At 41.9% G+C, this 71,342-nt stretch overlaps 8 protein-coding genes across 8 annotated transcripts in view; 4 read left to right on the top strand and 4 right to left on the bottom strand.

Annotated features, from left to right (window-relative positions):
- Positions 1–4,720, bottom strand: part of LOC308367607 (eosinophil peroxidase-like) — a gene marked incomplete at both ends in the record, with an annotated part of 6,654 nt that extends 1,934 nt beyond the window's left edge. The window contains 11 exons of the mRNA XM_080841569.1: positions 221–458; positions 783–953; positions 1,289–1,547; positions 1,711–1,871; positions 2,014–2,377; positions 2,490–2,696; positions 3,189–3,318; positions 3,804–3,936; positions 4,048–4,223; positions 4,350–4,434; positions 4,651–4,720. Coding sequence (XP_080697695.1) covers positions 221–458; positions 783–953; positions 1,289–1,547; positions 1,711–1,871; positions 2,014–2,377; positions 2,490–2,696; positions 3,189–3,318; positions 3,804–3,936; positions 4,048–4,223; positions 4,350–4,434; positions 4,651–4,720 — 1,994 coding nt within the window. The remainder of the gene's footprint in view (positions 1–220; positions 459–782; positions 954–1,288; positions 1,548–1,710; positions 1,872–2,013; positions 2,378–2,489; positions 2,697–3,188; positions 3,319–3,803; positions 3,937–4,047; positions 4,224–4,349; positions 4,435–4,650) is intronic.
- An 11,852-nt stretch (positions 4,721–16,572) lies between these two features.
- hspb9l (heat shock protein, alpha-crystallin-related, b9-like) lies at positions 16,573–17,835 on the bottom strand. Its single transcript, XM_080842093.1, has one exon. The coding sequence runs from the start codon at positions 17,782–17,784 to the stop codon at positions 17,173–17,175; it is 612 nt and encodes a 203-aa protein (XP_080698219.1). The 5' UTR covers positions 17,785–17,835; the 3' UTR covers positions 16,573–17,172.
- Positions 17,836–19,064: 1,229 nt separating this feature from the next.
- atp5mea (ATP synthase membrane subunit ea) lies at positions 19,065–20,358 on the top strand. Its single transcript, XM_080842306.1, has 4 exons — positions 19,065–19,151; positions 19,839–19,893; positions 20,030–20,128; positions 20,247–20,358. The coding sequence occupies exons 1-4, from the start codon at positions 19,116–19,118 to the stop codon at positions 20,270–20,272; spliced, it is 216 nt and encodes a 71-aa protein (XP_080698432.1). The 5' UTR covers positions 19,065–19,115; the 3' UTR covers positions 20,273–20,358.
- Positions 20,359–23,943: 3,585 nt separating this feature from the next.
- pde6b (phosphodiesterase 6B, cGMP-specific, rod, beta) lies at positions 23,944–34,022 on the bottom strand (the record flags this gene model as incomplete). The annotated part of the gene is made up of 22 exons (XM_080842920.1): positions 23,944–23,993; positions 24,354–24,483; positions 26,132–26,215; positions 26,319–26,393; positions 26,797–26,860; positions 27,220–27,327; positions 27,408–27,508; positions 27,659–27,746; positions 28,184–28,293; positions 28,442–28,549; positions 28,716–28,862; positions 29,038–29,103; positions 29,710–29,853; positions 29,976–30,125; positions 30,389–30,436; positions 30,538–30,604; positions 30,730–30,794; positions 30,894–30,968; positions 31,379–31,519; positions 31,603–31,692; positions 32,167–32,319; positions 33,552–34,022. The coding sequence occupies 22 exons, from the start codon at positions 34,020–34,022 to the stop codon at positions 23,944–23,946; spliced, it is 2,535 nt and encodes an 844-aa protein (XP_080699046.1).
- A 10,223-nt stretch (positions 34,023–44,245) lies between these two features.
- Positions 44,246–46,090, top strand: rbp4l (retinol binding protein 4, like; the record flags this gene model as incomplete). Its single annotated transcript, XM_080842588.1, has 5 exons — positions 44,246–44,362; positions 44,769–44,905; positions 45,190–45,302; positions 45,413–45,625; positions 46,080–46,090. The coding sequence occupies 5 exons, from the start codon at positions 44,246–44,248 to the stop codon at positions 46,088–46,090; spliced, it is 591 nt and encodes a 196-aa protein (XP_080698714.1).
- An 8,347-nt stretch (positions 46,091–54,437) lies between these two features.
- slc26a1 (solute carrier family 26 member 1) lies at positions 54,438–56,896 on the top strand (the record flags this gene model as incomplete). Its single annotated transcript, XM_080842173.1, has 2 exons — positions 54,438–55,055; positions 55,376–56,896. 2 exons carry the CDS (start codon positions 54,438–54,440, stop codon positions 56,894–56,896), a joined length of 2,139 nt encoding a protein of 712 aa, XP_080698299.1.
- A 1,325-nt stretch (positions 56,897–58,221) lies between these two features.
- prc2 (protein regulator of cytokinesis 2) lies at positions 58,222–68,049 on the top strand (the record flags this gene model as incomplete). The annotated part of the gene is made up of 14 exons (XM_080842587.1): positions 58,222–58,238; positions 58,748–58,880; positions 58,960–59,082; positions 60,227–60,460; positions 60,802–60,972; positions 61,426–61,572; positions 61,955–62,105; positions 62,519–62,655; positions 63,605–63,700; positions 64,286–64,432; positions 64,825–64,920; positions 65,112–65,237; positions 67,487–67,552; positions 67,972–68,049. The coding sequence occupies 14 exons, from the start codon at positions 58,222–58,224 to the stop codon at positions 68,047–68,049; spliced, it is 1,722 nt and encodes a 573-aa protein (XP_080698713.1).
- Positions 68,050–70,146: 2,097 nt separating this feature from the next.
- Positions 70,147–71,342, bottom strand: part of LOC308368117 (5-hydroxytryptamine receptor 4) — a 27,054-nt gene continuing 25,858 nt past the window's right edge. The window contains exon 6 of the mRNA XM_080842193.1: positions 70,147–70,261. Coding sequence (XP_080698319.1) covers positions 70,168–70,261 — 94 coding nt within the window. The 3' untranslated portion in view covers positions 70,147–70,167. The remainder of the gene's footprint in view (positions 70,262–71,342) is intronic.

The following is a 71,342-nucleotide window of genomic DNA, read 5'->3' as shown; positions in this document are numbered from 1 at the left end:
TCTTTATAAACTTGTTGCAATCATTTACATGTTCCGTTCATGTACTCCATTTTCTTTCTGAATCCCTTGCTTCTTCTCTTATATTAACGTGAAGAATGAAAACTGAAAGCGCCCCCTTCTGGATTGAATGAAACATTGACATGGATAAAACCTATAACCATCACATTTTATAAATCATAAACATTACAGTCCCAAGCACAGAATTCCCTCTCTATCTCACCTGTCCCCGTCGCGGACATTCTGAAACTGTTTGGCAATGAGGCAGGCGAAAAGGGGTCCCACACGGCCACCGGGGACAAAAGGCTCGGCCACGCCGCCGAGCCAAATGTCAATGTTGTCAGGAGATCCATACAGCTCCAGGAGCCGACGGGCCAGGTCTGGGTTATTCAACACCTGAGCCAGCTCTGCCTGTGTCTTAGGAGTGGAGAGACCACAGAACCGGCGCCATGTGTTATAGCCTGGAGTGGAGAGGTGAAAGTGAGGGACACTGAGTTACAGTACTTTTGTACTAGTTAAGCACAAAATGTCTGTAATATCTCTACAACACAGTAAAGTTACACAGCAAAAACGCCAGTGTTGATTTAACACCCACAGTGTTAAATTTAACACCAAGAAAGTGTCTATCTGTGTCCACACTAGCTGGTGTTAAAGTAACATTTTTGAAAGTGTTAAAGGATTAACACCCATTTTTTTGTTAACTTAACACCCCATATTGTCAAAAATGTAACACTGCACAACACTCCCCAGTGTAGTATTTACACATATAATGTTTAGCGCAGTACCAGGTAGGGCGTGGTCTCGGCCTCGCTGGAGGTTAAGGGAGGCCAGGTCCAAAGCCAGGCGACTGGTAAACTTGAAGAGCTTCTCCCGAATGGCATCCACCATCATGTGGTCCTGGGTATTTAGCTTAGCCGGGCTCCCTACCAGGCCCCGGATCAGAGGATCAACACCACCTGTAGGGGGAGGGGAGAAGGGTTGAGGGTATTTTAATGCTCTGGATATCAGCAGAGGTTTTTTCACAGCAGACTATACATGGCTGGAGATGTAGAGCTTTAACAGACTGTGACAGGTAAATGGTTCCAATGAAATATTACATTTCTGAGGCCAATATTATTGACAGTGATGATTTAATAAGATCTCAGATCTAACCCTTTCAAATATCAGATCTCCAATATATGAGGGTGCAGTTTGTAATGGTTTTAAACACTGTCATGTACTGTAGGAGGAGGCACATGCCTAAATTGAATCCATCAAGTATGATTCTACTAATGAGGAGGCTCATACTAACCTTCAAAGACCACCCTCCATGGGGTAGAGAAGGCTTTGAAGAGGGGCACGCTGGGAAACTGGGGGTGATCCTGGTAGTTATCATCCAGACGAAACATCAAAGGCTGGATGGTGTTGTGGGCAAAGCGATAGGCAGCAGTGGCAAACACGTTGGAGATGCTTGGGTCCACACTGTCGTTGTAGCCAGAGTATGTGCCCAGATAACGGTTGTGAGCCTCTGGGCCAATGATGTGCAAAAGGTAGTCACGGTACACAATGACCTGGAATAGCACAGGTGTGAATGGGTTGGATGGAGAGGCAGAGAGATAAAGAGAAATAAAGAGGAAAAGAAAGCTGTGTGAAATTTTGGAAAATTAAAAAACTTTAAAAAAAAAATTGGATGTGGGAGGAGAAGGCACATGGATGCATGGTTGGCAAACCTACCTGATGGTAGCCACCCAGGATCTTGCGGGCTTCCTGGTAGAGTGTCTCACTGCTCCAGTGGGGGTTTAGCTGCCGCAGGGCCCGGGCCAGGCGGTTGTGCTCCCGCAAGAACATAGTGTGCAGAGATGTCAGGCCAATGTTCTCATCAACACGAAAATCACCTGTACACAACCAGCAGATGGGGGAGATGGTTGTCAGGAAGCTTATAGAAATAAAACCATTCCATGAAAGGAAGGATAGCACTTGAAGGGTACGGCAAACAATATATAAGAGAAGAAAGCAGCGAGGAAGTTATTTAATTACCCGCCACAAAACAGGGTACTTCCTCAGCAGTCGTGTCATTGGTGATGTGTTTGCGTGTAGCGCACATGTTTCCCTCCACACTCGAGAAGGGCAGCAGCTCGCGGTTGCCTGACGAGTCACGGAACCTGTCGTTGACACGCAGCAGACCTCCGTCATTGGTGAGGTCGCGCAAATGACGTGCCAGGCTGTCGTCTGAGCCGTACATCTGGCCGACATCCACGTAGGCCGTCAGTGAATTGATTTGCTCACGCACATTGGCCTGTCCGCCGAACATGAAGGCAGTCTTTCCGGAGCCACAGGCTGGAGCCGAACGGAACAATGGAATGCAGCCGTCTTGGGACAGTCTGGGATCATTGCTAGGGACCTAGGGAAAAGGATGTGAAAACACATGTGTGAGAGAGACAAAGATGGAGACACAGACAGACTGAGGAAAGAAGAGGAGTCAGAGAGAGCAAGAGAAAGTGTATGTCACAAACCGGTATAGGGAAACAGGGATTGGACTGTTCACAGCTGGTGTCACAGTTCAGGCCACTACTGAAGGAGCGTATGCTGGGTGAGGTAGGCGTGAAAGTCAGGTCATGGTCATTCCACTGACCGAAGATCGTCGCCAGGTACGATAACTCATTGTCACTCTCGACGCCATTGTCAGTGGTGCTCAGGATACGGTTGGACACCTCTCTCACCTGAGAGCAGAGAGCAGAGAAAAACACGAGGGATGAACATGAACCACAGAGCGATCACATCATCAACACCACCATCATCATTAGCATTGTGGTCAAAATTACTTACAGACAACTGGAGTGGTACTGCACATTTATTAACGATATCGGGAGCATTTTTACAAGCATTACTCGTTCATGAAATGTTCAACAACAATGCCCACCTATCTATTGGGCAAACTCATCTCTTATACCTAAAACCCCTCCCTCTGACTATTACACTGTGGCCTCCATGTCTCCCCAAAGATAAGAATATTTACATAGGATCCCCTTACTTCCAAGCCCCTTAGCTCCTAAACCCATTACACAACAGGTCACACAAAACCCATGGTCAACGAAGTTACCCATTCAATTCAAGTTATAATATGGAATCCTATACTAACCTACTTAATTAAATGTGAAACATATACATTTTATCCTATAGCATTATCATTATAATCAGTAGCATAGTCATACCAGAGGGAGCAGGACGTTATTGTACAGTCTACTCCGGTCCCACCCCTTTGGCTGAGAGATGCCGTCTTCATACTCAGCTGGGAGCCATCTGGCAAAAGGCGTGTTTGACGCTCCAAGTCTTGGGTTTTTCCTGGGAATAAAAAGAGGAGCCAATAAGATACAAAGGGATACACACATGAAGAATTCTCATGTCTTTTGAGCACTGACAGTCAACACCAACACTGTGGGTCAACACCAGTAGTCTGCACAGACACTATTAGTCAACACAAGTAGTCTTCACAGACACTATTAGTCAACACAAGTAGTCTGCACAGACACTTTTAGTCAACACAAGTAGTCTGCACAGACACTATTAGTCAACACAAGTAGTCTGCAAAGATACTATTAGTCAACACAAGTAGTCTGCACAGACACTATTAGTCAACACAAGTAGTCTGCACAGACACTATTAGTCAACACAAGTAGTCTGCACAAACACTATTAGTCAACACCAGGAGTCTGCACAGTCACTATTAGTCAACACAAGTAGTCTGCACAAACACTATTGCTTAAACTATAAAGATGTTTTTAGTCTTGGGGAGATACAGGAGTGTGGCATTGATCTGCAGTGCTCACTTGTTGTTGCAGAGGCTGGAAGCAGTGCGGTACTTGTTGATTAAGGGTGTCGTTCTGCACGAGGGGGACTGGACACGGCCAGCACAGCCTGTGAGACGCCCAATGAGCTGGAGTTCGTCCTCTGTGATCAAGTCTGAAAGAGGGAGAAACGGTGAATCCTGTGGTCACCATACTTGGAAGGACTTTTTTGTGAAGATATGGATGAGTGTCAGAGAATGCAAGTGATGTTTTGCTCATGTCTGACCTGTGGCATTGATGGATCTCTTGTGAATGTGATGGGCCTTCTCGTGGATGAGCCCCAGGGCGATGTCCATGGTATCAGCGGCCCGCACTGCATTTCGGGTATCCCGTGCTGGCTGCTTCATCAGTCGCAGAATATCTGAGGGACGGATGTCCTCCCTGCGCACTCTCCTCAGACTCCTACAGGGATGGGACAAGACCCACATCCATTCATGTCAGTTTATCGACTTCAATCACACCTAGAAATCGAAAAACAGTGAAATTGTTTAAGGAATGTAGTGTACTCTACCAGAATTCTAAACTTACTCTTCACGTGAATACTTGTAGGCCTCATCCACAATCTTCTTGGCCTCGTCAATAGCTTCTATTATGAAAGGTCGACCAGGGCTTTCTGTGAATAAGGCAAATTGTTAAGTTGTTATGCACATCCATTGGTTTAAACAGCAGGGTAACAGCATTAACCAAGGTTAACTATAACCTTGTTTAAAGTCATTGATGACAGAAATTATGCAACGGAATAATACATTTCTGAATAAAAACGTTTTTTTTTTTTTTTTTTAAGGAAGCTATGCAGTATTCTTTAATATTGCTTGAATAAATAACTTACCATCTGATCCATCACACCAGCTTATCAACACGCAGAGCCCAATGGCTACCAGTAAAGTACACAGATTCATATCTGAAAAAAAGAACAGTGAGAGTGATTGGTGCATACATATCAATATGCATTCCCTATTGGCTTAATGAAAGACACTATTCTTCTTCAGCCTCCATCACATCTCAAACCCCTTCAGAGAGTTCAGTTTCAAATTAAATGACTTGGCAGTGAAAATGTAATTTAATTCCTTTTATGTATATACTGTAGCAGAAACTGAGTGTCTGTCTATAACCACTCGTCTTATCCTTATCTAGTCCTTATATTTTATATGATCTTAAGTAAAATTATATTCACAGGAATCTGTTTGGGTGAAAAAACACCTTATACCTGTGTGTATGATTTTAGTTTTTCATACTGATCTTTTTGGCGCCGTCTTTCCTTCTTAAATTGTGTCTATGAAAGATTGAGAGCGTTCTAATAAAGATTCAAAATATCTGCGATGTGCAATGAATCAAGTTTTAAATTGCCACATACAGTAGATGCAGATTGCCATGTAGCAGCTGATAACAATTCACTACTTGTTTTCATATTTACATTACATTGTTTAATGTGGCACATAGATGAGCCTGATGAAATTAAAGGCACCCAGTGCAACTTTCGAGGCTTAAAAATAACATTTCATTTCTAGTCTTTTTTTACGCGTAGTAAGTTTCAATAACTCCATACCATTACATATCGACATTCAAGGAGCAAAGATGAGACGTCGTTGTGTGGTGAGAACTGACAGAAAATCGATAACAACAACAATCGCTGCCATTTTCTTTATTTATTGGTGCATTTATTGGTTCCAGTCAATGGACAAATGGCCTCTCCCCACCGGCGATTGTTGTTGTTTACGATTTTCTATGACTAGAAATTGAATGTTTATTTTTCATTGAATGTTTATATAAAGTTGCACTGGGTGCCTTTAAAGAATGCATCTAGGACTCACATAAAAGTTTGTTTTGGGTCTTTTCCTGATTGGCTTTCAGAGCGCAAATATAATACGCTCCACTATGAATGTCTGAACAGGCATACAAACGGCTGACTTAAAACGATTCAAAGATGAAAAATGAAAACCCTAATATCTATAGCTGTGATGCTGCAACATTATGTACAGTATATCCTTGTTCATATTGACTCAAAAACACTTCAAATTCATCTCATATGAATAGCACAATCCATCACAACTGAATCTTACCTGTCCAGCCTTGAGTCTGAATCTTGTTGAATGTTGGTTGGTAAGGTTGAATGCGGAGTGTGTTCTGGGGTAAACCTCTCCATGACTTTATACAGTTTAGACCCTAGAGCCTCGCCCCCAGCAAACTTTTGAGAAGGGTTTGTCGGTGTAATGAGTAGTTCCTTCTTCCTCCTCATCAGTCATCTATTGAGTGGTTTCCCGTCAGTGATTACAGCATTTTCTAAGTATGCACTTTGATTATAGATTCTTCCTTGATGGCCCCGGTAAATTGGTCCTGGAAGCTGATCATAAAATTACACAAATATCAGAGGGTGTCTGGCCAGTTGTAGTCAGTGTTAAGACTCTGTAATCCCTGAGCAATTCTAGTTACCTCCGCCAAGGAGGTTATGTTTTCACCCCTGTATGTTTGTTTGTTTATTTGTCTGTTTGTTTGTTTGTTTGTCAGCAGGATTACGCAGAAACGCATGGGCCGATTTCCATCAAACTTTGTGGGGAGATTGGGTAATATAATGGCAATAATTGATTAGATTTTCAGATGTCAAGGTCAAAGGTCAAGGTCACAAGGCGGAGGTTTGCATTCTCTGAATGCACCCATTCTTGTTTTGTATGATTTCTACAAATACATTTGATTGATTTGAGTCTTTTCCAGACTTTGACTCTCATATCTAAGCATATAGTTTTAGATGCGAGTGCTTCTTTTCAGTCCACCTGTACTGAATATGAATTACTACTTGGATGATGCTTGTTCACAGTCAGAGATTGAAAATCTCCTATAATACGGTTTCAGTGAGGGTTCATTCTCAAAAATAATATTTATTAAGTATATGTGTTTGTTTGTGAATAAGGTCTTAGAGGTTTGAATTTAACTGAAGCATGCCTGTTAAATATGTTTTAAAGGAATAAACAGTGTGGGGAGGTTATTGATTAATACATCCTAGATTACTGGTCATCAGAGTAGCTCAGAGTACACAAGATACAAAGGAAACACACACCAAGAATTCCATCTCATCTATTAGGGGAAATAAGTAGCAAGGGGAAAGAGAGTGAAGCGACAAAGTGTGTGGATATATAGTGTGGTAGTAGTAGGAAAATTAAAGAACATAGACAAAAGACGGAAAGGGAAATAAGACAAAATTACGTAAACGCTATTTCCAAAATTCCATAACGGCGTTAGGTGCATAAACGGCGTTTACGTGCGTTTACGTGCGTTTACCCTCCACAACAGCCCTGATCATGGTCAAATATAAGTGTTGAAGAAGAGCCTACATGAGTGTTCAATCCAATACATACAGTATATGAAGTCCTGGCTGGTGAAGCACAGGAGAGGCATGAACCCCAGAACACGCCCATGCAAGGCAGGTTTCTCCAATGGTTAAAGAACAGAGGAAGTGTTTAATTGCAGCATGGTTTCTTTTTATATAATACTTTTCAGCTGTAACACCCTGGGCCTGTTTCCAGAGGCCTTCATTTTTTATTTAGGTCCTATAGAGGTTCTTTCTTTTGTCTCCCCCACCACCCTCTTCGTTTTTGTGAGGCCTACACCTACTTTTCTTAACTGTTTTCTTGACATTTTATCACCTACAAACTCCAAACACATCTATTCACTGTCATTGATTTAATATGACTTTAACTGACAACATAATGGAATAAAGCCAGGTCAGCCTAACAGAGTTGCGACGCTTTGTGTTGCGTTGCTTCGCGCCGTGTTTCATCGGGTCGAGGACTGTCTGATCTCAAAATTCATAGTTTACCCACCTCTAATTTTACCACTACAGCACTGACGGTAGCATATGCCCACTTGTAAACATTCCACATTTGATTTGAACAGACGCGGCCAAGATCTGGATTTGTCACTGCCATGTACCGTGAGATAAAGCAGTTGCCCCCCCATGGACAGAGACGCCGGGCTTTAGCCGAAATCAAGTTGATGCCATCATGTAAACGTACTGAGTGACGTCTCATGGTAGCCATGAATATGCATTCCTTATTGGCTTAATGGAAGACGCCATTCTTCTTCAGACTCCGTCACATCTCAAACATCTTCAGCATGAAATATGTTGTGTTTTTCTCGTATGAAAAACCAATAAACACTTTGATTGTAAAAAAAAAAAGAGTAGATTAAATAAGCACTCACTTGTTGTTGCAGAGGCCGGAGGCCGTGCGGTATTTGTTGATTAAGGGTGTTGTTCTGCACATTCACATTCTTAGGCAATAAAACTAATGGCCTAAATGTAAATGGTCACATAAGCTATGGCTTTATACCTTGACATTATGTTATATAAATCAGAAGTAAAAAGGTATTATGCTGCAAATGTTAGAGGGGTGAATGTTACAGAAGGGGGCCTGCTTTAGCAGCGAATGCATGTTTTTGGCAATAAACATTTTAAAGCCATGATACAAATTCATTTGTGCTCTTTATGTATGTATTTAGGTCATTTGACCATTTGTTATAAGGAAGGGAATGAGTTGACTTCCTTCTAGGAATATCTTCTACCTTTGTACGTTTTGTAAACACGCCAATGGTCTGTGCTGTTTCTTTATGGCACCATTGACAGTATCTTACAGAATTTCCTGGTTTAATGATTCACAGAGAGCAAGCTCTTTTCCTGAATAGATAAGTTACTCCTATGCAGAAGGCGAGCACTGTACTTGGTGTGATTGAACTATGGGTGAAAATATAGTTTAAACCATACAATTAGCAGCGATTCTGGGTAAGATGTGACCGAACAACTAGCTGGTGGGACGATTTTGTATATGCCTATATTAAATGATATATTAACTATAAACATTTAAAAAAAAAAAAATTTTGTTCATGTTTTTCAAATTTCTCGCACCGACATAGTTTTCATTTAGTAGCTGATAGGCTATGTCATGTTGAAACACCTCTTGTTTTGAAACTAAAACATAATCAGGCGCACTTTACGCATCTCTTCCCATCTCTTTGCGTTGAACACCCACTTTCCCTTGTACCCGCCCAGTAGCGGTAATCTATGTTTTTTGTTTTTACCCACTATTTCCTGTAAGTAAATGAGGTTGTGAGAAACACACACACACACACACACACACATTTACCTTATATGATTTGGTAATTTATAGCCTGGATACCAGACCGAACCCCGCCCACAACATTTCTGGTCTGGAAGTTCGGTCTGGCATCGCTCCGTTGGGGAGAAATTATTTCCGACCAAAAACACTACAGCCAATCAAACAGGTAAGGCCAAAGACACAATCAGGCACATCGCGAGTTGGCGAGAGTTGCCACTTTCGCTCCACGCGATCTGGCACTCCGCGAGTGGGCGAGACTCGCCACTTTGTGAATGAAGCGCGCTTCACTTAGGACGCGATCTGGCACTCCACGCCGCATTGCATAGAGACGGGCGCACATGAGACATATACGTTGTTGAGACTCTTATTAAAGATCTTAGCCTACTATATACGTTGTTGAGACTCTTATTAAAGATCTTATTCATTCTCACAACAGGGCTCTCAAGTTTTGAAGACAGGCAAGAGTGACATATCCCCCCGGTCAAGCCCCCGACCCGCCCCCATTCCGCATTCCGCCTGCCCCTCCCCGGTCGTAGGACACCCCGCCGCCCCCCCCCCCCCCCCCCCCCCCCCCCCCCCCGTAAAAATGAAAGTATGAATATCCTATATATGCATAGTCATAGAATAAGATGTATTAATTGGGGAAAATGGTATTCTTGTACATTGCAGTCAACATTATGCATTTACGTAAATGTACCTTGACCTCTTGTACACTCATCTCTGCAGTCTGGCAAGTAAATGTTTTTGACTGTGTTGGTTGACTTCAGTGCCTGCTGTTTGGTCTGATGCCCCTTACTGCCTTTGTACCTTGTCACATCCAGCACACCTTGATGGGCACAGGAGTTCTCTTGGCAGCAGATAGAACACCAGTATGCTCATTTGTGGAAACATCAAAACACATTTTCGAACTTGAGCCAGGAACACTGTGTTCCACAGAACTAAATAAAAGGATGGTACATTTGCTGGAAGCCAGTAGGGTTTTGGAACGTTGGTCCGACTAGAAGGTTTTGCCAATGGCTTTTTCCATGGGACTTTGTTGATGATTCAACAGTCTCGTATGTGTGTCTGTGTGTGTATGCACAGATACTCTGTCCCCTCTACCTTTCAGGCTATTTGTTTAACTGAATCATCCTTACTTGATTTATCATGTCATGAATCACTCATTGCATTTATCTATGTCAATTTATGAAATGTAACCAATATGTTTTACAGACAGTTGAATAAGATGCTTGGCCAGTAATTCGTTTTCAATGTCAAAACATTTGGTTTAATTCTCGCAGTATTATATTTTTTGTAATCTAGAGTATAAGAAAAAAATGTGAATGGCAAATGTTCTAGTGCAAAAATCTTTCTAGTGAAATATTAAGAACATTGTGAGGTGAGAACATAATATGCTGGAACAAAGAAAGGGCTCAAATCAAATTCTTGCAGAAATTCTTACAGAAGTCACGTTATACCACCCCACCCGTAGACGTTGGGTCACTTCGTGTTCTCTTTATCTCAGTAACAATGCAGGAAGATAGGTGCTAGTCATGAGGTGAGACATCTCTGATGCTGAGGTCATTCATTGTGGCATTGTGTGAAATGTCTTAATGTCTGTAGACCTGTGGGAAAAGACAAAAATAACTGAAAAGCATTTTGTTTTAGAAGACTTTGATTTGAAGGCCATGGGGTGTAAGTAAGACAGGACAAGAAGACATAATACAAGGTTATTGAAAAAGCAAAACACATATTTATTACATTTTTGCAAAGTTTGCGTACTTGTATTAGTAAAGTCACAGACAAAGGCATACAAACGTCGTAGCCTACATCTGCCATTTTGCGAGTTTGAGCATTACCAAGAACACTTTGAGGAGGCATTACACAACCTGCACATACAGCTGTGGCACATGTCATAATTTGCGGAAGGAGGAAGAAATGAGAACCCAAAATAGCGGCAAGTTGCCAAGGGGAGCCTGCTCCTCAATCAGTGTGGACACATGTGTCCAATTTCCGATTTCAGTCCGATTTAAATCGGAAATTGGACACATGTGTCTCCCCAAATCTAGATTTCTTGTGTCCAACTTGAGTCCGATGTAAACCCCTGGATACACGATTCGATTCCGCTGGGAAACGAACTAGACACGCATGTGTCTCTCGAATCTAGATTTCAATTGGACAACAACAACTTTTGCACGTGCTTGAGATCATGCCCATAGACATATACATGCATCATATGTGTCTATGATATGATAATCGCTGCTAGACGCTCAATTCTTGTGCTCCCTCTCATTCACGTTGAAATACCGAAACTGAAACTTTGAAACTGGAACGCAACTGTTTTGGACAGAACGTGCTAATTCAGTGAACAAATATTTTCATATTACTTTTCCACCAGTTGTTAGTCATGTAATCCATTCATATCGATGTGAATCAATCAATACTAATACAACTTTAACTGTGGTGTGTTTTTGTTTCATTTCACAACGTATTTACTGTATAATCAACAGTAGCAGATGTAAACATTCCGCATTTGATTTGAACTGACGTGGCCAAGATCTGGATTTGTCACTGCCATGTGCTTGGAGATAAAGCAGTTAACCCCCCATGGAGACCCCATGGAGAGAATCGGATCGGATCGGAGTACTGCCATCATGTGCACGCACTGATTGATGCTCAATCATTGAGATATCAGAAAATGGGATGTAAACTTTTGGGAGAGACTATAATAACTTTGATACTTCCTTGTTACATCAGACTATCCATCGACAGCCGCCCTTTGTTGATCTTAAATAAAATCATAACTATAACGAATCCCCAAACTCAGAAACTTCTGAAAGACACTTCATCTTATAACTGCATGAAATGCAAAAGTTAAGAAAGGAAAAAAAGAGTGAACTGCAGTCAATTTGTCATTGCTTGTGTCAAACCCTTGAGAATTTGTCATAACATTAAAACAGGAGACGAATTCAGTGGTTTCCTCAGGTGAACAAAACTTTCGGAAGATCAATCGCGCGCAATTCCAGGATGCTTAATTTAATTGGTTGCTGGATTAAATCTTACCCAGATACAAAATATAAGTTTTTTTCTGATCGGCTATTGTGTAGCCCATTTTTTTTATTATTATTGGCTGATAAGTGGCACCTCACGGCAGAACTGCAGGGGATTCGGTGCAAGGTGCTTGATTCCTCCATGGTGAGGGCAGCGCGGCCAGGTCATGATTGCACACAGCGGCACATCAAATAGCCCAGGTTTTTTTTTTCAGAGTGAGAAATACGATGTGTGGCGAGAGTGCGTGGCAAAATACCGAAATGAGTGATTGTCACGCTCAATGCGTGACACTTGAGAGCCCTGTCACAAAGACAAAACAAATAGCTACACGTTGCCTATAAACGTTGTTGAGACTCTTATTTAAAGATCTTACTCATTCTCGTGGTTGAAAGTCGGTAACAAAACAGAGACAAATAGCTACACGGTCAAGCAATGTCATTTGACTCTTATTAAAGATCTTACTCATTCTCGGGGTTGAAAGTCGGTAACAAAACAGAGACAAATAGCTACACGGTCAAGCATTGTCATTTAATGGCATTTATTTCAAAAACCAACAATCAGAGTCTAATGCCTTGATGTATGAGGTAGGAAGAAGTTGAATTAACTTAACTAAAGTTCCACATATTTAAACTGGGGGTTGTGAATTAATCTTCAAGAGATAGAAATCATCTCTTAAAGGTGGATAAATGTGCCAATGTCAACAGGAAATTACTTTGTAAGACTTCACAAACTGGAATACATCACAGCTCCTTGGAAAAAGCAATACACGGAAAATGTAGTCAGATGTCAAAGGTTGAGACCTGATGTGATGAAGCAAATGACGCAACACTGCACCCTCCCACTTTTTAACAGGTAGTATATGTATATAGCAGGGTAAAGCTGCTAAAAATAGTACCAGGAAACTGCTCTCACATACAGCCCAGTTCCATTCAACTCTGCTGTCACAAAGGCAGTTAGTAGGCATTGTAGAGCCTTAGGCCATGTACAGACGAAGTCTAGTTTGTCTGCGTCTGTAAAGTTCAGAATACAGATAGCCCTATCATTTAGACGAACACTCTCTATCCGCATTGATCCGAATCGGGGGTAGAAAGGGAATAGATTGGAATCGGTACACAACCTGATGACGTCATTGCCCCACGTGATTGCTCCAGATCTCCAATCAAGATCATATTGCACTTCGGCCCACCGGGCAAACGCCCGGTATGCCCGACGGCCAGTCCGTCCCTGTCTCGAATTCACTGTCATTAATCCAGTCTACTGATTTTTGTTTAGCCTCCTATCTTGATCTAATTCTTTTTATTCAGACGTTACAGAACTTTCATGACCACAAATATAAATTGTGAGCTACACGGTCAAGCATTGTCATTTAATGGCATTTATTTCAAAAACCAACAATCAGAGTCTAATGCCTTGATGTATGAGGTAGGAAGAAGTTGAATTAACTTAACTAAAGTTCCACATATTTAAACTGGGGGTTGTGAATTAATCTTCAAGAGATAGAAATCATCTCTTAAAGGTGGATAAATGTGCCAATGTCAACAGGAAATTACTTTGTAAGACTTCACAAACTGGAATACATCACAGCTCCTTGGAAAAAGCAATACACGGAAAATGTAGTCAGATGTCAAAGGTTGAGACCTGATGTGATGAAGCAAATGACGCAACACTGCACCCTCCCACTTTTTAACAGGTAGTATATGTATATAGCAGGGTAAAGCTGCTAAAAATAGTACCAGGAAACTGCTCTCACATACAGCCCAGTTCCATTCAACTCTGCTGTCACAAAGGCAGTTAGTAGGCATTGTAGAGCCTTAGGCCATGTACAGACGAAGTCTAGTTTGTCTGCGTCTGTAAAGTTCAGAATACAGATAGCCCTATCATTTAGACGAACACTCTCTATCCGCATTGATCCGAATCGGGGGTAGAAAGGGAATAGATTGGAATCGGTACACAACCTGATGACGTCATTGCCCCACGTGATTGCTCCAGATCTCCAATCAAGATCATATTGCACTTCGGCCCACCGGGCAAACGCCCGGTATGCCCGACGGCCAGTCCGTCCCTGTCTCGAATTCACTGTCATTAATCCAGTCTACTGATTTTTGTTTAGCCTCCTATCTTGATCTAATTCTTTTTATTCAGACGTTACAGAACTTTCATGACCACAAATATAAATTGGCCAGCGATTTAATTAGCTTTTTTCTTCATATATTAATGTAGAATGGTCGGAGCAAAGCCTCGTGGGAAATGGGATGACAGCCATGTCATGTTGTACAGTTCCAAACTCTTTATTATCAATAGAACGTATAATTCATTTTCGCATAACCTTTAGTCTGACCACTGATTTTATTAACCACCATAATGCAATGTTGCTAATTGGAGCTTGAATGTCTTGTGTAATGTGTTTAACCGTGTGCTGTTTAGTCTAGAGCGCTAAAGCGCCACCCACAGGCATGGCTGGGGTACAGCCCGTTCAACACAATCTGGTGGCTCCGTTTATACGCAAATCTCTCGTTTCCAGGCTCCGTCTTTACGAAATTAAAAGATTCGATTTGTGTGAAAAATTAACCCTATTCAGTGAATCTAGGCTTCATGTAAATGGGGCTTGAGAAGTGGAATACCCCCCTGAGAGGTGAGTATTGTTGCTTCCCAAGGCCCCCTAGTCTCCCCCCCGCCCCCCCCCCCCCCCCTTATTTCAAGCACGCTCCTCTGAAGACCTGTGACGGGTTGTCAAAGAACTGTCATGTTCCTGGACTGTCCTGTAGAGGGAGAGTTTGAGTTTGTGGCTAGGGTGAATGTGAATACAATGCACAGTAAATCGTCTTGTTTGGGATGGGCTGTTTCTCTGCTGCGGTAGGACCATATCGATATAACGATGAGGCTGCCTACAGGCAAGAAGTGGGAAACCTGGCAGTCTGGTGTTCTGAGCACAACCTCAGTCTCAACATAAAGAAAACGAAAGAGATGATCATTGACTTCCGGAAGTCTTCCCAGCATAATCACCATCTCCCACTCTACATCAACGGTGAAAAGGTTGAGCGTGTCACCTCTCTAAAGTTTCTGGGTCTGACACTGACGGAGGAGTTGTCCTGGGTCAAAAACACAGCTTCCGTTTTGGGGAAGGCCCAGCAACGCCTCTTTTACCTCCGGAAATTGAGGAAAGAACACCTTCCTCAGAGGCTGCTGTGTCACTTCTACCGCTGCGCTATAGAGAGTGTGCTTACATACTGCCTGAATGTATGGTCCTACAGCTGTACAAAGGCGGAGCAGGCAGCCATCCAGAGGCTGATTAAAACAGCAGGAAGGATCATTGGAGCAGAGCTGCCCGACATCTTGTCCATCTCCTCCTCCCGTTGCCTGCAGCGCTCTAAACGCATCCTCACAGACACTTCCCATCCTGCCCATCATCTGTTCCTGTTACTCCCGTCAGGGAAAAGGTTCAGATCAAAAAAGGCACGCACCTCCAGGAGGATGGCAAAGAGCTTCTATCCCTGTGCAATAAGGCTCCTCAAAAGCTCACCCAACCCAGCCCCCTTCATCTCCCCCCGGCCCAGCCCGCCCCGCCCCCCATGGACTGCACTTGATGCACCTTAATATGGGGATATTGAGATATATTCCTTTTTTTAAATTTATTTTTTATTATTATTTTATGTATGATATTTATGAATCTATTTATTAATTGTTATGTATTATTATTTAGCTGTGTAAGAAGTCTGTTGCTGCCTCTACTGTCTCGTTGTCTTTGTGGCAATGACAAATAAAGTACTTTGAACTTGGATATCAATCAATGGCAGTCTTCTATTGATGATTTCAGAAGGATCCTTAAATGGTAAGACACATTTCTACTGCACCAGTGAGGTAACAAGAGGAAAATCATTCAAACTAAGGTTTATTTATATAATTTGTACAGCATGTTAAGGACACTACTATAAATTAAATACACCTCCATGGTGCTCTTGCCTACCAAATACTCTCCCGTAAAAGAGAACTTTATTTGTCAGGTAATCTCATCTAGTGTGTCATACGTTCAATAGGCTTACTTAACTTGTTCGGTGTTGCACTTAAACTGTTCAATACCTAAAGTGTCTCCATAAACAACTCTACTTTAATTCTAGTTTTACTCCAAAAGGCAAACTAAACAGCAAGGTAACTTTGCGAGTTCAATAAGCAACTATTGTTAACATGGATGACATGGACCTGAATAAAGAAAAGTGGTTCCACACTTCCAACACTGCCATCTACAGGATCCATAGAATAAGTACACTACTTTAATTTCTGCCAGCACAAGAACCAAATTGTAGGCCTGCTGTCAATAGTCATACATTTATTTAATGAAATAAAATTAAAATAAAGTTAAGAGTGAAAGTGGGATAATTGCAAATGATTTGTGCCTGGATAGCCAAGACTGAGTGACAACCAAAATGTAAAAGCTGTCAAAACCAAATTAGGCCTATATCTGAAATTGAGAAATTAACTCAGATATGTTTTTAGGAAAGGAATACAGGTTTTGTAATGGAAAGGTTTGTGCTTACACTAAGAAAATAAGGAAATACAGGGACAGTGGGGGTAGATTCAGCTGTGAATGAGAATGAAACAAAGTGCTATTACAACAAGGAAAGAAGCATAAGAAAGAAATGCATTTATAGACGGAAGGCAAGGGGGGCTCTTGAGACAGACAGACATAAAAAGAGTGAGCACATGAGGCATAAGAATAGACACATGGAGATTACATTTCAGACACGGCCTTAAAATAGACAATTGAAAAAAGGAAAAGAAAGAAAGAGGACAGAGAACTCACTGCTCAATAACAGCACAAGTGCTAGCACAGAAACACCCAAAAGCATGTAAATAACATAATCAAAATGGTTCAATGATTTACAAATATCAATGTATGGGGACTATAAACAAATAACTGTGGCCATATTAGCTGTGGTGTTTATACCTTTTACAGGTGAATGACATATGTTCCGGAATGAAACCCACAAAATTAGAAATAATTTCATGTTTTAATTTTAAAACATAGTGCAAAAACACCAGCAGTTGTATTAAGTTTTTCTCCATTAAAACTGAATTACAAATTCACATATGAAGTTCATTTCCTTTCTGGCAATACTGTGGTTAGCTGCAAAAAATATTCACAAATGATTACAATCTAAGCAGACTATTTCTTGGTTGGCATGACACCAGCATAACCACTCTTGTGTGACTGGCATCCATTAGTTCTTGGCATTAGCTGCCCCTGCTTCAGCCACAGCCTCAGTGTCTTTGTTCTTCAAAGCAGGGGTGAGTAGTTCGATGGGCACCACCCTCTCTTTGCTCTCTGGCAGGGCCTGGCTGGGCGCCGTTATCTGTAGTTTGCCCTCGGCAAGAGAGCAGGACACAGCCTCCGGGTTCACTCCCTCTGGCAGATCAAACTCTTGTCTGAACTCCTGGCACCTGTACGAGTAGGAGCCGTTGCCGTCATCCTGCTTCTTCTCCGTCTTCCCGCTGACCCGCAGCTTCCTGCCCACCTGCTTGACGGTGAGATCCTCGGGGCCGTAGTCTTTGGTCTCGAGCGTCACGGCGAACTTCCCCCCCTCCCCCTTCCCCATCTGGAACGTGATGGGCTTGAAGGAGGTGGGCGTGAGGCCTTGGTCGATCTCGCTGAAGATCTTCTGATGGAGGCGATCCATGAACTCCATGTTGTTCTTCATCTCCTGCATGTGTCTCATCATCTCCTGCTCGATCTGGAAGAACAGGGGCCTGGTCTCGGGCCACAGGCTGCGGACGGGCCAGTGGAAGTCCATGAAGGGGCCGAGGGTGGGCTGGAATGCGCTGGGGCAGAGCATCGTGAGTCGTCTGGTTCAGTTAAGAGTGCGGTTGTTTTGTCAGGGTTTGGTGTCTTGGTCGCTTCTGTCCCTGCGACTAGCACGCGGCTCTTTTTATACTGCGCCATGGAAAGTTCCAGCAGCATTCCAATGATGTCTCAGCACAGTTCCCCACGCTGTGACGGGCTCTGCTAGTATGTCATGGCTATGCAGGTACAGTCATACTCCAAAACAAGACGGCTGTATTTTTGCCGTGTGGCTGTTAAATGCCTCTGGGGTACATCATTGTTCTATTTACAGTGAGCATGCGTAGCAGTCTGGCAGTAGAGTTCTCTAGTAGTGTTTATTGTACTGGGTTACTGTAGAGGAAAACATCAGACCAAAACCAAACCCCAACCCCAACCCAACACCTCAACGAACACAAACGCAAAACAAAGGCTAAACATACTTTATACTTTTGAAATATTTTAGTATTAAAAGCATTTGTTTAAGTAATGTATTTATTGTTATCGTTAATTATTAGCTTGGGTTCTTTTATTAAGTCTAATCTGGACTATAATTACATGTAAAACACTGAAAAGTTTCATATTGATATAGTTGCTGAAAAGTCATATGGAATTGAATCAATAGTCAGTCAAGACGGTGTGATATTTTCCGGTGATTGTCAGTGATAATTACTCTCCACTGACAGTGACACTAATGCATGCTACTAAAAATGTTACTGTGAAAGTCATGACTTCCTAAAACAGCCTTCCAAAATATGGAAGAGTATTGGTCACTCCTTTAAATAGTTTTTAGTTGATAACTTGAGTGTCTGTGACAGATGTGATCATAAAAGCTTGGCCATTAAAGTTATACAACTATTATTGTTGTAACTTGATGCAGTAGACTTACCTGCTAAAGAAACCCACCACACAGAAAAACACTAACGTCTGCGAAATACCTTACCCATAACCATTACATTAGCATTTTTCTCATACACTGATAAATGTCTGTACAATGTTATTAGAGCTAAAAACTGTATCATGAATCATAAAAATAATACCTTGATAGATTTCAGTTCCAAATGATAAACATACAGTTTATGATCAACTGATGATAGCCTTACATTCTAAAAATACACATAGCCTTTTGCATCATCATCACTCATGCCTAATATTAACGTATGAATTATCCAGCCATGGGTGACAGACATGCCTAACCATAGGGTGGAACGGATACGTAGAAAACACAAGCCACGTTACGTCAACTTTTTTAGGTACGTACTTGACGTGGTCGGCGCTGACGTCAGGTAAGCCAAATCAACGCGCGAGTGTCACTGTCGTTGCACGTTCTTGTTTGGTGAGGTGAAAATGGTTCCTCCAGTCCAGGTATCTGCTCTGATCAAGGTAAAGTAAATTCCCTGAACAATCTGTCAGTCCTGTCCTGTACTGTGGTAAGCATGCAGGAAAATGGCTGTTGGCGAACGAACTAACTGAGCTCAGTTGATTTTGTTCAAGTGACAACACAAACTTAGCCGCTAGCTAGCGTTAGCGTAGTTGTCACAATATCCATACCAAGGTTATCTCGCTGTCGGGCTTTCTTCCTGTAGTTTTGACACGACAGCTGTTTCAAGAGGAGGTTGTTTGCAATGTTTCATAGCAGTTAATACAGTCTACACTGTTCAGCCTGCCAGTTCTGTTGAAACAAGTCGATTGACCGTCTCTAAACTAGCGAGCTACGTTAGCTTGGTGCAGTGAAGTACCTTTAAAGCTGATGGATAATGCTAGTTAGCTAGGAAGCTGAAATCGAAGGTCAGATTTAAGTTTAAACACATTGACAGATTATAACTGGAACCATGGCCTGCTGAACTGTTGTTATTGATAGAGTCTACATTCCCGCGTTGTTTTCTTATAAGAGACATGAAGTGAAAGAAATACAATATTAGTGGGGCTGTTGGGACTGTTGGATAAAACCTTTAAGAATGGCTAATTGCCAAAACTACTGACATAGCCTATCTCCGGGAGGAATCTCCTTTATATTTAAATTGTACAAATCTCAACCCCCAACATCACTGATGTTTTTTTTTCTTTCAGACTGCAAGGTGGTCTGCCTTGCTAGTTGGCATCGTATACGGAAAACAGCGATATGGTACGCAGACAACGTATTACAATGAATTGACAATGAATATTTACAGCGCTAGCTACAGAATTAACCCCGTATATAGTATTTCAACTGAGATCCCTTCTCAGCCTGTCTAAGTAACGTTGTGTGCCTCTGGCCATAGACTACCTCAAACCCATCGGTGCAGAGGAGAGGAGGGTTGAGGAGGAAGAGAAGAAGTACAGAGAGGAGCAGGAGCGCATTTACAAACAGCTTGCTGAAGGTATACAACCCTTCAGTTCTTAAATATGTATCTTTTTTTGTTTGATGGTTATGTTTGATTATTGTTTTGAGACGGATAATGACTGGTGTGTTTGTTTTTGTGTTCTCCTTCTCAACAGCCAACGAGGACACCATTCTGAAATGAGTCAATGTTGCACTAAACATGTTTTCTATGTCAATAAACATACCAAGGAATGATGCATCTTGGTGTTGAGAATATATTTTAAACAATGTTTGTTTTGTTGCATTCTGAACTTGTATATAATTGTATATTGTATGTGGTACAATACAATATGTCCTAGATATAGTTTTATGTTTGAGTAACACATGACATTTTTCTCTCTCTGGTTTGGTGATGCTGCTGCTGCCATGGTAATTTTTAAATATTTAAACACAGACAGCTGCTAATGGTCTCTCTTTGTTCAAACTTTTAGTGATTTGAACCCCCAAATAGAAATCAGCAAAGCCAGGTAAATCTGATAGGGGGAAAGATGCAAAGGCAGTGGCTAGTTGGCCTACTTTACACTTCAAATAAACATACAGAAATGTTTTCATAGGATGTTTAACTTTACAAGAACAAATTATTATTTTAACTAACTAATAAATGGCTGATTTTGCAGTGTGTGGACTGCAAACAAACACGCTCTCAGACCATGACTTTTATTTCAAACCTGGTTGCCTTGCCACTGATCAAACTCTTACTGTTAGAGTCCTGGAAGTACTTATGCACCTTTTATTATACAGTCATGATGGAACAGCAGTCAATCTTGTTGTCCTTATGTATTTGTTCACTTTTTGTATAAATGTATCATAAATATGTAAACAAATAATAATACAATGCACTCAAGAGAATTGGCACACCTGACAGACATCTGATTTATTGTTGTAAATCAAATGTTTGCATCACTGTCATGGCATATGGTTACATTGAAGAATATAAGTCTGGTGACTGGTTATTATAATAACAATAACAATACAATAACCACTGTTCAACCAGTTAACCCCTGTAGGAATAGGTGTGTCTTTCTGTGAGTATCTGAAGAAAATAAGTCTGAAAGTCAATCCTGAAACTTAGCTGTGGCAGTGAGTCTGGTTATTTACTGAAAGTCAATAACCCCTGTTCAACCAGTAAACCCCTGTAGGAGTAAGTGCGTCTATATGTGCGTATCTGGAGCTACAGATTCTAAGACAAAGAAAACAAAGTTTGATCTTTTCCTGAAGAGAATCAAGTCTTGCATGGGGTACCTTCATCTTCAGCATTCCCAGTTTTTGTTTTGTTATTCCTGTCCTTCAGTGTTACCACAGCACAGGTTTTAGGGAAGGCTAGTCAGGGCTACTGTTGAGTAATCTATCCCTGGTTTAGCATAAATCCCAGGATTCAGGTCACAAGCCAATACAAGAAAGTGCTAAGTAAGCTCAACTACCTCCAAACTGAAACGGGGTCTCCTTCAACCTTGTTTTGGTGTAAACCCAACAAATAATGATAGAAGGTATGAGTGGCACAAATGCTTTGATCTATTGGGATTTGGGAATAGAAATTATTTTGTGACCGAGTGGACCATCTATCATTTTTTAAACATCTAATGATACTCATAAAATGTAATTTTGATACAAACATTTCAATTCATTTTTGTGCCTTTCATTATAATATAAGTGAAGTAAATTTAATTCTCACAATGACCCTGAGCTATGAATAGATGGATGGAAAGTGCTGAGAGTTGTGCTGGATAAGAGGCTTTATGCATGAGTGATTCATGTGTTGTGAAATGCACCCACTGCACAAGCTAATTGCTAAAGCTAAAAAGCTGCCAGCTAGCCACATTCTGTGTACATGGTTGTGAAGCCCACACTATTTTTCACCTTCAACAGTATCAGTGTATGGTGTTTCCAGTACAACGTCAAGTTTCGTCTTGCTTGTATAAAATAGTGAACATGTGTAAATTCATAAAAATTCACTTGCTTTATTGGTGCCATTGTTTACAGTAACCTAACAATTACACAGTAGTACAAAATATATAATATGTGTAGCTATGACGATAAACTTAAAAGCAGAGTTTCTTGCAACTTAATATGGTTCATAAAAGTGGAGATTGGTCACTGTGAAAAGTGTTGTTCTTGTGAGGGACCTCCTATTATGAAATTAAATTGCACATTAACTAGCAGCATCATTTGCCATGTATAGCCATACTAATATTGAAAGATGTACATAGTCTTCTATTTACACTTCATCAACACCTTAGTAATCATTACTTGTGATATTCAGTAAATCACAGCATACATTCATGAAAGACAACCATGTGTATTCTATCCTTTTTCAAAGTATTCATAACACCCAATACTGGTAAATATATTTACAGAGATATTGTGACGATTCTAACCTTTGTGTTGTCTCGGGTAAGGAGAGAAATGACTACCATTCCAACTAATACATTTCCGCATAAAGAGGCATATATTCTGTTGAATGTTTGTCTGTGGTTAGTCGTGCCAGACAAAGCTAACGATTAATCTGGACTGTCGTATGAAGGCCACTGGCATGAATATCTTCTTTTACCGTGGAAACCCTCTGGTTACATTTAAGGATGTTTATTACTAAGTATCTAGGGATATTTTGGTCATTTACAGTAAATTGTCAGTTGTTATTGCATTGAATTTCTGTTATAGCAGATCTCCTGTGCCCACCATTAGAGTGGAACAGAGACAATATTGGAGCCGGTGTTCACGTTTGCCACTTAGCTATTTACACTAATGTTTCCAGTGTGTATGCTTTAAAACCAGAACATTCTCTGAAAACTAGGACTGTCTTACCACAGTTAAACCTATTTCACATTGTTACATACATATTTTACACCATGTCTGACTGGAAAGTCACTCAGCCATTCCCTATCACTATGTGAAAATAAACTTGCAAAAAAAAAAAAAATACAAACGCCCTCCTTGTAGTGTTCAGATAAGGTTCTGTTACAGCTGTAGATGTACACGAGAACCCACAGAGGAAACGAGAGCTGAATGATCATTTGATTACTGGTGCAAAAAAAGAGATACACAAAGAGAACTAGATGGTGTCATTTCACATGATCGAATGTCCATAAACAGTGTTATTATACTGCATAATATGACCGCAGACCTCTTTGTAACATCAGATTCCATAGATCAGTGGTTCTTAACCTTTTTGGAGGTACTGAACCCTGCAAGCTTCATCAGTGAATTCGCCGAACCCTTCGTAATTTCAAAAATAAAATATGATTTCTTCAAAACGTTGGTATGTATAAAAACGGCCTGACATTGCTAGTGTGAACCGGGCTATACTGTGTGTGTGTCTTGACCCCTGCCGAACCCCTGAGAGTGGCTCAACGAACCCCTGGGGTTCGATCGAACCCAGGTTAAGAACCACTGCCATAGATGATTACACTATCTTAACATAAGGGTCTCTTAATGGCTGTTGGATTCCTGTAAGGGCTAATAATCAACCAGTGATAGTTCCAGAAGCCCTGAGTTTATAGTACAAAGCAAATTAATCAGAACACACAGCGGGGGGCATTTTACAGTCATGGATCTATTGGATCAGCACCATCTTTCTTCAGATGCATGTTTTGGTAATACCCTTGGGCGATCCATATGGGGATGACCATATCTTGTGGCACCAAGGTTTATTGGCTTCGCTGAATTGCATCACCTGCATGCTGTGCTCCACTCTCTCTTTCTCTCCTGGTTTCTCCTCTTAAAAACGGGGCGAAGGCTGATCTCTATCACCCTTGACTTGTCAGACTATATGATGGTACTCTTCCTAAATATCCAACACTCCGATGTTCCAAAGCTCTAGCATATCGAGCACGACTTGGCTCCTTCTCCTCCTGGGTTGTTTTTGCCTGCATGGAAAAAGATCAACGTTAGTGAAGCTAATGTAGACGTGAACAATCGTCATGGAGATAGACTTTGAACAATATAGCCAAAGTAGGCCTAACATATTTTGAGATTTTAACTTGGCTAGCTCACTATTCTCTCGGACTAGCACTGTCTACCATTCGTGTCTATGGTTTAGAATTCAGAAGGGTATTTCCTTTTCTCTGATATGTGATGTTAAAATAAAAATCGTCAATTGACAAAAATATTCCCATGTCTATTTTACCAACACTGTTCATTTAGAGTTTGAGATTTTTTAACTGAAGAAGGTGGCAAATGAATATGTGTGTCATGTCAGTTCCGAGACGATCGCAAGCCAGGCTTACCCTTAGGGTTAGCCTCCACTATTTCCTTATACTTGGCTTCATACTCTCCCTTCCTCGCATTCCACTCTTTCCTGTTGTTCAGAAGACCATCTAACATTGGCGTGGTGGAAGGATGGAATCTTGAAAACTCCTAAAAAAAAAGAAATAAAAAAAAAGAGAATACTTGCATGAATTTGCAACGTTGTGAGAAGAATTTTTTAAAAGTTCTAGTGACATCCTAAATGGTTTACTGCAATCAGGTACGAGAGACAGTACTGCAGTATTGCCAACATTGTGGTGTGCCAATCTGTACTCAATGGTTCCAAAATTAGTATTTTCCCCAGTAAATTAGTATTTTTCCTTAAGTGAAATCTGTACTGCGTTAATGGGTGCAACGGGCAAAATGTTGATATGTACTTGTAAAAGAAACAATATTTTGGCATTCAGCCTACAAACGTAGACTCATAGACTTTAAGCTCACTTTGAGAGGGTCTCTCTTTTCTTAATCACGTGAATTTGGCTGTGTCATAGTGTATTTTGGCAAACTTTTCATATTATGGTGGAAGTATCTCATATTTTATAAGTTTCTGTACACAAAATGCAACCCTTATAAAATAAAATCAAGGTGACTTTCTCAGTCAGGGTCATGCCACTGGACTGGGTCTCAAAACCCATTGACAGCAGACTATTATTCCCCTGGACTTGGGTGCTGGCTGTTTTGTGTTTGATGGCAGACATGTGTGTCTTAACATCATAGAGTCCACTATGGGCAATGCTAAATGTGGACCGACATATAGTGCAAAAGGCATGACTGGTAGACACAGGACTTCAACTAATAGAAGTGTATTCCTTGGTATCTGGGAGAAAGTCTGATTCCTAGGAAATGGCTTCTTTTTTTTCAGCCATAATTTTAGATTGTAACGTTGCATGCTATATTCGATCACGTATAAAAAATGAGAAAGTGTTCGTCCACAAAAGATTGAGCTAAATGAAAAGACTCAGTAAGGCAAATTGAGCGAAGTAAGAAAGGAGCTCGATTATACGGAATACCGTCAAGTGGAAAGTACTGCTAGACAACGCCCAGAAGAGCAGTGACAGCAGCGGTGCTCGTGTCAGTTTGTTGCCACGGGGATGACAACAAATGCGATCTGTTCCAACTTCAGTCTTTTCATTTAGCTCACTCTTTTGACAGAAATATAACTTGATTCGACGGAAATTCTGCGTTGACCATTCGTATTTGTGTTTGAAAAATATATCGCTCGAGTCAAGAAAGTTTTATTCTTGATCAGTAGTTTAATATCCTTTGATTGGGGTACCATATTAAGCAGTAGTTGATTAAAAACAATCACAGAAACGTACCCAAATATGTTGGTGGTGGCCATTTGTAAACTAAAAGCGACAAGTTAACTTTATCCATCAACGTCAAAAGTAAATACTCTTCCCGTGTCGCTGCAGCTATAATATCGACCAATCAGCTCAAGCGTCGGCCAAAACAAGAATGGCGCCCTCCGCGTTCATAAGCAGGAAGCCAAATCATGACACATTTTTGTTTATTTCTGGACTTACGTCAAATATTCTATTCATTAAATAATATTGCAAGTTGACCCTAAATTCGTATGAATGAGTCATTATATTCGTATCGCCGTATTTCCACCACATTTTCGTATTAATACGGATCAATTCGTACGAGTTGGCATCACTGGACTGTATCGTCAATAAGGTTCTGTTCAAGGGTGACTCTTGTAGTCACTGCCAATTTACCATGAAAGGTTCAATCGGTGTCAGTGTAGTGATTTTACCTTAAATATAAAAGTGCAGACAAAGTCGATGAAACCACACTGGATTTTGGGTAAGTCACGTATCTTGTTTCTGTTCATCAATGGCTGTGAGCAGAGAGAGTTAGACGTTACAAACAGGCCTTGTCTACGCCAAAATGAACAGGTGATACACCTGAACTAACTCAACTGTGTATATGCCAATACTCACACAGGGTATCTCTTCTAGAACAATCCTCTCCATGTCACCTTGCTCCCAGTACTCTTCCGCTGCGTTGAGAGCCACCTGGTAACAGCCACACAGTGTCGTTTATTTGGACAGAAAGATTGTTGTGTGCCCTGCATTGTGTGACAGGTCAGTCCCACACTGGACTCGCAACCACAGACATGGATGGTAGGCGAGCTAGCAAGGCTACCGCTACAGTTGGTTATGCCTGACTATGTGCTACTTTTGGGAACCATGTTTTTCAGCTGCATCAAAGTCCCAAGATTATTTACTGTACAATTATTCAATGACCGCACCTTTTCCTGTACTCATCTGATGATCCGAGTCTCTTCCACATAATGACTCTTCCAAAGTCACTCATTATGTTTTGAATTGATCATTCTTTGTATCAGTATTTTACTTTCCTAGACACATATCTCTGCTGATAAAGGAGATTTAAATAGGGTATGGGCAGTTAGTTCACCTTGTTTGCAACGTCAAATGGTTTGGTCATGGCTCCCAGGTCACAGGCGGTCATCATCATGGCCCTGTGATGGGCAGTAAGGGTGAAACGGATGAAAGAGGGTGTTTGTCTTCATTTACATGTTTACATTTAGATTGAGTCATTTAGCAGACGCTTTTATCCAAAGCAACTTACAAGCAGGTATACACATTTTTTACATTTACACTGATGGCACACTGCACATCAGGAGCAATTAGGGGTTCAGTGTCTTGCTCAAGGACGCTTCGACAGGGAATTGAACTAGCAACCTTCTGATCACTAATCGACTTCTCTATCTACTGTACCACGTCTTCAGTTAATGGTAATGAACTCAGCAGTCTGTGGTAGCTACTCAGTGCTCAATAGAATGGCATCTGTGTCTATTGACATTTTGGTTGTACTCACATCAAAATCTCCTTTCTCGTCGTCTCAATGGACATGAAGTCTATCCATTTTTTCTCATCTTCATACGTTTTTGATAGGTCAACAATCTTCGAGAGCATTGTCCTCTTTCTGATGGGCAGACAAAAATAACTGTGACATACTAATCAGATGTTTTATGCCAAGGGACAAGATGCAACCCTGGGACTTACCTGAAATATAAAGCCAGGTCAGTTGAAATAATGGCAATATCGATGAGATGGGTAACATGCTCCGTTTGTCTTCTGTTGAGGTTTAGGAAAATGTTCAAAGTCTTGAAGAGAGAGAGAGAGAGAGAGAGAGAGAACGAGAGAGCCTTTACCACTTTAGCACTCAGTTGTTGAAAGAAGACCTTGAAACAGCAAAAAGTCATCAGCTGTGGGTATTATGTCTGTAAGTCACGTAAGCAACAGATGTGTTTTACCTCATCTGCAAGCAGGAATTTGCTTATCTCTAAGTGATGCCTCTCCAGTACTTGTGTTCCATGAAGCTTAGCAAGTGGGCTGCCAGTTCTGTAAAGGATGGGAAGAAGCTGAAAAGCAGCTGAATCTTATGTGACACTTTTCAGATATCTTTAAATGCCTATTTAAGTCTTTGCATATATAATATAGGTATATATATATGTATACACAATTTATATATGATATTTAATATTTATATATACAATTAACAAATTATATCATTTCTTATGTGACACTTTTCAGATATCTTTTAAAACATATTTACACAAATTATATCACACATAAACATAGCTTCTCTTTAGTTTTATTTGTTTGAGTGGGACTGTACTTCTTGTATGTGAGTATGAAGTTGGAATATGGAGTTGGTTGTGCTTTAAATGTGTGACCCCATGCTCATTTAGCTTAGGTTTGCTTGTTCTTGCCAAGTGGATGTGTGTCGTCATGACCATGGGTAAATGTAAAGTGAAGCGGATCTCAGGTGTACTTACTTCACCTGGTACAGGTTGTTGGTGCCCCTGTGGTCTATGTCGTGCAGGAAGCCAGCGGTGATCATCGCCATCACCTCCAGGTCCGAGAAGTAGCGCTTCAACTGCCCCGTCTGTCCCAATCACAAGCCACAGTCAGCATCACTTAATGACACTTCTCAGTCCCATCCCACTGGCATGCATACATTATGGCAATTACTTCAATTTTGTAAAAAAAAAAATTGTAAATATTTTGTAAATACATGAATGTAATGTTTTTACTGTTAAAAGAGCGAACATCGTCTGCCCCACGTTGAATCCATGGCGCCAGTTGTGATAGGGCATCTTTCTGTATCCTTTGCTCACTGAGTATATGAACCTCACCAAAACCTGTCAGATCAATATTCAAATGATTTCATAGATGATCAACATTACTGCATAATTTTTTAGATTAATCAACATTACAGCATAACATGCTGCTTTAATCAACAATAGATTAATCAACATTACAGCATAACATGCTCCTTTAATCAACATTACAGCATAAAGCACTCGCCTCCTGTGGAACCTGGAACTTTTTGACAACTCCAACTTCATAGTACATTTGGATCGCGCACAACACAAGCTCCTTCTCCGTGCAGTCGAAGTCTGAGAAGTGGAACTCGTAGATCTCAAACTTCTTCGGGCCGGGGAGCTCTTTTTTCTAGAAAAGAACCATTTCTGTTAGCAGTGGGCAAAAGATGATCGATGACTCTATTTGATTCAAACAAGGTTGAAAAGTAGCTAGTAGGGTGACGATAATCATCGCCCATGTATTTATAGAACGATTGTTTCCAGGTTGATATTAAGCAGAGAAATACACTTCAGTAGGCGAGTACCAGGATCTGACGAAGCTCATCTTCATCGCAGTCTTCCGGTTCTCTATTGAAAACTTCTCTTGTTTTCTAGGAGATTGGAAGCAACATGAGATAGACATCAGACTCAGCACTTCCTCAAAGCATTCAGGATTTAGTGTAACTTTTTATTTGTGGATAAATGTAAGGATGCCCAAGAGTTGCCCACTGGGTGAGTGTCCCTAATTGTAACTGAGACCCCCCCCCCCCCCCCCCCCTCTCTATCTTTTCCTAGATGTTTATTTGTTTATTTTTCGATCTATTCATTGCCTATTTATTTATCGCTTATTTTCTTTTCCTATTGATATTTGATCGCCTCACAGAATGGTCGACACATTGTAAGTATTTACTATATTTGAGCCAATAAAGGTGTTATGGACATATGAGGGCCTAAGTTTGGAAGAATATTGATGCATAACTGTAAGAATGTACATTCATGACTGAGAAATGTTTTTGTTTTTGTTTTTATGAACATACTAACTGCCAAGAGGTGAATGGGGAGGGTGGGTGAGGGTAATTTTGTTCGTGTTTAAAAAATGAATGAAAACATGGAGGAAAAATGCTTGAGATACTGCTTGAGATAACCTGTATTGTGCAATTCCTTCAATAAATAAATGATAAAAAAAAAAAATTTAAGGATGCCCTTTTTCAGCTCACCAGAATAGTCTGGATTTCATCGTTGCGACACTTGACATGATACATAACCATGTCCTCGGCAATTTCTTTCCTGTTGATCACCCTGTTCATCTTGTCGTAGGTGTCTGGGTTTATTACTGACCAGCCGAGGAACTGCGTCAGAGCCTGTGACAGAGGAAACGTTGAGATTAGGTGGTTTGTGAGTTCTGATTGTTGCAGAGCTCTTGGCAGTTGACGAGATGCCTCCTAAGGTCTCTGAGTCCAACCTCAGGCGTGGTTGGGGTTACCTCCATGAGTGACTCATCCTGCTCATCGAAGGGCTTGCCATCCTTCCGATTGTAGAAAGTGGCCACACCCACGATGTCTTCGTTCATGTTGACGATTGGCAGTGAGAGCACGTTCTTTATTGTCCAGCCACTTGCGTCCAGAGGCTCTTTCTGTGTAAGAAGGAATAACTGTCACAACAGCAAGGGGGGAGGGGGGGTCCCCTCATCGGACCAGCGCACACAGCGTCACTTTCACTCCTACCGAGTTCGTCCTGTTTCTATACAACCTGTCCTACTGCATCTTTATCAAAAACAACGCTTGCTTGTAGTCTCACTTGAAACGCAAGGTTAACCTTTAACGTAACCATATGTTCACATCTGTGAAATTGTGTCTGCAGGATTCATGGCACTCGCTACAAAAGAAAGATTTCTACCTGAAACTGGAACGTCTCCTCTGCTGGGGCATTCAGGAGGTTGCAAATCTAAATAAATGTGACAATACATCATAAATATGCTGGTAAACAAACATCAGCATTTAGTAATGAACAGGTTTGGGGGGGGGGGGGGGGGGGGGGTCACATACAAGTCCATTTTCTGCAACGAACGTGGGCATTCCACTCGCTAGAGCCCAATGGTCCGCAGGAGGAGTTCTGTGGAAGGCAAATGAATTAAATTAAAGCTACCCACAAACTGTAAAATAAGATAACTTCAATGACTATCTTATAGTATCATTGCATGACAGAATGTTAAAAATGCAGAAAGGAGCCACACTTACGGTATGACTTTGATGTCTTCTTTCCCATGCAAAATATAATCAATGACTTTGTAGAAGATGACTTCCTAAAACACAAACACATTTTTTTTCTCTTTTAAATGTGGCTAACTGAATTGTATAAAAACAAATGTTAAGCGATTGTGAAGTGTTTGTATGTCTCTCACCCTCCCGTCTGGGGTCACCGGTCCAGCATAAGGTGGCTGCTCTCCCATCAGCACCGGCCAGATGTCAAAGAACTCCTGTGTAGGAAGTACAGGGACAGGTGAGGGGTGGTCCAGTCGTACTCTGTTCATCTTAACAACTGCTCTCCTGTGCACTCACATTTAGCATTGCCTGACTGTCTGTCAGTTTAACACTGCAACATTAGAACTGACCGATGAACTAACTTCTGTTTAACCTCTAAAGAGGAACATTTTTCAGATATTGTGCAGAAATTTCCTTCACAACTGTACTCAAAACAGATTAGACTTGAAAGTTGTGACACACACACACACACACACACACACACACACACACACACACACACACACACACACACAGACACACACACACACACACACACAGACAGACACACACACACACACACACACACACATTTGACTGGCTCCAGTTAAGATAACAACAGAGGGGGGGGGGGGGGGGGACGTACCTTTTCTTTGGTCATATCCAGCAGGCCGACTGAGTATCTGTCACAGTTCAGGTATGCACGCACCGTGTACAAAGCCTTGTGAAACTGTCGCTCAATGTCTGTGAGCTCCTCAAACACCTTGTTGGCGGACCACAGTAGGAGCTGAAGCAGAAGGGAAGCACTGTAAGAACCCCTCGTGCAGAACCACTGCTGCCCAAGCCAATTGAAGACTGTCTCACACTCACCTGGCCTTTCCTCGACTCAAAGTTGTGGAGGTAGTTCAGGTGGTAGATCTTCATGTTTAAAGCAGCGACTTTCATGTACTTTAAAAAAAGCTGTGGCATAAAATCAAGAGAGGGTTTAATGGCTTAACTGGACAAATTAAACGGGCTCATTGTCACATAACACAAAGAACAGCTTTATATACCACTGTTATTCTTCACACCTATATTATCCTATTTTCTACACTTCATTAGCACTTCTATTACTTTGTAGTATTGTTGTTGTGACTGTCTTTACTATGTTAAGCACCTTGAGACCTCTTTGTATGTTAAACTGTGCTATACAAATAAAATCCATTATTATTATTATTATTTATTCACACCGGAGAGTAGATTCATATCTACTGGGACTACGTCCAAGGTGTCCATCTATACGAACTTATTGTACACCCCATTAGCCAATCAGAAAACGGTATTTCGTTCCAGAGGGAGATAATATGCAGATAACGTATGATTGTCCACAGAAGAGCATGTGAGGGGAAAGGCTATTCTCGGGGTGGAGGGGGAAGAGTTGGGGGTCAGACTCACATCCTCATCCTCTGCCGTGAAGTGAGGCCCGGTGGTCTTGTTAACGGCCATTATGACAGCCACCACATCGTCGCCATTCAAGATGGGCGTGGCCATGAGGCTGCGGGTCGTGTAGCCAGTCAGCTCATCCGTAAATGTGCTGAAGTTACTGTCCTGGATAGGGCAGAGATATGATTCATTAGAAGACTGAAGTTACTGTTCTGGAGAGTACATAGATATGATTCATTAGAAGACTGAAGTTACTGTCCTGGATAGGGCAGAGATAGGATTCATTAGGAGACTGAAGTTACTGTTCTGGAGAGTGCAGAGATATGATTCATTAGAAGACTGAAGTTACTGTTCTGGAGAGTGCAGAGATATGATTCATTAGGAGACAGAAGTTACTGTTCTAGATAGGGCAGAGATTTGATTCATAAGGACACTGAAGTTACTGTTCTGGATAGGGCAGAGATATGATTCATAAGGAGACACACAGCTACGGCATGGACAGCTTTTTACAATCCCTGTGACCTCCATGATTGGAACTGTAGAGTAAACTGTGACTCTTAACTATCATGTCTCTGTTTGATCAGAAGATGACCTTAAAGGCCAGAGACAATTGATTCCAGACAATATGCCACTTTATACAAGGAGTTTAGTCAGAATAAATGTTCCGAAATGTAATATCTCCTGATTACAATTCAGAATTTCATACTATTTAGACCTTACTTGTTGTCCAGGACTCATGATCATCACTATATTATTTATTTTGTATTCTTAATAGGGTATTATATAAGCACTTGTAAATCATTATTGGGCACGTTTTGATTATTCACATACGAAACTGATCCTTCCAGTCGTCTTGCTGATAAAGGCACTGCAGGTAAATTAATCCGGGATCCCAAAATGGTAATGGGATGTTTCAATAAATGGGATTATGTCAAGAGGATTTATCACGCTATGCTACGTAGCACTACGTTATATTGTATGTGTGGTGATCATACTCAAATATTGTGCTTGTTTCATCTGTCAGTTATCAGTTAATTAACCAGAAGCAATGACGCCTATAATGTCTTACAAATTACCAAAAGGATAATATAGATCTATATCACAAGACAGACAAGACGTGTGAGGATTAGTAATGACAATAGCTCAGCCCTGGTTGGTTTTTGGAATATTTTCTGTCTGTGATCTGACGTGTCCATTCTGATGTCTCAAAACCTTTTGAAGCACCTGGTTTGTCACTTGAACTAGTGAGCAAGATTGTAATTGCTCCTGATGTGCAGTGTGCCATCAGTGTATAGGTTAAAATGTGTATGCATCCTTGTACGTCGCTTTGGACAAAAGCTTCTGCTAAATTACTAAATGTAAATGAACTACCATTGGAGACAACCTAAATTGCTTACCTGCGTCACATCTTTGACATTGACATGCTTCTTGGTCTGGGCAACGTTGCCCGCTATTCCAACATCGAGGGGGAAGACTATCTCGGAGTCTGGTTGGACGATGCAGTCATCCAGCTCGGAGGCGAGGCCAACGTTGAAGAGACGGGTGGCGAGCTCGGGGATGCCATTCCGCTGCCGGTACATGAAGAGACTGCAGACGTCGGCGTGGGTGAGGAGACAGATCCTCTGCAGGATCCTGAAGATCACTTTCTCCATGTTCACGTTCTCCTGCATGTCTTTGATGACCTCGAACAGGATCTCCCCTTCCTCCACCTGGCCCACCTCCTTGAACATGGAGAAATCCACCTTGGTCTCCGGGACACCCATGGCCTCGGCAAGGGCCTCTGCGCTGACCTTCTTGGCGAAGTAGGTTGAGGCGAAGCCTGTGTTTCCATCAAGGAACTTGGCGACGTCCTCTTTTGTGACACTCATCTTGGTTTTGGGATCTTTTGCCCCCCAATCCCAGAAATGTGACTACGATAATTCTCTTGAATTTGATTCTCTTGACAGACAAGGCGATTATGGCCAATTTGTCCTGTAAAAAAAATAAAACGTTTAAAAAGTTCCCACCTGTATGTCCTCGAGGCTCCTCAGAAGAGGAGGAAAGGTTAAAAAGATGGAACCTGTGGATGGAAGACACACCTGCGGCCTCAGGGGAGACCTGAGTCCAATCCACCTGTCATCAGCAAGGTTCTTCCCTAATAGCGTTGAAGGTGAACCAGGATCTGCTCATGCAAAAGACCTGGTCAGCTGACCTCCTCCCAGGCTGATGCCGATGCCCTGAGACGTGCGGACCGACGGACTCCCTCACCCCTCTAGCTCCCCCTTGCTTCCTCCTCGAGAAAGACAACTCTCAGTTGATGACAGTTCAGGCGCAGCGGAAGACACAAAACAATGCTTTTAAAAGATGACAAGCGTCCTAATTTGCAAGGCTGGAAACCAGAGCCAGGCGTTCCCTCCTAGTCATCTCCTGTGGCTTTTACACACAAGCTCTTTATGTCCTTATTAAAAACACACTCCTCATTTCCTAAGCCCTATTTAAGCATGTCACTAGCTGATTATCCCAGCACCCCAGTTCTTGTCTAAGGCACGCTTGTCTCTTCACAGGGCCTGTGAGAGATCTGGTCTAAGGCACGCTTGTCTCCTCCCAGGGCCGTTCAGAGATCCACATCCTTCTGCATTTGAAGATACTGTGTAGCGTTTCACTGATGTACTTGTAGGAATCTACCAAACATTTGAATAAGGAAGGCAGGTTCATATTTGAGTTGATAAAACTATCCATGCATTTTGGTATCCATAACTGATTCAATCAATGATTTTAAGCACAAAGCACAGAAGTAAAAATAAATTCAAACTTCACAATACACTTAAAAGTGCTGGAATGGTGTCAAATGTTTGTCCCTTGAGAGATAGTCCTTAGCTCAGCTGGATGTTTTCTTTTGAATACCAGGTACTTCCTAGTGTTTATAAGCGAGTACAATGTCAACTGTTTGTGATTTAAAATGCTCTGCACTTTGTGTCTGTTTTATAGAGCATATGCCTTTTTCTTCTCATGGTAGGCAAACAAATGCATTGCTGTTCGATCACTGCAAAGGGAACCTGTCATGAAAAGAACTGATAAAGCGGTCTGATAATGCAAGTTACTGCTCATATGCAGTTTCTGACTGTGATACTTCGAGGACAACCGCAAGACTTCCCCAGTTATACATTCTCAGTTATAATTTTCTATATCATGACTCAATCTATGGAAAGCACATTAAACGGTGGCATCCCCAGGAAATACCCGCGTCTTATTATGACACGCATTAATCCTCCACTGTGCGCTGTGGAGCAGGTCTATATAAAGTACTCTATCCATCTTAAGGGAAAGGTCAGATAGATAAGCTGCACATTAATGGCGCGATGAAGCGCTCGGATACAGCCAGCCGCAGATTTGGTTATGAGATGAGACATGAGGAAGGGAGTGCACTGTACTGCCAGGGCTCAGTGTGAGATGTGCTTGGTTAGTGACCCTTATCTCCCTCTGGAACGAAATACTGTTTTCTGATTGGCTAATGGGGTGTACATTAAGTTCGTATAACCGGACACCTTGGACGTAGTCCCAGTAGAAACGTTAAATCGCCGTTCCATATCAATGCTCATGAATGGTTACCATTGACAACCAACGTAACGTTTTTTTTTTCTTCAAAAAACGCACTACTTTCTCTAACGGGAGCACTAGGCTTCAAATCAAGAATTCATCAGGTTATTATGCATATTAAATTTCCTAAAGATAAAGGAAATTCTAAATAATAATAATAATAATAAAAACATTTTTGGATGTTGTAAACGGGAGATAAGCGGGCCTCCGAGCTGTCCAGTTCTACGAAGTTAATGGACTTCTGCGGACCAACACCACTCCGCTCCGCGTCGTGGTGTTCTTTGCCCCGCAGCGTCCATTAACTTCGTAGAACTGGACAGCTCGTCGGCCGTTATCCCTTACATTTACACCTCTTCCTATACAAAGGAACCAGTTTTTGTTGAACTCTTAACCCTTCTAGCCCCAAGGTGCCCCGCACCTCTAAAACTAGATATCATTTTAGTGTCTTTATATTTCATTTCAATACAAAACTTTGTTTTACTACATTCCTTTTAGTCTCATTATATTATTGCTAAGTTGTTCTAGAATATAATCATAAATGCCACTTTTGCCTCATGGTTTTTAGTTAGGTGAAATATACAAAAATATCAGGCATGGCAAACTACCTAACAGAGTCAAAAAAAGCCCTTGGGGTTGGAAGTGTTAATATATATATAAAGATTTGAAACGTTTTGTACTGTCTTAAGCTAGTTGTACTATTGTTGTGTTATATGTTGTCCCTCGTTGCACCAACATCAAATTCCGTTGTTTGCAAATACAATGACAAAAAAGGCTTTTCTATTTCTATAAACACCACCCCTAATAAGTTAGAAAGGCAAAAACATTGCTGAGAATCTTTTGTTGAACTACGTTTAAATCGATTGGCCGCTTCTCTGAGATTGTTTGTGTCAGTTACATACCAAGACAGAAGCAGGCAAACAAATTTTGCTTCATCAACCACATTCTAGTCCTGTTTGGATGGAGCTTTAAACCACTGGAAATGGAACCTCGCAACGTTTTTGAACCTCTGTTTGACTATTACCTTTTTAGGGGGGGCCATAGTTTTGAAAGATTCATTGTCTTGCACTTGGCAAGCAAATGTCTTGAATTTAGGGGGGATGTTTTCTCTTTGACTGTGCTGGATTGCCTTGATGTTGTTTTTAATGGCCACAAGATGGCAGCAGTCCGCAGAACACAATGTAGGCCAATGTGTCGTAAAAGCGTGCCATGCTGCCGGCACAGTGTGCAAGTGTACTGCCATGCTGCCGGCCAGGGGCGTAACTATAGGGGGTGCAGCAGGTGCGGGTGCACCTGGGCCTGTGGGTCTTGGGGGCCTGTAGTCGGGGCCTGTAGACAAATTTATGTCAATCTAAATTGGGGTACGGGACTGTAAAATGTTTGGGACCCACTGCCTTACGCCACTGACTAGGGCTCGTCATAATAGCCTGCACCTGGGCCTGTCGTAACTACGTTACGCCACTGCTGCCTGCACAGTGTGCAAGTGTACTGCCATGCTGCCTAGACAGTGTGCAAGTGTACTGCCATGCTGCCTAGACAGTGTGCAAGTCAGTGTACTGCCATGCTGCCTGCACAGTGTGCCAGTGTACTGCCATGCTGCCTAGACAGTGTGCAAGTGTACTGCCATGCTGCCTGCACAGTGTGCAAGTGTACTGCCATGCTGCCTGCACAGTGTGCAAGTGTACTGCCATGCTGCCTGCACAGTAGGGATGGGAACCGAGAACCGGGTCTTGTTTAGAACCGGTTCCCAATGAGCCGAATCTTTGGAATCGTTAGCCAAATTCATAACCGGGTCTGTTAACGGGTCTATGTGCCGTTTGCGCATGCGCGAACTCTTAATAATAATCAGACCGCAGCAGAAATGGCAACTCGACAGAAGCGATCTAAAGTGTGGCTTTATTTCACCCGAACGGATGCAACCACGGTCACTTGTAACCTCTGTAAAAAAATGTATTTCCTCAAAGGGAGGAAGTACATCTACCATGAATAAGCACTTGAGCACACATGGTATAAAATTACAAGAATGTCATGTTTTCGATGCCAGCAGCAGCTCAACTAACGTCGGCGCTTCATCCCTAACTTGCCAAGGTAAACTCCTCAAAATGTTTTATCATAAGTCATAACGGTGTTACTCGTGTGTTATCAGCAAACGTTTGTGTTTTCGTGTTAACCATAACTAAACTTAGCATTGAATTGCTTAACAGAATGGGCGATGTTGGACATTGTCATATATTATATATAACTTACATAACTAGGCTAGCTTAACTGTAGAATCTTCTATTTTCAGCCGTTGGCTAGAGGCAGGGGCAGTGCTTGCCTCCCCTCTGTTGGTTCTGGTTAGGCTGTACAAAAGACTCCGTTAATAATAACGCGTGCAGCTCCCTCAGTTTGACAGTTCGATATTGATAAGTTTCTCGGAGCCAATTCAGTGGCAGCAATAGCTAAGTGTTAAATATACTGAGTGCCTAGTTTGTACATGATACAAGTAAGTATGTTTCAGTACGTGATTGTGTTTGTAGTGGACTCTACATTGCTATTAGAAGCGTTAAGCATAATAGTTCGCTATTAGCAATACAACCAAGCAACCTACAAGAAAATATACAGTCAAGCTGGAGACACAATTAGCCCTGAGCGATCGCGTATCCTCCCAGAGAAGGCAGACATGCAAATTTTTCTGCACAAAAATTGTAAATAGTCGTGAACGTTTATATTAAACAGAACACATTTTATTTAAGTTATGTAAGTTTTATTTAAATGTGTATGTAAACATTCTAAAAATGTATATAAAAGAACATTAATGTAAAAAACCCGTTTGTGCTCTTTTTTCACCCCTTACCCAATTATAAGAATCGTTAAGGGAATCGATAAGGAATCGGTTCGATAAGCAGGAATCGATAAGGAACCGGAATCGTTAAAATCTTATCGGTTCTCATCCCTACTGCACAGTGTGCAAGTGTACTGCCATGCTGCCTGCACAGTGTGCCAGTGTACTGCCATGCTGCCTGCACAGTGTGACAGTGTACTGCCATGCTGCCTGCACAGTGTGCAAGTCAGTGTACTGCCATGCTGCCTAGACAGTGTGCAAGTGTACTGCCATGCTGCCTGCACAGTGTGCCAGTGTACTTCCAGTTCTGTCTTACTGCTGACCTCTGTCAGACTGTCTGTCAGCATTAAAATAAACGACTGCTCACAACGTGTCAAAGCCCAACCGTATCTGTAGTGGATTTGTAACCATTACAGGTTAATTGCTGCAATTGACTTTACACCTCTCCACTGACGTAGCCATGGTTGCTAAACTACGGTGGGGGTTGCACCGCTTTTGTGCTTCAAGGAATTTAACTGCATTGTAAACTAGCATTTAGCAACTAGGGTTAAATATGCGGTCACTTGGTTCACAGTTCTACTTCACAGTCCTTTTGCAACATCAGCTCAGAAGCTCGTATAAATCCCCTGTATGTGACTAATGTTCTTCATCTGGTGCAACTGAAAGCTATTTCGATGTCCATGGCACCTATTGTCTACCAGCAAATGTCAGTCAGTGCAACTCTCTCAGTCCCCTTTCAAATACAGCGCTACTGAAGGCATGTCGATTTATAAAAGCAATAAAAGGGTAAAACATCCAAGGGGGTGAATACTTTTGCGAGTACCACTGTAGGTAAGCAAATTTTGCCAATATCATTTTAAGCCGTTGCTGCCACGCCCCCGCCCCCTGATCGCAAATATATATATTTCCTTCGGGGGGCAACTTAAGTCGAGGAGGGCAAACGGGCAGTTGCCCGAGCAACCTTAGCCCACTCCTGTGTAGGTGCACCCAAACGCAGATCAAGGCGCTGGTTAGACATGGCACACTGAGGTGAGGTACAGCTTTATTACCACCACGTATTGGGGCAGATGATTGAACTGTAGCCATAATGACTTTTGTGGTGTTAGTACAGAGAGTTCCCAACCCACATTCAAGTGTACCCTTTAACGCAGTGGTTCTTAACCTTATTGGAGGTACTGAACCTTGCAAGCTTCATCAGTGCATTCACCGAACCCTTCGTAATTGGAAAAATAAAAATATAATTTCTTCAAAACATAGGTACAGTATATATAAAAAACGCCCCTACATTGCTAGTGTGACCCTGGCTATACTGTGTTTGTCTTGACCCCTGCCGAACCCCTGAGAGTGACTCAACGAACCCCTGGGGTTTCGATCGAACCCAGGTTAAGAACCACTGCTTTAACGGCTCAAAGTGCTGGGTCAGCAGTGCTGTTCAGCGGTGATCTGCGAGTGGAGACAAACACTCAGTGTGCCACGTCCATGTGCTGGGTCAGCAGTGCTGCTCAGCAGTGATCTGCGAGTGGAAAGAAACAGGAACACTGTTGTTTCCCTGGACCCTGCCCACCCCTTGGAGCACACGGGGCCTAGGGATTAGGGTCGGGGGTTTCAGGGAGAGAGCAGCGTCCACGTGTTGTTCTGTACGGCCGCCACACTTTGAGGGGGTTTACTCGTGGACGAGGGCCACTTGGAGGAAACAAAAGCCTGAGAGGGATAAGCGGGGAAGTCAGCACGAGGTTGGACTCGAGAGGGGATGGCTGAGGTGAGATGAGCGCCGACGTGAGGAGAGTTAACGGCAGAGACACATGGAGTCGCACATGTGAAGTTGAGCAGAATGCGACCTCACTGATCTGACGTGGAGGTGTATGCACGTCTTCAGCGCTCTCCAATAATAAACCTTAATATTAACCAAAAGCCAGAGTCTACTGTTGGCATATGATCAACGTTATAACCATACAATATAATCATATAATGTTATACCCTCTTTAGTAGGCCCACGGAGAGAACAGCATCATAAAGGCATAAACACAATCTCATCATATTCTGTTTGCATTATCTGGCAATTGAAGTATATATCCCCTTGGAAGCAAAACAGTATCTTCAAAATGCCTCCTCCACGTGACAGCTGAGTTTGTTCGGGAGTGTATACAAGGACTTCCTGACGTAGTCACAGAAGCAAGATGGCAAGCTGCCATTCTCTGTTTACATGCATTAATATAGAAGGCCGTTGCCGGGCAGTGCCTAAAGAAAGCAGTGTCATGGCTTTAAAAAGCAGTTCCCTAATCGCTCAGGTGTCATCTGTAAATAGACAATATCACTGTAAGCAGTGTCTCTGACTGATGCCAAAAAGCCAGGTGGCCTTGTAGCGAGAAGAAGAGCATTAACCCAGGTGAGTCTGGGCCTAGAAGTGTTCACAAAGTGAAGCTAATTAAATATTATTTGTTTATATTGTTTGTTTCTTTTGGCATCATCAATGGCAATTCCTTTTTTGTCTTTGTATCTTTTATGTGCTCCAAGATCCCAGTCTTTTCCACTGTCTATATTTGGTACAGCCTATGTATTATATATTGGACAAAAGCCAGTTGCTACGATGTGAGACAATAACAGTCTTAATCTGCATTCCTCCTAATGGGCTATTGTAAACAATCAACAGAGAAATATGCTCAAAAACTGTCATGACCATAAAAAGTACAGATTGACATACATTTTGAGTTAAGGTTAGGATAGGATTATGGTCAAGGTAATATGACTTAATTGGTAGGTGAGATTTAGGCTCACTACTAACTACTAACAGTTGAATATCACGAGAAAGATCATTGAAATAAAGATTGTTTTGTTGTGTGAATAAACCTGAACACCTGAATATGTTCAATTGAAAAATGTCCCAATAATGACATAATATGCTTGACTGTCATGTTCCGAGTTATGTAGCTATCCATGTGAACCACGGCTTCCTCTGAACATAAACTCTGACATAACAGGGCCATAGGAACAGAACCACACAAAGACACACACACATGCATGCGTGCGCTCGCACACACAGACACATGCACACACACACACACATAGACCCCATTTGCACCAATCATTTCCAGACTGTCTTTGCTTGTAATGCCAATTAATCGGCTGTTTAATGCCAAATATAATGCAAATGGCAGATAGCAATACTGAGGTCACATGGACTCATAGACAGACCATAGTCACCAGATCTGTACAGAGGAGGTCAGACACAGATAGCCCAAAGTAGTCTGACCAAAATAATCCCGCTGTTTGTCAATATCCAGACACAAATAGCTCCCATTGTGTAAGAGCACACAGACACACACACACACACACACACACACACACACAATCAGTCGCTCATGTGTAACTAATCGGGTTTGAAGTTCCAGAGCTACACAATTCTAACAGGCAATTGCTAAATGTCACTATTATATATATATAATATAAGCACCTTGAGGCAATTGAAATTGAATTGAAATATTACGCTTTACACTCAAATAGTAATTGAGTAATTACACAAAATAATTCAGGTGTCAATACTATAAACAAGGTCAAACGTTTGTAGGTTTACCAAGCATATTTATTAGTTTGTGCAGTGTACTAACTCAACCCAAATGGATTCTCACTCTGGTCACTGTCTATATTCATCAACTGATCGCGTATGCTTTGGTATCCTATGGCAAACTTTTCAAACTATATGAAACTGTTGTTGTAAAGTCCTCAGAGGTTTTTATCATCACATCATGAACAAATATGAAGACTATGAGGCTCCATAATGTGAAATACTAGCACTATGGGTGAAGTCTTTGTCGGCATCCTGATAAATAAAGTATACTAATAGTTAATAATGGTCACTGTTACTCCATCATGGTATTTTGAGGAAATAAAAAGATGCGTTGAGTACAAAATATAAAATGACTCCCAAATGATATATACTACTATTAATGGTAATAATAATCTCCTATCATGCACAAACAGTGCAACATCTACAATCTATAATCATATATGTGTGTCTGATAAATCCAAACATGTGATTGGATAGGCATTACTTCAAGTCCTTACATAACTGAAAAAAATGCAAAACCCTCAGCCATTACACAACCGGAAAAGACACTGTCATAGACATAAACACGGAGTAATTATAGAGGAATGGCTATGAGTTTCAACGTGTCCCTTTAAAGGCCACAGACTTGAGATGAGACGGATGAAATGAGTGCCACATGAGGTGAGAACACTGCACACACACACACACACACACACACACACACACACACACACACACACACACACACACACACACACACACACACACACACACACACCTAACACACACACACACACACACACACACACACATGAGGTGAGAACACTGCACACACACACACACACACACACACAGACACACACACACACACACACACACACACAAACACACACACGAGGTGAGAACACTGCCGGGCGCAATAACAAAGGGATTACATAACAGACGAGGAAAGCTGCTTGGGTAACCATGGTTATGCCCATCACATCGAAGTGGCAGACGGCCAGTAGCAGCTGGCGGAAATGGGGTGGGTGGGGGGCGGGGGGGTCACAGAAATAGCCCTCAGGATCGTTTGAAACCGATCGACTGACTGAATGGATCAGCCTCAATACCTTCACCCAATCAGACATTTGAGGAAATTATTTTGTAAATGAACACACAGATTCAAATTTACAACAGTGTGGGGTCCTTTAATATTAATTTAATAAAGTCTGCTGCATTGCTCTGTGATGATACTATTCCAGCCACTCAATGAGCCACTGAACACTTTTCTGTGTATTTAACAATGTCTGTGCTGCACAACTCCAGTTCTGCCAATGTGATGCATTAGGCGACAAGCCAGCAGTCAACCCAAAGGCTTGAAATAGTTAATCTGAACAGTCACTAAGCAGACAAGACAGTTGCAATGATTTTTGTTTTTGTAACATCTGCTATTATTACCTAAAAAGCCTTGTTGTTTGGAGTCGCGTCCCTGTGTCTGTTAGTTGTTACATAAAGACTTAATTGTTTTTACGGCAAACATGGGAGGGTTCAGCGAGAGAGAAGCCAGCTTACAGTAAGGATTTCTACAACCAGCTTATCCTTAGATTTAAGCACCTTATTTAGTTACAAGAAGTGAAAATAATCAATAAGCCCATCTATGGCAGGAATATAAAAGGGCGTCCCAGACAGAGAGACAACACAGGCAGGTGGAAAGCAACAGAGAGTGCATCCACACAGCAGAAACTTGACTTATTCTTTGGTTTTGATCAAACCAAACAAGCAGGTAAGGTTCCCTGTGGTTTACGGATTGGAGATGAGAGCAGGGCTTGGGTTGTGGGTGGTTGGGGTTGGCTTCAGTCTGTGAGCGAGATGTTATGTTTTAGATCGGCTCGGCTTTTGGGTTGCGATTTTGTGCTGCCGATGGCTTTTGGTGCATTCGCAGTTCCCTGAAAACCCTCTCTACTTGAGAGTCTGGTTTGCATTGTGTTGTTGTTTACTACTGTCTGCGATGTCAGCTGCCTGTACGCAACATATGTCCTAACAACAGGATCATGTACTGAGGAACTAATTTACAGTTAACGTTTTAAAACTCGAGAGAGTTAACAACAGCATTTTCCGCATCATGCCTTGGTCGCATTGTTCACCATCACTTGTCTTCTTTGCCACACAGAATGGAATACTACAAGTTCGCTCTGCTCGTTGTGCTGCTCTCCTACGTCGAGCGCTGCTGGTCCGCTTCATGTGTGGTGGACACTTTCACGGTCAAGGAGGACTTCGACCCCAAGAGGGTGAGTCTGAAGTTATGAGAAAACTACTACCTTTCCCTGTCTGTAGGGACACTTGAAGGGGGCTGAAATGCTGTATTTTCCCCTCTGGCTCTCTGCTTGTCTGAGTAGCATACAGTACCAGTCAAAAGTTTGTACACACCTTCTCATTTTTGGAGAAGTTTTTTCTTTGCTTTTATTATTTTCTAAATGGTAGATAACACTTTTTTTGGTTTAGTACATCATTCCATATGTGTTCTTTCCTAGTTTAAATGTCTTCAGTATTAATCAACAATGTAGAAAATAATAAAAGTAAAGAAAACACTTATCCAAAAAAATTAAAGGTGCGTCAAAACTTTTGACTGGAACTGTAAGTACAGGCTGTGGGCTTTCCTCGGTTAAACCCCCGACTCCTTGTGTTCTTCTGCAGTATGCTGGCAAGTGGTACGCCCAGCAGAAGAAGGACCCCGAGGGCCTCTTCCTGCAGGACAACATCTCTGCCGAGTACACCATCGATGACGACGGCACCATGACTGCCTCTTCCAAGGGCCGTGTCACCCTCTTCGGGTAAGCTGTAGACCCCATTTGTGATGTGCTTATGAAAAGAATAAGCAGTATTTATTGTTACACCAGGTTTTATTGCTCTTAGCTTGATTGTTCTCTCCCTTGTGCGTCGCTTTGGACAAAAGCGTCTGCTACATGAGTAAATGTAAATGTAAATGTAAATGCTTAAAAACAAAACGTAATGGACGGGTTGACGGGATGGAGTTTCCCCCCCCTTGGAGTCTCTGTTACTTCAGTTTAGCATCAATGCTAATGTTCGCTGGATTTGTTTGTGTGTTTGGTCACAGATTCTGGGTTGTGTGCGCTGACATGGCTGCCCAGTACACCGTGCCCGACGCCACCGCCCCCGGCAAGATGTTCATGAACTACCAGGGCCTGGCCAGCTACCTGTCCAGCGGCGGTAAGCCATCATCACAAAATAAAGCACAAGAGCCTTCCATTGTCTGCAACGTTGCCATCTTCCTGCCATTTTTTCTGTGCTGAGTTTTGTGCTCCTTTGTCGCTCTCCAGGTGACAACTACTGGATCATTGACACCGACTATGACAACTACGCCATCACCTATGCCTGCCGCACTGTGAAGGACGACGGCACCTGCGAGGATGGCTATGCCCTGATCTTCTCCCGCAACCCCCGCGGCCTGCCCCCAGCAATCCAGCGTCTGGTGCGCCAGAAGCAGGAGGAGATCTGCATGGCCGGCCAGTTCCAGCCAGTCCTCCAGTCCGGTAAGCGTCTCACACAGCTTGGGAGCCGGTGGCATGAACTCATCATTTATGAACGCACAACTTTCTAAGTCAACTGAATACTTTTGAAGTCAACTTAATACTTTCAAAGTCATCCGAATATTTTCTTATCCAACTGAATACTTTCTAAGTCATCTGAATATTTTCTTATCCAACTGAATACTTTCTAAGTCATCTGAATATCTTTTTAAGTCAACTGAATACTTTCAAAGTCATCTGAATACTTTCTAAGTCATCTGAATATCATTTAAAGTCAACTTCATACTTTCAAAGTTAACTTAATACTTTCTAAGTCATCTGAATTCTTTCTAAGTCATCTGAATACTTTTTAAAATCAACTGAATACTTTTTAAGCCAATGTTGAAATGGCACCATGAGGACTAAACCACTTGTCTGACCTCCCTCTCTCGTCTCTGTGTTTGTGTCTCGCCCACAGGAGCTTGCTAAGCGCCTTCAGAGGGATTCCTTCGGCATGCGGGCATGGGAGGGGGCATCCAGGGCGATAGTGGTGCTTGAGAGATGCGTATAGCAAGATGAACATTGGGAAGAAGCCATTTGTGATTTACTCTCTCAAGGGAAACTTGTTGTGTTGTACCAAGTGACTGTGACAAATAAAACATTTTTAATCAAATCAAACATTCTGGTGTTGCCCTAGTGATTTCATGGAGGTATTCAGTTAGACTTTCCAGTTTATATCAGCTGTAGATTGATGTGGATTTACTGGGTCAATATGTTATTACTTTTCGAACATATACCATCACATGAATAGTAATCTTAATAAACATTTTATGAATAATAGTTATTTCACTTTGTAGTAGTTAAAAAAAAAAAAAAAAGTTAACAAATCTGCATTTTTAGCAAATATTCTTTCAGTTGCCATTACAGTTACATAACTTTATGCTCACCAACCTAAAAACTACTATGTGCCAATGGTTTACTCTGAGAGAGAGACTGAGATAGAGACGAGAGAGAGAAAGGTCTAATCTCATTTGTAAACAAAAGCGCTTGAAAAGGTCAAGGTTCATAGTCATGACAAGCCCACCTCTATAGGAGAATGTGACAGGTGTCTAGTCTAAAAAAAAGATCATCATCCACTTAAGATTGTACGGTTGGTTAGCAGCAGATAATTATGGCAAATGACGTTGGGCAACTCCTGGCGCCAACCGTGTAGAGTCTTCCAGAGAACCACAAGTTACAATCATCAGTACAATATTACACAACACCCTCCAGTCCAATTAGAAGCTCTATGTGAAGCTTTTAAAATAATTTCTTTCGATGTTTATGTTGAAACATCCCTTAAAAAGCCACCTACAACATTACTTGCAGGGGGGATACACTAATGTAGCCTGAAAATGTGATGATGAATGTTAAATCAACAAAGTCAAAGTCGTGCAAGGATATCATCAAAATGGTATACATACAATATCATTAGTCAACCCTGTGACCGTTTTTGCCTTGTTGACCCAAGAGAGGATGGGTATCTTTGGATAGGAAAAAGAAAACTGGTCAGTGACCGGTGACTCAGCCTCAGCATCTATTTTCTTCAGCTTCTGTCCTCTTGAAGCCTTGAGCCCATACATATCAGTTAGTACACCTGGGCAGCTCTCTGCCCTCCACAGCCAAAGGCTGAGGCCCTGGATCACCTAAAGTCTATCGTCACGCCACTCTTTAGTGGGAGTTTGTCTCTGATCCATTTCTGCGCCTGCACTGAACCCTCGGCTAAAGCCGTCTACCACCCGGATTACGGGTTCGAGGTTCCAAGCTGTCTCGGAATGTTATGCACAACGAAGAGATAAACACAAATTGGGCCAAAGAGGTTAAGTGTTGGTGAGGAAAACAACCGCGTAGTTCGACAAAGATTGACTTGAAAAGTAGTTCCTTTGCTGAGTTTCAGGAAGTACATTGTAGACCATGATGTGGGTAGTGCCCATGTCTTGGGTACATGCAAATCTGAACTCCATTCAGAGAAACATTCTGTGTGTTTGGGATGCAGTATTTTTTGTTTGTTTCCATTAGTTGTTAACTACTGCAATACACATTCCTGTCGCGTTGCGGTATCATCTGATGTGATATAACTATAATCATTCAGAGAATAAACCATGTTTGAAATGGAGTTCAATGCAGGGAAACCAGATTTACACGGTTATATACCTGAGCTGTTTCAAGCTCGGCCATAGTACAAAATCCCAGAGGATGCTGGGTTTACTAGGGGCGACAGTGGTACAGGAGGTAAAGTCGCTTAGTAATCAAAAGGTTTCTAGTTCGATTCCCTGTCGAACAGCCTTGCGCAAGACACTGAACCTCTAGTTGCTCCTGATGTGCAGTGTGCCATCAGTGTAAATGTAAAATGTGCACACATCCTTGTAAGCCGCTTTGGATAATAGCGTCTGCTAAATGACGAAATGTAAAATGTAAATGTACTATTGCTGGGGCCTACTGGGTTTCTGGGACCAGATGGCTCCCTTCACCCCAGACGGCAGATTGCACTGTCCGAGACGATGAAAGCATCTGATGAACAAGACCTTAAGGAGAGGACAGGGCTCATTATGTAATCAGATTTAAAAGCTCAGGCAAAACTCTGGCCAGGGTGGGTGTATGCAAGCAATAAGAAACACTCCATAAGGTCTACCTGTGTGTATCAGAGAAGGGTGCCATCATCATTTACCAGTGTGGTTGAACAAATACAGTTTCCACACATCAGTGGACAAATAGGACCTGGGCTCGCCCTGTTTCAGAACCACACCACACCAGATCCGGTCCAATCTTAGCTTGTTTTCAGGTTGATTTATGCTACACTATATGATATACAGTATCACAAAGCCACCAGCACAGCATTTGTTGCCTACACTGTCAAACTGTCACTGTCAAACCAGGATTTTACAATATTTAACTGAAATATTTCACAATAAATTATCGTATTATAACTTTACGTGCTTTACTGTAATAATCACAATATCATGTTGTAATGTAGAATTTACTGTGAAATCAATATAGACATAGTAATTTACTGTGAAAAAATGATACCCTGATTTCACAGCATGTTAAGGGTTAACAAGTCCTTCAGATGTAAATTGCAATCTACTCCAGTGTATTTTGTAGCTTAGTTAGATAAGGATCTACCCAGATTTGTTAGATAAGGATAAGGCCTTTGTAGATTTCGTAGATAAGGTAAGGGACACAAGATGGACATGCTTTAACGTCATAAACAGTAAGTGTGTGGTTCATGATTCTTACTTGAGTCCTCACAAGCACGACCCTCTGATCAAGGTTTGACTGCTTTCTTCAAACCTTTGGGTCCCCCTAGTGGTGGGATCATTTGCCTGCCCCTTTTGTCTGGTTGAGTCTGACCCACATGAAATCTGAAAAAAGGTCAACAGGTTTTCATGATCAGAACAAACAAATGCCTTTTTCTTTTCATGCAGACAGTGCCCATAAAGCCTGTCCAATGGGTAACAGTTGAGAAATCATAAACTTTCATTTATAAAAAAAATAAGCCTTATCGCAGTGATCAAACCTTTGAGCTCATGGACAGAACACTTACCAGGGAAAAATTATTGTTCTCCAGAACAACTGCAAAATCAACACAAACTCCGAGAAGACAGTAAGGCCTTTTTTTTCTTTCATTGTTTCAAGTAGCATTAACCTATAGCATTGAAACGTCTTGATCCTTCATATAACAAATTCATTGTTGTAGGTTTTACAGCTAGCCTCTACAATAACGTATTCTTAACTAATTGTGTAATAAGTGATAAGATTGCTGAAGCAAGTGTGAACTTTGATGAGCGTTAATAATAGGCCCTCATAAAAGTGTCAATTTAGCTGATAGATGGCATTAATATCAGTGATGCTATCTCAGTGAAGGTGACGCGACTGTGGTGCAAGCAGAGGATAAAGCAAAGCACAGCATTTTCACACACCCATAAGCACTGATGTGTGAATAGGACACCACACACGCAGATAAGAGTGCTTCCCAAGCACCAGACCTTGCAATAGTTTACCCCAGTTAACGGATTGGCGTGCAAAACATTTATGGTCCGAGATTGTCGGCGGGTTGATTTTTCTCCAGTGAGTGAATGGATAATGATGGGTGTGTATGTCCCCTGAGCACCGGAACACGAGTGGGTTTGGAGACACGAGGCACGCCGCCCGCCCGCCCGCCCGTCTGAACCACACCAAACAGGCCAGCTGGCCCCTCTGAAAATCCCTAGTGATCCCTCAACTGGAAAGTCCGAACTATATGTTCAGAGTTCACAGTTCAAAAGGCCACACCTGCATCACACAAATCCCATTAGTGATCATCATGTTCATGCATCAAATAATAATTTCACGTCGCTGCTGCATAGAAGTATTTGTGTAAGAGCTTCAAACTTGACCTGAAAGTGTCAAGGATGATTCAAATTAGATTTCAAATTATAAATACTGACTGATAACAATGGAAACATCTATACTCTTAAGAGTCGTGACAACTTTGGATTACTTTCCAAAAGAGGCAACATATTTATGAAACTGGTTAGGGTCACAGACTAAATGCCTTGGATTTTATTCCCTTGGATTTAAACAGGAAACTTTATTGTGACTATGGTGTATAGTGTAAAACTAACAATATAACCTCATCAGAAATTAACAAAATCTAACACACAAAAATGCATGTACTGATATATGCATTATTTACAAAGAAAATGTGTGTTTGTCAACACAAGAACTAGTAGCTGTCCTTTAATCAGACCAAAATAGTGCAGTACAAATACAAATTAATCTTTGTCTTTGTCTTTTGCAGTAGTGCAGTACAAATGCTCATTTTTCATTAATCCTTGTCTTTGTCTTGCACTGAAACTGTGCTGACCCATAAAGATAAAGGGCATTTTCTCTCTCTCCCTCTCTCTCTCTCTCTTTCTCTGTCTCTCTCTCTCTTTCTCTTGCACAGCAGGGGGCTCTGTTGCCATAGAGACAAAGCAGGCACCCCACACACACACCCCTCCCTTCTCCGTCTGCCTGTCAGGGATTGGATGTGGCCGAGGCTTGTGTGTGAGATGTGTTTTCCCACAATCCCTTGCTCCATTCATCCAGCCACTGCTCCCCGGAAGACTCAGAGAAGGCATGGCAGATGCATCCATCTCTCCCTCTACGTGCTCCAGTGGTGCGGGTGAGTGGGCTCTTTTATCTGTCGGGCGTTTCTGAAGACGACCCTAATGCTGTGGTCCATTTCATTCAGGCGTTTCTGAAGACGACCCTAATGCTGTTGTCCATTTCATCTTTTATCAGTCAGGCGTTTCTGAAGACGACCCTAATGCTGTGGTCCATTTCAGCGGTGCAGATGGGATTTTTGAACTGGGGGGGACGCTAACATTTTTTAAACGTTATTTACTGATGATTGTCGCCTTACGTAGGGAGAGTGGTGGGGACGGATCAGGGTCACTATGAATCTGGGGGGGACATGTCCCCCTCGTCCCCAGTGCCATCTGCACCCCTGGTCCATTTCATTCAGACAAGAAAGGGAGATGAGGATGCTGCCAAGCCAGTGGAAATACACAGAGCCATCATGGCTTCCTCCATAGAGGCTGAGCCAAACAATGACCCATCTGTCAATAAATGGGTTGCTGGTATACATACAATATGAGAGGTTAATATCAGGCATATGTATTTGTAAGCTCTCTGTGATGTAGGTTGATTAAGAAATCATCTTCTAAATCGATATGTATATATACATTCAAACAAAGGCGAGCATAGCCATGGCTCCCTCACTTGCCATTCATCTGACATGTTTCCTGCCCACACAAATATGTGTGACCCTAATTTCCTTTACCATACTCCCACAAGGCATAACACACTTACAACTAAGAACTAAAAGCTTATTTAGATGGTGCTAAGAATAGTGTTTTGGCCGTAACCAACCCAAGGTTTTATTATTGAAACAGTTGCTTTCCTAAAATCCCCCAAGTCTCCGGTACACTCTCTTCATTATTTCTTAGTGCTACATTTATAACCATAGCACAAGCTGCTATTTGAATTAAACATGAGCACAGTGTGACTGCCATGCAGCTAGATACACTGGTGCTGTCCGTCAATACCAATCACAAACAATGGAGTCATTGTGTTCATGTATAAGGGACTACTGGGGAACAAATAGTCATCATGGTCCTGGCTCTTTTCAAATGTTTTGTCTTTTTTATATGATTATAGACTCCAAATATCTGGGAAAATTCCATTCAACTGTCCCACAAATGTTGTGTTGTTTGGATTGCCCAGGTACTGGTAAGGTAGGAACATAGAAGCATTGTGCGCTAACATCTGGATTTTATGCTTCAGAATCGGCAATGGATTCGCCCCAACATCACAAGATTGGTGGGTCACAAGCACACTGTGCATGATGCATTAGGACCCCGTGTCTGTGAGCAGAAATGGGGGTCACAGGTCAACCCGAGACCCAAAAAAAGGTCAGAAAGTCTCAGCTAATCTCAGAAATTGTGTCAATTCAATCTGCAAAAGTACTGAGCTTTAAAACATTGAAACAAACAACAATGTTTTTACATACGAAAACCTCTTTTGTTTGTTGACCTGATTGGTTTGTCAAATTGCATGCAATATATTATTGGGTAGACATAACCCATGTGTAAGCACGCAGCTGTAATGATTAGCTGAGATAAACGCATGCTATCTTCTTAGCCTGTTAGCTGTTCAAGTAGCCACAGAAAAGACAAAATGGATTACTCTTTTAGGAAAACATCCTCTTAATAATTACTCAGCAAATGTCAATCAATGTTGAAAGGAATGTGGTAAAATGAAGAAAACACTGTGTGCATCTGCAAGAACACTGTGAGAGAAAGATGTATGTGTGTGTGTGAGAGAGAAGCCATACACCCACCCTTTACCCTCCCACTCCCGTTCAACCGGTCAAAGATTGACTTTTTCGCTGCCCTGTTGACCTGTTGTTTCTTTCTATATTGCTCAAGCCAGAGTTTAGCAAATACACAGACAGCACACTTCACACACGGCACACTGCCCACTGGCCAACCACTTGTTTATTCAACCTATCAGAACCATCTAAACGTGATTAGAGACTTCCCTCTTTTTTGGTGTGGAGAGAGAGGAAAACATAAGGTTTACTCCATGACGGTAGGCATACTAGACTAGACTCCTAGTCTACTGTGAGAGAACGTTCTGGGCTTTCTTCTGCCAGCAGAACACTGACTCTTGAGTTTAGGGTGAGTGCATTTGCTTCTTTTTTCATACAAGCTACTAAAATAGTTTGTGGAATATTACTTTGGAATGTTTGCTCTTTATATGAAAGTTCCTGTTCCTGAAATATTTTCAACATTTCCCAAAGTTTGTGCATTGTGCTTTGTTAGTTTTTTAGTATTTTAACTAATGTGTGATTAGATGGAACTGACACGAAGGTCAGGTGACAGCGACCACTTCTTAACTGTTCAGAAAATGCAAATAGTTTGTTCAACTTGTGCATACAGATGTTTAAATTACCGCACGAATTTAGCTCAGTTTCCTTCACTGTTGAACATTTCCTGTGAAAACTAAGGTAGGTTACTGGCAGCTATTGGCCAGCAACATGGTGAATTTGAAGACATATGTGACATTCAGAAACAACTGTATGGCACCATAATCAGACATAGAGCTTAATATGTGCTGTGCATTCGTTTATATTGTTACACTTTTGGGTGCTATGCAGCTATGCCTCTGGGTGGGACTCCTGACCTGATGTATTAACTGAAATAGCTTAATTTATGTATTAACTGAAATAGCCTAAAGGTCATTTTTGCTCTTTGCCCGCTTTTTACATTCATTTATATAGCGCCTTTAAAAATGTTCCCTGTTGTAAAGCCCCTAGACCCCCCTAGAGCAAGCTTTTCACAGTGAAAGGTTATACTTTTTCCACAATGCAAGTGTGGAAGTGTGTGTGCAAGTGTGTCTTACACAGTAGTATGCAGGACATCTGTACTACGGCAAGATACTGTTTTCATTTATGTGCAATTTCCCACAATTCATTTGTGATTTACTGTTCTGCACTGCAAAACAGTTACACAATAATGTACTATACAAATCACAGTAAAAAAAGATTCCACACAAATGTATAACAGTGTTGGCCTCACCTCTCTTAAACCAAATGTTTTCCTTGCATCAAAGACAAAACTCGCAACAGAAGTTCAATTCAAATGATGATATAACTCACAAGAGAAGTTGTTGCTTTATTCGAGAGTCATTATCAGCATTTAGAGCGATAGCACATCTTGCAGTGTTGTATCTCATCCCTCTTTGATTTATTCTCCAGGGCACACAGTGATTGTGTAACCATCTACTCGTTCACTAAAGTTTGCACTGAATATTCCCCCTGGCAGACAAAGCTGCGTAAAATACTCAATGTGTCAAACGTTTTTTTTTTCCCTTCAACATCAATAAAACTCAAAGAACTCAAGTGTCAGGATGCCATGTAATAAAAGATTATGGACACAGAGACTAGACAATAAAGTTTACAGTGGTGTTCCATTATCTGAGCGCTTAACTGGTTTCCATTTCAGGTAAAGGACAAAGCTTCAGGGACTTCTTTTTCATTCAATAGTAAATAGATTTCTTTTGTCAAAATAATCAGTACATATGGTTTCTGGCAGGAAATGATCAAGGCTGACATCTTTTTGATAATGGCTCTAAATGGCCGGGTGATTGAAACCACTAATCGCCCAGGGTGATTGAGATCACTGCTTCAAAGCACTTGTGGGTAGATAAAAGCCTTCTGACAATACTCTCTCTCTCATTTCAGGAGCTTGGCTGAAAACCCGGTCACCCCATGGGTTCCCTGTTGCCAGACACCATGGAGAACAGCAAATCATCTGTAATAGGACCGTTGGAGAGGAGAGTCCGGCGACGCAGAGGCCCTCTGGAGGTGATAAAGTCCAAAGTGAACCGTAGCCTGACCTGCTCCGTGCCCAAGTTGAAGGGCGCTCTGGCTGGACTCTTCCCTGTGGTGTCGTGGCTGCCAAAATACAAGCTCAAAGAGTACGTGTGGGGTGATGTCATGTCTGGCCTCATCGTTGGCATCATTCTCGTCCCTCAAGCGATCGCCTACTGCCTGCTGGCGGGCCTGGAGCCCGTCTATGGTTTGTACACCTCGTTTTTCGCAAACATCATCTATTTCCTGATGGGCACCTCCAGGCACGTGTCAGTGGGCATTTTCAGCCTGATGAGCCTCATGGTCGGCCAGGTGGTGAACCGAGAGGTCTACCTGGCTGGCTTTGATCTGGATGAGGACACTAAGCAAGGACCAGCCAGTGCACTGAACTTCACAGAGGACTCTTACGGAGCTGTTATGAATGTCTCAATCAAAGTGTTGGGCATGGAGTGTGGGAAAGAATGCTATGCCATCGGGATTGCTACTGCACTAACATTCCTTGCTGGGGTTTATCAGGTATGGGCAGCTTTTAAGTATATACATTATTAGTGCTATACTCTCTTGTCTGCATACACTACTAACCGGCTATTTACATTCTGCATTTCATTAGACTTCTGCAAACCTGATTAGTGTTATTATATATTATATGAGTAGAAGTATTACAATAACGCTTACCTTATTTTTAATCTGTCATTTGTATGTGCCCAGACACTACTAACCGGCTATTTACTATCCCTTTCTGCAAGTCTGATTAGTGTTATTATATATATTATATTAGTAGGAGTATTAACAATAACACCCACCTTATTTTTAATCTGTCATTTGTATGTGCCCAGGTGTTGATGGCTGTGTTAAGGCTGGGGGTTGTCTCAGTCTACCTGTCTGGACCCATGCTTGACGGCTTCGCCACTGGTGCCTCGTGTACAATCCTCACTGTCCAGGCCAAGTATCTTCTGGGCCTGAAGATCCCTCGTTACCAAGGCTACGGCACTGTAGTGGTGACCTGGATCAACATCTTCAAGAACATCCAGAACACCAACTTCTGTGACATGATAACTAGTGCCATTTGCATCAGCATCCTGGTGGCCGGCAAGGAGCTCCAGGAGCGCTACAAGGATCGCCTGAAGATACCGATTCCCACAGAGCTGGTGGTGGTCGCTGGGGCAACCATAGCATCCCATTTCGGCGACTTCCATGGAAGTTACCACTCCAGTATTTCCGGGGCAATCCCCACAGGCTTCATCCCTCCAAAGGTCCCTGCTTTGGACATGATGTCCCGGGTTGTGTTCGACGCGATCCCGCTAGCAGTCATTAGCTTTGCGTTTACAGTCTCCCTATCAGAGATGTTTGCTAAAAAGCATGGCTACTCGGTTAGACCCAACCAAGAGATGATAGCCATCGGCTGTTGCAACATCATTCCCTCCTTCTTCCATTGCTTCACCACCAGTGCCGCCCTGGCTAAAACCATGGTAAAGGACTCCACCGGATGCCAAACACAGGTGTCCAGTATCGTGAGTGCCTTTGTGGTCCTCCTGGTCCTGCTTTTCTTTGCTCCGTTTTTCTATGCCTTACAGAAGTGCGTTCTGGCTTGCATCATCATCGTGAGCCTGAGGGGCGCTCTCCGCAAGTTCAGGGACGTGCCCCAGATGTGGCGGGTCAGCAAGGCCGATGCCGTGGTCTGGATCGTGACCATGGCCTCGACTGGTCTCATAAGCGTAGAGCTGGGACTAGTCGTCGGGGTGGTGTTCTCCATGATGTGCGTCGTAGCGCAAACCCAAACTCCCAAAGTGTCTTTACTTGGTCAAGTCGATAACTCCAGCCATTATGACGACACGGAGGAGTACGACAATCTACAGACCGTCCACAAGATCAAGATTTTTCGTTTTCAGTCACCTTTATACTATGCCAACAAGCACATCTTTTTGAAGTCCTTGTACAAAGCCGTTGAACTCGAACCGTTCATTGAAATAACCCGGAGGAGGAAAGCAACGAAAAAAGCGGCGAAAGCAACGAAATTAGCGGCGAAAGCAGACCCAACTAATGGTGAGGTTAGCATAGGTCTTGTCCACAATGACTCAGAATTCCACACCATCATCTTAGATGGTTCATATATGCCCTTTATTGACTCCACTGGGGCGACCACATTTAAAAATGTGCAGAAAGACTATAAGGAAGTTGGCGTCACTGTTCTCTTGGCCTGCTGCAACACTTCCGTCATAGACACACTCAGGCGAGGCGCCTTTTTCGGGCCTGATGACAAGGACATGCCCAGCTTATTGTTTCATACAGTTCACAGTGCAGTGGTGTTTGCCAGTGAAGTGCCGTCAGCAGCAGCAGCAGGCAATACACCTGTATAAATAACTGGCTTACTAGAGCCAGCGTGTGGTTTCTTCATTTTATGGGAGAGGTTAAGGGAAATTATGATGCCAATATACATGCACAATCTATTTTTGAATGGGAAAATATTGCTTTACATGAATGACTTTTAAGGATAAAATAGCTTTAATGACCAAACTTGAAGGGATTTTGTCATACGTCATCATTTTAGAGCATTGATTTTTAACAGACCATATGACTGAAACACTTTTTTACTTTCACAAATTTTGTTTAATCATATTTGTAACTTAATAAACATGCATATTTTGTATTAATCAAATGAACCTGTTGCTGTTCTACCCATTATTTGAAAAAATTGTCAAACATGTTTGTGTTCTAAAAAAAAATCGTATTTATAGATATGCCATATTTTGATATCTATCTATAGACTATTGCTAAACTTCAAATGTTGTCTTTCTGTGTTCATGGCCCCACAGACAAACCATTTGTTATTTGTTATATTCTGTGGAATAAATGGTTTTGTTGTATTTTTTGTAATAAAATCTCCACCCTGCTGAGCTGGAAGGCTGTTGTCTCAAGTGTGCATTATATAACACGGACACTGGTAAATGGCTATCAAGAGAACAATACAATATAACATCCAAGTACAGCATATTCTAAAACCAAAGGCCCTGATTACTGATCTCAATAGAAGAGTAAACAAACCAAATCAGAAGTTACAATCTAGTTGTTGAAGGCATAGGCTAACTGACAACAATTAATGTGATAGGCCATACTTTGTCTTTGTATTCATAATTCACAATAGTTGACTGACATTATAGTAAGGAGAGAAGGCGTGAACTGAATGGACAAAAACAAACACACCAACCTTCTTTGAAGCCCATCCGCGGGAAGAAAGACTTGAACGCTGTCAGACATAGCCACAACCAATAGTTTTTGTATTCAGCCCTGCATATACAAGTAGCCAGGAAATGTCTCCTTAAAGCCAATACAGTGATACAGCTATTTGCGTACTATAGTGCTGTTTACGAAATACACCACAAAAAGTATTTTTCGCTACAGAGTAATTGTAACCATTAACGTATGTGTGCTCATGTATGGTAGCTTCGTCCACTTCAGGTTAATAACAGCATTCAGAACATCCATTAGGACTCCGAAACAGCAGGGGGCGACTACAACGGATGGTTTCGTAACATCGATAGTTGACAAAGCCAGGAAGGAAACAAGATGAAGAATTCAAATTTCGCCGCGTTTATGTCACTTTTTAACTAGGCTGGGCTGCGAGGCTAGGCTGCTAGTTGGTGTAATTTGCGTTGGTGTAATTTTCTCACAACAATCTCTCAAGATGACATCGCGGAAAAGGTAACGACGTTAGTCTTAATATTTTACATAGCCAGTCACTATGAAACCATGGAGGTGCTTTACGTTAGCCTCAAGCTCTCTGCCTTTAGCCATGGCCGTTTTTTCACTGTCTATTGCTCGGACAGAAGTCACTGAGTTTTAAGTCAGGTTAGCCGATAAGTTGCGTTTGTTCGTTAGCTGCAGTCCATGTCAATAATAAAGTTAGCGGATAAAGGATAGACAGGAAACCTTTTGGCTGATGTTATGTTATGTTAATCTAAGCTAGCGTAAATTAGTAAATGTCGCTTGGGTTATTGTGCTGGTTGGCTCATGCCCGCTGTTTATTAAACCAGCTTGCTTCTCGTCCTTGCTAAGACAAATTCTTCGTTTTGTTCAAAACATTTTTAAACCAGGGCTAGTTTTCAATAAACAAACGCAGCTGTCTACTAACATTAAGTTACTTTGAAGCCTGCGCACTACTTGTTTGGTGGTAGCCTAACGTCACTCTCCCGGATATATATTTTCTTCAGCGAAACGATGGCTTCATCCATCATCTCTGGCATAAATATTGCCATGGCCGAGCTCGTTGACATATGGAATAGCATCGGCATCGTTGAGGAGCAGAGAGTCGAACGGATGTTGACCGTGAAGAAGCACATAGAGGTTTGTTATGTTTCATGCGAATCACTTGAAATAATGCATTTATGAAAACATTGTTTAAAGTTTATATTTGTATTCAAAGGATCTTTTGAGGGATATGATAACGGAAGAGCAAGCCCTCAAGCACCGAATCAAATCGAGTATTGTGGTATCCCAGAAGCAGCTTGATGAGTTATATGAGGAAATGTCAGAGGAACCTTATAAGGTATGTGCCATCTTTCCAACGCGTTATGTGGTAAGAGTGTCAACATGTCAATATTACATTAAATTAATCCACATGAAGACTAAAACGGACTTTTATCTCAGGCTGACTAGCTGTGTTTAACCACGCCCACTGGAGGGGAAACCACCAATGGCTAAAATGCTGACAAAATGCTTGTAGCTAAAAAAAAAAACACCATTCGATTTCACTGTCAAAGGATTATTTTATCACACTATGCTTACCAGAGAAGAAAGCTTTGCATAGCTCAGTTCGCTTCAACCTCTAACTTATTTGATAATAATCAAGGCATAAGGACTTAATTGCGCTCTGTCTCTGTTATTGTGCACACCCCTATATCTTCTCACTTTGCTGAAGATAACTAAAAGTGTGGCCAAGGTGGCAGCAGAGGATGGAAGCTACATCTAGAATGCTAACATTTATATGAAAGATATCTAGGCTTCTATTGGTGTCGCCAACATCAATTGCTATTTATATGGTATATTAACTTAGTTTAGGCAAACAGACCCTATAGGTCTTTATTTAAGCTCTCAAGCTTTTGAGCTAGTTGGTAGTCTAACTGTTAATGTTAACCATGCTTGGTAAATGTAATCATGCACTCTGAAATAGGATTGTAGCTCTGTAGCTAAAAAAGTTCTGTATTCCCTTTCTACACAATTTAACTAACACTTTTATTTTACCCTCTGAAATGGGATTTTGGCGATTGACACAAACACAATCCCTGACAATGTGGGTTAATGTTAGGTACTGCATCCTTGCTTTGCTTTGGCACTAGCATCTGGAGGTACAAAGTGGTATTATTTGGGGGCTGGCGGAGACTAGCCGGATAACATGCTAACTTTAGTGGGTAACACAGTGTTAAGACATTATGTCAAAGTGGTTATTTCTTCACATTCCAGTTAATTTCTAGCTGTAAGTTTTAACTTAAATCCTGTAACACCTACAATTAATATATCACCTATATCACCAGAGAAACTGGTCCAGGAGGTGTATGTCTTTGGATGTGTGTGTCTTTGGATCTATGTATGTATGTATGTATGTATGTATGTGTGTATGTGTGTATGTATGTGTATGGTGCTATTTGTTTTTACTAATGTATGTCCCTTTTTGCTGTAAATGTCTCCCCCAGCTGGAAGAGGGCCAGACCATCCTGCAGATACAGAGGGATCTCCGTCATAAGGTGGACGCGCTGCAGAAAGAGAAGAATGACCGCCTGCAGGAGCTAAAGACCCTCCAGCTGGAGGACGATCAGCTGTGCGTCCAGCTCTGTGCCACGCCCTACTACGTGCCCTCCAACACTGTACCCTCCCACGTGCAGCTGAAGGCTCTACGCGAGCACGTCCAGGAGCTTACTGCAGAGAAGGTAGCCACCAGTACTGCACCGCACCTTACCGCACCACACCACACCACACCACACCGCAGGAAACAGATAGTTGAGGCCTTTATTGGAAACATACCTTGAGATCTCATAAAAAAAAAAACAGAACTGTTTGAGAAAATAAAATGGAATACAATAACTTAAATGTTGATAGGGGTATTGGTGGTCAGTTGGGCACAACTCCGGAATTTTTCTTTTTGGTCTCAATGTCTGATGTTCATTTAACAGAATCCAGATCCAGATTTTGTCTGTGTGATTTCCTTGCCTTTTTCTGATCACTCTCTTCTCCTCCTCCTCGCTCTGTTGTTGTTGTGTGTGGCCTGCAGAGGAGCAGGCTGGCTGTGTTCACTGCTCTCAGGAAGGGCGTCGTGTGTCTGGAGAGTGAGATGGGGCACGATCCAGAGACCAGCCTGGAGAGGGATGCTGCGAGTGACGACCCGGACGTATTCCTGCTGACCCACGAGAACATCCAAGCCCTTCAGCTGCTGGTTGCACAGGTACTCCAGAGTGCTGACATCATTCCAACAGCACATTATTATTATTATTATTATTACTATTATTATTATGTTTTATTAAAAAAATGTGCACTAAATCCTAGTTTTTTTGTTTATTTGATGTCTATTTTTAAGTATTTGCTGTAAAGCACTTTGAGCAGCATTATTTTGCATGAAAGGTGCTATATAAATAAAGTTGTATTATGTTTTATTAAAAAAAATGGCACTACATCCTAGGTTTTTTGTTTATTTGATGTCTATTTTTAAGTATGTGCTGTGAAGCACTTTGAGCAGCATTATTTTTGCATGAAAGGTGCTATATAAATAAAGTTTTATTATTTTTATTATTATTCCAATAACCATCTTTTCCAGCTTAAGACGCACTTCATCGTTGATACACCAAAGCTATATACCTTACACCCTGTCACTAACCTCTAACTTATTCTTCTCTGGTAGCTGAAGTTGAAGAAGGAAAATCTGATCTCCACCCGAGACAAGCTGAAGGAGCGAGCCACGTGTCTGTGGAACCGCCTGGATTGCCCTGAGAAAGATGGCGGCTTCCCGCTGGACACTCAAGGGACCCTTACAGACGACATCTCACGGGTAAGGGCCCCGTGGAGAGTAGGCCAGTTGGGACACTAATGCGATCACTTTTTGGATGGAGCAGAAATGTAGTTTGTTCTTCCAAGTAAACAAATCTCACAAAAAAATGTACACTGTAAAGTTCTTAATGATGACGATATGTGACACTTGAGTATAAATTGGAATTATTCAATGTACATCAGGTTTAGGCTTTGGGCTCTGTTTGAGAAAATGTCTCTTGTTAATGGGGATGTATAAACAAATAAAAAAGGTTGTGAGGATATTTGCAAATCCTGTAGCGTGACGTGTATGGGCTGTGCCTCTGTGTAGCTGCCAACTGACTGGGGATCTGTCTGTGTCTGTGTGTGTCTGTGTGTGTGTGTGTGTGTGTGTGCGCGCGCAGTGGCAGGCGGAGGTCCACCGTCTGGAAGCGCTGCAGAAGTCCCGGCTGGAGGACGTCATCGAGAAGGCCCGCCTGGAGCTCATGGACATGTGGGACAAGTGCCTGTTTGGGTCCACACAGAGGGACTCATTCCAGTACTACTTCTGTGATGGTAGGGTTTCCTCCTCGCTGGTGTCATTCAAAGTAGCTTTTTTGTCAATTACTTCACATGTCAAGGCGTAAAAAGTAATCGATAGAACGTTCCCACTCTCCCACGGTGAAACGTATAAAGTGCACAGCCACAACAGATAAGACAGGACATTACCTTATACTTAGTAGAACATACAGACAAGACATTACATATTATTACATTTGATTCTTAATTTTTAGGTCAGACTGACCAGGGTTAGGTCATAGACTTCCCTTTTACATAATACTAAATTTGATTCAGATTCTTTTCTAAATTTTTAGGTCAAACCAGGGTGACCAGGGTTAGGTCATAGACTTCCCTTTTGCAAAGTGTTCGTTAGATACGTGCAAGTATTTATGAATTTGTTCATGATCTAAATCCTTCTCTGGATTCAGTTAACTACACCGAGGCTCTTCTGGATGCACACGACTCTGAGCTGGTGAAACTAAGGGACTACCGTGACAAAGCTCGCCCCCTCCTGGATGCTCTGGAGAAGTGGGAGAAGAACTGGGAGCTCTTCCAGGACTTTGAGGTACTCCCATCAAAACCCAAGTGGTTCAAGTAATACGGGGTTACAAAAGATGTACACCCGATTCTGCCATCTTCTGAATTTTATTCTGATGCGTCTATTGACTGCATTCTGTGATCTCTTCTGATTGGTCTTAGTGAGCATGATGAGAGTGTCCGTGCCAGTCTTTGATTGGCTCCCTGTCTAAGTGAAAAGCTGCACCATTCCCAAACCTTCCTATTCCCATTCCCATTTTCCAGCTTGTGATCAAATTAGCATGCGCTCATCACACTAGCACTGTGATGAGATTAGCATGCACTCATTACTCATTGCTTTCCTGAACACAATACACGCAAAGAGGATTGAAAAGGAAATGGTTTTTATTGACTAAAAAAGGGTTTGGGCAGTATCGATTTTTCTATACAGTCATACCTTTGTGACAATTGCCTAAAAAAGGGTTTGGGCTGTATCGATTTTTCTAGTCATACCTTTGTGACAATTCACTAGGGTATACCGTTTATGATGGCATTTGTGTCTTAAAAAGGGAGAAACTGAGTAACTGGGGATGGAGCCCATTGTAGCATGTATGGCATTGTTTAGCCTACAAAGCTGTGTGTCTAACATGCAGTTAGCCTACCTAGACAATCCTGCTGGGTTTAAATACTTAGGACTGTAGAATAATGAATAGATATCAAACTGTGCCTAACAAACTGCTCTTGTAGTTGGAAGAAGTCCTGTCAAGATGGTTATATGTGGCCATATTTTCATGATCTCATAGCTAGTTATATTTAATGAAGTAGCTAGGAGACGTGTAGAGCACAATTGATCTAATTAAAGCAAAATTGCGTTAGCCATCTTGCCCTGTAAACCCTGCCCTGTAATTGTGGAAGAGTAAACGGAAAGGATCTGTGAAGTGATGTGACTATCCCTGCCTCTCCTCTCTCCCCCCCCCCCCCCCCCCCCCCTTCCTCAGAGGAAGGCTTCTGACCCAAGCAGGTTCTCTAACAGAGGAGGAGCCTTGCTGAAGGAGACCAAGGAGAGGACCAAGGTCCAGAAGATGCTCCCAAAGGTACAGCATAGCTTCCATTGGGTTAAAAGTCCTGTCTGCCATTCTGCCATCACTCCCCTAACGTTTGAGCTCCTGAAGCAATAATACAAAAATGTTTTGTTGATTATGTTGATGGGCAGTTAAATATGTATTATCGTTACAGTTACTATAACGCGCCATATAGTTCAGGTCATTTGAGCGTCCCCCAGGGTCAGACTGTCGAGTACTGTAATGTTGAGAAGCGTCTGAGGGAGAACGTTTGGCACATCTTAAAGTGTTCTACTGTAATGTTGAGAGGCATCTTAGGGAGAATGTTTGGGACGACTTAACGTGTGGCGGCTCTGGACTTCAGGTGCTCCATAATGGTTTAGAAAGGCTGACTGCCTTTAACATGCTGTTCAAAAAGCAAAGGAGATGGAGTGTGACAGCTGTGAGAGAAAAAAGACGAGAGCTGTGGCACCCTCAGTGAATAACACAAGATTCAATGATGAATTCTGTATGAAAGGGAAGGTCATTTTCTGACAGTTCTTTTGTGATTTTGATTCAGATTTTGACATTTTTTTGGGTGTGTGTTTGTGTGCCTGTGTGTGATGAATGTATGAATAGCTTGAAGAAGAGATGAAGGGAGCTGTGAGCGCTTGGCAGAAGACTCACGACTCTGAGTTCCTGGTGCGAGGACACAAGCTCATGGACTACATCGCTTCTCAGAGGGAGGAGTACAAACTGCTGAAGGACAAGGAGAAGAATGAGAGGGTAAGAGGCGCTCACCACGACAGACACACACACACACACACACACACACACACACACACACACACACAAGGCAGACAGCCACACACACAAGACACGCACAACAACTCTCACAAGGTCAGAGGGGACTGCTTCCCTTAGTGACAAGGGGGCTCGACGGGCAATTTTGTTCTGATTTTTGTTGAATGTGGTGGCTTGCCTGAAAGCCCCCTACAGCTTGATGAGAGTGTCATTCATTGTTGCGGTTTCCTGTTTGAATCAACACCACTACTTTGAGCTTTGCCTTCATAAAGTACTAAATGGTCTTAGAAATGTTGAAAAAATAAGAATATCCCACCTCAAATTTCCTCTGTCACCAGACATACAGTACATTGTATATTTTTCTGGGTTTTCAGTTGACCAAGAAGGCAGAGAGCTCTCCATTTAAGACTCCCACCAAACGTCCCCTGACAAACGCTTCTGGAATGGCCACCCCCAACAAGATCCGAAAGGTACGTCCAATGAACTGATCCACTTACAATTAACCGCCCGATTCTGCTTCCATCTGTTTTCTGACTTGACCCTTCAGACATTCACTGACCTGGTGTTATGTTTACTATTCAGAGTGTATTAACTAAACTATACAAAACCACTGCTACCAAATCTACTGCTAAAATTTCCCACAATGCTCTTGTCTTGGCAGACACCCAATCAGACAGTTTTGCGGGGCAACAGTACCAGTGTGAGTAGCAGTAACAGCGGCAGCAGCTCCGGCTCCTCCACCTACCTCTCTGTCCCCTCATCCAAGCCCCCAACAGGGCCCACAAAGGTACACGCATGACCTCTGCTTGGTTATTTACATTACCTTCATTTACTCATTTACTCAGTTAGTAGTATTACTTACTCAATCACACCAGTGCACTTCTTTGTATAAGTTTGATCAATATTTGGATTGGCAAAATAACATGCATGCAAAATAACATGCATACATTTCAATTAGTTATAATGACATTTAAAAAAAGAAACAGTTAATGCAGATCAATCGCATTCTATGATGACTGGTACCTCTTTTGGGAAAATCTATGTCAATCAAATACAAAACAACCAAGTGTACCACACCATAAACCACCAGACTCACTCTGAAAGACGAGGGTTTCTTTAGATGCTCAGTGTTTTATTGGATACATTGGCTGCATCAAATAAATGTCCTGCTTTTTCAATAGTGAGACTACATTAATTTACACTCATTGTACAGGGTTCCCACGGGTCATGGAATTTCTGGAATATCATGGAATTTCATAAAAGTTTTTCCAGACCTGGAAAGTCATGGAATTTTACCATTTTGCATGCACAGTCCTGGAATATCATGGAATTTTCTTAACAGTTGTGTAGAAGCAAAACTCGTGTGCATTTTGTTGCTTTACTTTTTGGTTTTTGTGTACAACTTTGTTTCATACATGATCCTACAACACTTCACCAGGGACGGTTTGGTTTCGCGCTATAAAATGTGCAACATTCTAGAATGCAAGGTCTTCGTTCGAGCCCAGTGAAGTCTGGCAGGCAGTGGCACATATTTAAATGGTTTTAATTGTTTTTATTTACCTTGCGCTTACAGGGCTTTCAGCCAAGAAGGGTGGTTGTTTTTGACATTTACAGTTAAGTTTTACATATCTGGTTGTGTAAAGCTTCGTATAGACAAAGAACAGCTCTAGGGGTGAATATAATCTTCAGTTTTCACACTTTTAAAAACTTTTTAACATTTCTTTTTACGGAAGTGGTCATGGAAATTCTGTTTTTTGGGTCTGGAAAGTCATGGAAAATCATGGAATTTTATATTTGACTTCAAGTGGGAACCCTGATTGTACCAGCAGACACAGTGACATTGACTTTGAGGATCTTAAGGTTATCTTAAAGTACCATTGACATTTATGAAAGCTGTAGTCAAAACCCAATTCACACATTCCGCTGTTTGCTATAGGAAAAGTGTGTCGGTATGGAGAGTTCTCCACAGCTAGAAAAGGACTTAATGCAGTGTAAGAATCTTTCTGACCTTGGGAAGAACCTTGGGGAACTCTAGAATGCTAAGACTGATGAATGAATGGAGTTTGAAAATGTAGCCTACTCCAAGGGTCAACTAGAAGGATACTTTGAGAGTGCAGACCAACCTTGGGGAACTTAAGAATGCTAAGACTCATGAATGAATGGAGTTTGAATATACAGTACCGGTCAAAAGTTTGGACACTTTCTTTTGAGAAGTGTTTTTCTTTACTTTTGTGATTTTCTACATGGTAGATAACACTTTTTTTGTTTAGAACATAATTGTGTTCTTTCGTAGTTTAAACTTCTTCAGTTTTAATCTGCAATGTAGAAAATAATAAAAGTAAAGAACACGTGTCCAAACTTTTGACTGGTACTGTATAACGGAGTTTGAAAATGTAGCCTACTCTAAGGGTCAACTAGAAGGGAACTTGGAGAGTGCAGACCAACCTTGGGGAACTAAAGAATGCTAAAACTGATAAATAAATGGAGTTTAAATATATAATGGAGTTTGAAAATGTAGCTTACTCCAAGGGTCCACTAGAAGGGAACTTGGAGAGTGCAGACCTCCATCAAGGCCAATTGCCCTATTTCACAATATTGAAGTAAGTGGAAAAAGAGTTCCTGGATCTGGATCCGCTCTGTAACTTAATAGGTTCTTCTTTGCTCCATGCCCCAACCTCCCACCAAGTTTCATGAAAATCGGCCCAGCAGTTGTTGCGTAATCCTGCAAAAAGACACAACAACAAACCAACAAATGGCAATGAAAACAGAACCTCTTTAGCAGAGGTAACAAGGTGGAACAGCCTTCTCTTCGCCTGTAGATGGCGCAGTTGTTCTTGAAACCTAAATGCTCCTGACCCGTATCAACCTGGCTCATCTCGTAGACAGGGAGGGTCCTGCATTGGACCATATGGAGCATGTGTCTGGTCCTTATATGTTTTATATGTTTTTTTTTAAATATTTTTATGTTTGTATTTTTATTTATTTTATTTATTTATTTATTTATTTATTTATCTGTTTTCATTTATTTCTTCATAGAAAAACAGGATTCTTGAACCACACCAGGACTTGAACTTGCCTGGCATCACCTACTCTGATTTCACGGTAAGGGTGAACACTCCATGTATGACCTGACTGCTCTGTATTGGTCATTACTAACCCCCCTAAGACTATTGCGGGTTAAAAAAAGAAGAAATATGCTTATTTGGACATTTTTCACAATGCATGTTTTATTTTCCTGATAAGTAGACCTGGTGTTGGTGCCATTCCTTGTAGTCATTTGGGCATGCACCCCTATCGCTCTCATGCCCAGCCAAGAGTGCCCACGGCAGGGCCAGAGGTCCAGCTAAATACCAGAGCATTGCAACAAGTTTCTATTTCTGAGCCCTTAACAGCATCAAGACTTAATGCACTGACCTGTTAAAATCCCATAGCACAGAAGAATAAGCCAATTTTGGCTCTCCGACTGTAATAACATGGGCGGGATGTCAGCTTTACTGAACATTGTTTTGTCTGCTCCTCAGACTGAACTCTCTCGGAAGGCCAGTCAAGAAGTCATCCTCAACAGCACCGTGTTGCTGGACACGGAGAAGAGGAACTAGGGAGGAGAAGCGGCCACTGTATGTTCGGCTCGATTCTGACCACTTCTTGACCTCATCTTGGAGATCTGTATGGGTGCTTCCAGGGAGGACCTGTTACATGTGGTGTGCTGTGGCCTTCAAAGCATGCTGTTTGCTATTTGAATACGTTTATTTTTCTTTCGTTTTGTTGGGGGGGAGGGGGTTTCTCACATTTGTAAACACTTTGTGTGAGACCACACACACACACACACACACACACACACTCACACTCACATGTCTTGTTTGCGTGCCTTTGTATTCCTTTGTTTGTCCTTGTATATATTTCTCTTTCAACTATTACTTTTTTTGGGGGGGGGGGGATGATCAGGGAAGGTCGTATATTCTTTTTAACACTTTCAATATGAAAATATTTGTGTGGCTCCTTCATATAAATGAATTATTAAATATTTATATATTTTCAAATAAATGTTGAAAGTATTCTCATGTTTTACGCTTTGGCTTCAGGGTCATCCCTGATCCAAAAATCAGGTCCAAAGCCTGGAGCAGGACAGGACCAGGTCTGGAGATCAGGTCCAAAGCCTGGAGCAGGACAGGACCAGGTTCTAGAGGTCAGGCCCAAAGCAGGCAGACGAGAGCAAGTCTGGAGGTCAAGCCCAAAGCAGGCAGACGGGAGTAGGTCTGAAGAACAGGACTGGAGATCGGGTCCAAAGCCTGGAGCAGGACAGGACCAGGTTCTAGAGGTCAGGTCCAAAGCAGGCAGACGAGAGCAAGTCTGGAGGTCAAGCCCAAAGCAGGCAGACGGGAGTAGGTCTGAAGAGCAGGACTGGAGATCGGGTCCAAAGCAGGCAGACGGGAGCAGGTCTGAAGAGCAGGACTGGAGATCGGGTCCAAAGCAGGCAGACAGGAGCATGCAGAAGGGAGCAGGTCAGAAGGTCAGGCCCAGAGCAGGCAGACGGGAGCAGGTCTCTGGAGCATTAGCTTAGTCACATGGGCCCCACTGCACTCTGGGTACCTCCTCCACTGAATGTAGCCACTTAAAGATGAAGACCTTATTACATTAAACTTCTCAAAATTGCACACAAGTCGATATAGGTTAAAAAGAGCGATGCAGAACAGAGAATGGGCCTGTTGTGACTGGGTTTGCCATTGTTTTTTAATTGAGTGAAAGGTTTTTATGTCTAATTGCCTCGTACAAACAATAGTATAATGGTGCTCTTATGGTATAATACGTTTAGGACAACAATAAACATTAGATTACTGAATCACGCAAATAGCTCAGTTCCATGGCATCAAATTGTTTAGATAACAAAGAGCTACAACGGTGCATTCATCAAAGTCAGGCTGAAATGGAGAGGAAGAAAGCTGTCGGCACTGGAATCGGCACTGGAAGTAGCCCTCACCTTTTGGAAACGTCTTGCTGTTCTGCCAGTCATCACATGGACAATCCAATGTACATTTGACCCAAAGACGATTCAAAATATACTAAAAAAATGCAAGAGGAAAAAAAAAACTATACAAAACGTTGTCACATAGCAACAAGTTATTGCTCCTGAATCCCGAAGCGCAAATGTGCATTTTAAAATAAATAATATTTAAAAACCCCTCACCCCCCCCCCCACCCCTGTTTAAATGGCACAATACAAACCTGGGGTATTTTCATCATGCTGTGGTAAGACACCTCGACGAGACATTTAATCAACATGATACTGAAGACGACTGATGGAAAAACGGGAAGGGTCTTGTCAAAGCTTTTCAACGTTTCTTTCAGCAGGAAATATGAAACATTTTATAGAGAAAAACACAGATTCAAAAGGCAAGCCCATCGTGAGCTCTTAAAACATAAGTGCCTTCATTTTGCTGTTGTTGAGGCTTTAAAAGCTGGCGTTACATTCGCGAGGGAGTGTTGTACAGTGCATAATCGCACAATAACCTTCAGCAACACCGTAAAATTGGTCTCGTAAGTATCATAAATACCATCACGGAGACACGGAACAATGTCTTTTCAATATGTCCTTTAAATAGTTTTGTCATGTTCCTCTTTCATCTGAAGAGCAGGTTCTAGATTCTCTCGTCTGTTCCAGTGCAGAGAATGACGCGCCCACACTGATGCTCATTCTGTGCGAGTTTATCGTGTAAGTGTCATAGCGCGGCCACGGAGTCCTGAGACTCAAGCTCACACGATAGAATGCGTCGTCCATTGTCACTGTAGCTTCGGTTGGGCAGAAGGGATAATCTGTGGGAGACAGACGAGACGTAGTCAAGATTAATGTGAATTGCACAGACAAAATAATGACTGCTGACATGCTCGATGATTTGACATTCGTTACAGAGCTGTTCACCATCACATTTGTAACTACAGGAGTTTAAGATGAAGGGGTTTCTACATAGGCCTACTTTTTTCTCTCTAAATGAAACGTGAACTGTGCGCTTTACCAGGGAAATCCATTGCATCGGGGTTTTTATTTTTTTTCCCCTTGTAATATCCTGTCAAAATAATGTTAGGTTAAAAGACAAGAGATTTGATTCAAACCATTTTAATTCAAACAACATTTCTGTCCCTCCATGGTTGTGTTCTTCTTTTAAAGTGATTGACCAATTTTAAGTTTTGAAAATTGCAGAAATGTTATGGGATGAAGTTGGCTAACATATATAAGACTGAGAAACCCATACTTCTAAGACATGGGGATGAATTCCTAAAGTTTTGTATAATTTACTTCTCAACCTCAAATCTATATCTTTATAGTTGTTTGGGAAGTAAAAGACTTTAAAGGTAACTACAGAATGACAGGAGGTATATCAACCTTAGGAGGATACCTCTAGAAAGTTGTCCAGCTTGTGGCAAAATACCTATTTCTTTTAATATGTTCCCTTTTCTAGTCAGTCTGTGGTGTCAGGTTAAAGAACGTGCTCTTATTTGCTGTGGATTTGCATGATTTACTGTCCAACTAATCCTCACTATCCCTTAAGACGTGAGGTTCAAAAACGGATATTATGTAACTGAGGTGGCTTCCTCCACACTTCATAAGTTTCTAACTGATAGCACATGCCAGATTCATTAAATGAACCCACGTCAGATACTTGACAACAAAAAATGGAATTATGATCAAATACCACACTATGCCCAAAAACACAGCCCCAAAATACCACAAATCACGGAAAATACACACAACATCCAAAGCTGCGGGATTGTTTTTAAACACCATGGAAACATGTAAACACCATGGACACATGTAAACACCATGGAAACATGTAAACAGAGATGGCAGGAGGGCGATCACGACACAAATGAGTCGTCATGACTACCTAGACGTCCT

The sequence above is a fragment of the Sprattus sprattus genome, assembly GCF_963457725.1.
Source record: "Sprattus sprattus genome assembly, chromosome: 7".
NCBI lineage: Eukaryota > Metazoa > Chordata > Actinopteri > Clupeiformes > Clupeidae > Sprattus > Sprattus sprattus.
This window is presented reverse-complemented; position numbering and strand designations above follow the sequence as displayed.

Coding starts and splice junctions, on each gene's coding strand:
- atp5mea (XM_080842306.1), top strand. CDS start 19,116: ATGGTTCCTCCAGTCCAGGTATCTGCTCTGATCAAG. Junction 19,894..20,029: donor ATACGGAAAACAGCGATATG/GTACGCAGACAA, acceptor CTCTGGCCATAG/ACTACCTCAAACCCATCGGT. Junction 20,129..20,246: donor TTACAAACAGCTTGCTGAAG/GTATACAACCCT, acceptor CCTTCTCAACAG/CCAACGAGGACACCATTCTG.
- hspb9l (XM_080842093.1), bottom strand. CDS start 17,784: ATGCTCTGCCCCAGCGCATTCCAGCCCACCCTCGGCCCCTTCATGGAC.